The sequence below is a fragment of the Ostrinia nubilalis genome, chromosome 26 (genome assembly GCF_963855985.1).
Source record: "Ostrinia nubilalis chromosome 26, ilOstNubi1.1, whole genome shotgun sequence".
NCBI lineage: Eukaryota > Metazoa > Arthropoda > Insecta > Lepidoptera > Crambidae > Ostrinia > Ostrinia nubilalis.
This window is the reverse complement of record NC_087113.1, coordinates 1,369,304-1,441,392: the sequence shown is the minus strand read 5'-3', so window position 1 is coordinate 1,441,392 and position 72,089 is coordinate 1,369,304. Positions and strand designations below refer to the sequence as shown.

The 72,089-nt window shown below is 37.8% G+C and overlaps 1 protein-coding gene and 1 long non-coding RNA gene across 2 annotated transcripts; both read right to left on the bottom strand.

Annotated features, from left to right (window-relative positions):
* Positions 1-38,212: 38,212 nt before the first annotated feature.
* On the bottom strand, positions 38,213-39,344 carry LOC135084694 (uncharacterized). The gene is made up of 2 exons (XR_010259931.1): positions 38,939-39,344; positions 38,213-38,375 (listed from the first exon to the last, which is right to left on the bottom strand). It is a non-coding gene; the product is annotated as an uncharacterized LOC135084694 (long non-coding RNA).
* Positions 39,345-52,931: 13,587 nt separating this feature from the next.
* LOC135084394 (uncharacterized) lies at positions 52,932-53,855 on the bottom strand. Its single transcript, XM_063979169.1, has one exon. The coding sequence runs from the start codon at positions 53,853-53,855 to the stop codon at positions 52,932-52,934; it is 924 nt and encodes a 307-aa protein (XP_063835239.1).
* Positions 53,856-72,089: the final 18,234 nt, after the last annotated feature.

Sequence of the window (72,089 nt, the reverse complement as noted above, 5' to 3'; positions counted from 1 at the left end):
AGAAATACATTTTGAAGAGTGTTATTTGTGTTTTACCTTTGAATAAGATTTGAAAACTTTATGTTTTATTCGAAATCCAAGTAAATAATGCTCAATTCTTGGTTTCTTAATAAAATAAAATTTATAAATTCTAATTAAAAAAAAAACTAATATACCTACTACTCTAAGATCGTTGAGTAGGTATGTTTCATTTATAATTTATTAAAGTATTTTTATTTTTAGTTTTATTTTTAGTTTCTGAATTACAACTGGCAGCGCGTTCGAGTAACGCCATCTATAGACATTGACCCACAAGTCACAACAGGTATCGACCCACCAGCTGCTTGAATAAGCAAAGCATAAAACTATAAATAGTTTTACCATCTTGTCCCCACAGATGGCGCTTCTAGATATTCTTGCGAATGACACCGTGCTTGTTAATCTTGTGATACAGCAGATACAAGTACAACTAATAATAAATTACAAGTGCTATTGACAAAAAATACAAAAAAAATTCTATTGATTTAACCAAAATGTATGGAACAGCAGTTTCTTCCTCGTTGTCAATCCTTTTTAATATTATCTCATTAAGGCTTGGTATTTCTGCTAAAGTAGGTATTTCGCGCTGTCAAAATCTGCGCGCGCAATACTTCGCCGAAGACAGCGCGCCAAAGAGCTCTCGCGGCTACACAGTATAGAAATACCAGTTGGTTAGGTTAGGTTGACTTCCTTCCGTTCAAGCGTCACACTCACAGCACTTTCTAATACAAATCATATCCAAGTGATACAAATTAAAACAACTTTCAGAATTTTTGGGAATATATTTTAGAATCGAATAAATATAAAATATAACTGCCAAAGTAAACACGGTTCAAAGAGGCGTGGCGTCACCCGACCTTCCGGAATTTTCAAGATTAGAAAGAAAGAAAGAAAGAAACATTTATTGCCATGGACATCACAAAAGACAAAAGATGTGAAATAAAAAAAAAGCAAATAAGACAGAGGTGACATAAAACGTACAATGAATGAGCAAGTAAACTAAGCAGTGCCACCCTGTCGTACAGCGATGCCCATCGCAATGGGACCCCACTCAGCATATGCCGTGGCCCCCGGTGAGGGAAGCCACGACGCTGGTTTTCAGTGTGCCCCATGCCGAGTGAGAGTCACGGACACTAACCTATACTGCATAAAATATACATACATAAATAATAATAATAGTGCGCGTATAAATTTTAAGTGTAAATACAGACGTAGTAGAAAATAATAATATACGATAATAGACGAAGTAGAAAAGATGTGATAAGATATTTATAAATAAAAAGATAATATTTAAAAAACAAAACTGTGTGTGTGTACATAATAATAATAATAAATTGTAATGTATTAAAGTGCGTTTGTGTATACTGTGATTGTGTGTGTCTCGACGTCCGCAAAACAGTCTCGATCGATCGAATCATTCTGCGTGGTTGTGGCTATTCATAGCATCAGTTAAATCAGTTTGGCCCATAATCTTGAACGCTTTAGTCGCATCGCATACCCACAATACAAAAATAATAAATAAACAAAATAAAATACATCAGTGTCAGATCAAATCAATTATATAAAATTCATTTACGCATATTTAAAAATAATCATGTCAGATAGTTGTTATTACTAGATTATTACTAGATTACGTCACCCGACCTATCGTTAGGTCCTCGGGAGCTTGAGCGATTGGTAAAACATTTTATGATCAGTTACTCTTATAGTCTATCCAATATAGCTTGATTAGAATGACAGCTGCCATTAAAAGTAACGACATAACTTTGTAGTAGCGATCAATCAGAGCTAAAGATTGGCGGACGTGAAAATAATTCACGTCTGACCTACAAATAATATTTTCGACGACATTGCTTCCAATAAAAATGTTAATTTCGTGTAAATGCAGCGTTAAATAACACCAATAAGTAGTAATTCGAAATCATAAAAATCAAGCTAGATTATTAACGACGTCTCTACAAGGTTATCTCGAGTTACAAAAATGTTAGTGATGGGACACATCGACAAATGTCATATTAAAATTTAAACTAATTTTTTAACATATTTAACTACATTTTTTTCTAACTAATTTTTTAACATAATTAAGTCAAGTTATACGTTTTTCTGGACGATTTTTTTTCTGAGGGCGCGGCACAGGACCGGTCTTTGTGGAAATCTTTGGGGGAGGCCTTTGTCCAGCAGTAGACGTCTTCCGGCTGAAACGAACGAACGATTGATACGTTTTTCTAAATGTTCACTATTAAAAACCAAAAAACATTTCATTCTTAAATAATCGTTCGTTTCAGCCGAAAGACGTCCACTGCTGGACAAAGGCCTCTCCCAAGGATTTCCACAAAGTCCGGTCCTGCGCCGCTTGCATCCAGGTACCTCCCGCGACCTTCACCAGATCGTCGGTCCACCTAGTGGGAGGCCTGCCCACGCTACGTCTTCCAGCTCGTGGTCGCCACTCAAGAACTTTCCTGCCCCAGCGGCCAACAGCTCTTCTTAAATAATCAAACATCGGAAATCAATCACCGGTAATTTTTTGGGTATTCATAGCACCGTTGCTCTAGAAGAGATGCCCACCCCCCTCTAGCGAGAGGAAAAAACGGTGCAGTCCTGTTGTCCCCCCTGGCTAGGGGAGACAACAGGACTAGATTTTTAAACAATGATTTGAGGACTGTTGTCCCCCCTGGCAAAAATTATTTAAAAGCCATAAATTTTTATAACATAATTTATGAAAAACTGAAGTATTTGACTGAATGCCAAATTGAATACCTAAACGTTTGTCAAGTAGGTAAATAATTACAATTTTGATAGGTACCTATTGGTGTCGGCCGGTATTAACTAACACTGTTAACACCTACAAACTTGAAACTTGGCAGGTAGGTTCCTTATAGGGTGTAGACATCCACTAAGAACGGAATTTATTTATTAAAGGATAGAAAATAATATGTAGGATAGAAAATAATATAACGAAATCGCGGGCGGCCGCTAGTTGAATTACTGTCACTGAGCAAGTAATTTGTTGAATATTATGATTAATTTAAAATTATTCAGTTTTAACATCCTACCTACTAATGTTGTAAGTAAATGCGGAAGTTTGTGAGTATGGATGTCATGTTTGATACTCTTTCACGTAAAAACTACTAAACGGATTTTTACTTACACTTGATAAACTTTACAGTAGATAATATTTTTTATACATGAGAATAGCATAATAGAGGTACCTACTTAGCTTTTGCCTACGGCTTTGTCCGTATAATTTTTGTCTGTCACAGAAAAAATATAGAGCGCATCACTGTTTCAAAAACCGAGATAAAAACTGTCCAACGACTTTTCCCAGGACTCAAAACTATCTAAATATCAAAATCGGTTCAATGGTTTAGGCGTGAATTCGTAACAAACAGACAGATAAAGTTACTTTCGTATTTATAATATTATTTAGTAGGGATAATTCATAACGATCTATTAAAAGCAAGTAAAGCAGATTTTGAAATAGTACCGGTACCAAGAACTTATATTTTTTTCGTTAACCAAATGTTAATTATTATTTGACATATGTTTAGGTATTCAGTTTGGCAATTTGGCATTCATTCAGGTACTCCAGTCCTTCTTAAATGTTATAAAAATTTATGGCTTTTAAATAATTTTTGCCAGGGGGGACAACAGTCCTCAAATCATTGATTAAAAATCTAGTCCTGTTGTCTCCCCTAGCCAGGGGGGACAACAGGATTTCGAAATCCTGTTGGCTCCCCCAGGGGGGCCAAGCAGGGGGGACAACAGGACTGCACCGAAAAAACCACTGAAGAACACTGATGATGATGACTACGACTTAGGTTGTACACCCTTTACACAAATTTTAAATTTTACTGTCTTTAAATATAAATTTTAATTGTCATTTTTATGAATAAAGATATGAAGAAAAATTGGGTATATTTTTTTATATAATTTTTTCGAAAACTTATCGATACATTTATGTGAACCATACATACATACACAGCACTAGTCACATTCGTTTGACAGCCGTCATTCTAATCAACCTATATTGGATAGACTATAGTAGCGATTATTTAGAGCTTGGATAATAAATTATAGTTGTTGCAATTCACGAAACTTTGCATGTGGTTAATTACATTAATCAGTACACGCATCAATTTTGTTCAGTCTTTTTGTTTATTAATAAATAAAAATATCATACTAAAATTGCACACATATTTTTTTGTATTGGTCTGGGTGTTTTCTTTCCATAATTTATGTATAACGTATGTACGGGGCTCTGTATTGAAAATCACTATGAGCATCACACGCGGTTACCTGCCGCAGGCACCCGCTCTGAGCACTCATGGGAGTTTATGCAGAGGTCGCTAGAGTTTGACTTTGAGCTTTGTTTATAGTCATTACGAAGCAGATTTTGATGGGAAACTGCACTGTCTTGAATTCGAAAGGGTAATTTGACGGTGTTAGGGGAATTCTAGGAATAAATGCAGAGCCTCCTCATTGAAATTGAGACATTTCAATTTGAGATTTCACTTGACATTGATTGCAATCTGACATGGAGTTTTCAAACACTTGTAAAAATAAAAAGTAATTAAATCAAAAGCAGTAAGACTCCCAAAATAACTTTCTACCCCTTTTACACGTTTGTCATAAATTATAATATTAAGGAATTGTTAAGCAAAATTTCAAGTAGATTGAACCAAAGAATCACTGTCCCATACAAACTTTGCCCCCTTATTTCACCACCTTCATTTCTTGACCCCATTTCGGAAAATCGGATGCCTACGTCATACAAAGAACACACCTTCCAACTTTCAGGTCTCTACGATATCCGTCAGTCATTTAGGACAAAGCATTTTTATTAGTTGTCCGATACTCTATCGTTCCAGGTATGTCATTGACAGGAGGGCGCTACTATCTTAATGGGTTATTTATTAGTCCCAACTTTATGCCACTTGACATTTCAGAATCGTTTGACTTTAGATACCTAAGCGATTTGATATTCAGAGTCCCTTAATGAAATCAAGTTCTAAAATAACTTGAGGTGTTGTACCCGATCAAGCTTTTCATTGCAGGACAGTTAAATAGTTTTATTATTAGTTTCTTCTTTAAGTCTTGATTTGTCAGAGTAGGTAAAGGCTCCATGAGAGCAAAATTTAGCTTTATAATAGTTTTTAATTTTTTTCTTGACATATTTTATTTGACGCCTTGTAATCTCTCGTTAATATAGGTCCACACAAATAAAGAATTTTTGACTTCGACTTTAATAATTATGCTCTTACATAATTAGAATAATATAAGAATAAGAATTTTTCGGTTTTTATATAAGGTGTTATTTTTTTAACTGATCATATTTTACCAACACATCCTATTACCCCCTATTGGGTTAGTAGTAGTTTCGCACGATTTTCCTTCGCACGAATATGCGAAACGTCCCCTTTCAATAATAATTTTTTTAGTAGGCGTTTCGCCCGGAATCTATTAGAAGTATTAAAATCGCGTGCGAATCGACTCTTTTTTGAACTAGTAGTATGCGATTACTAGTTCTCAAACGGGTCGATTCGCACCCGTTCGATTGTGAAAACCAAACTAATATACCTATTTACTGTAAGTAAATGCTAAATAGTAAATATTAGTTTGGATTGTGAATATCCTATCCTACTATAATATTATAAAGGCGAAAGTTCGGATGTCTGGATGTCATGATGTCTGGATGTTTGTTATTCTTTCACGCAAAAATTACTGTACGGATTTTGTTGAAACTTTATAGTATTATTGTTTATAACCCAGATTAACATATAGGCTAACTTATGACGATATGTGACAAACAAATTTCAATAAATAAATAAGACGTGTCTAAAAAGCGCCATCTACCTATCGTCATTGGTTAAAATCTACAGCGCTGGACAAACTACTGTATGACGTTCGTAAATATTCATTCAGGGGAAGCCGTGAAACGCCATCTATCAACATGATAATATCTAACGGGGGTAAAACAAGGTCCACGCGAACGAAGTCGCGGGCTGCCGCTAGTTTATAATAGGTAGCTTTCCCACAGCAACCTTATTGGTATTCCATGTATGAGTCTTTTAACTGATTTCTGTTAAACATTTCATGTAAAATTTGTCCAGTTATAACTCCATTTACATCTGCATCTGTAAACAAGGGTTCATGTTCTCCAGCCCAGATGCCGAGTAAACAGAATCGTCTTTCAGTGACGTGCAGCTGCCCCTATACAGGGTGTTAGGTAAATGGGTATATGAGCCGACACTAGGCCATGTTAACATGGTCATATAAATGGTATGGTGAAGTCAGAAAATTGATATCTTCATTTTAATTATTTTAATTTTCATACAAATCGGATTTTATAAAATTTATTTTGTATGAAAATTAAAAAAATAAAATCATGATATCAAATTTCTGACTTCACCATACCATTACCATACCATATTTGACCCACTGACCTAATTTTTTATTATTTATTTGTATCAGTGTGCTCTTCTAATAAGTGTAACAAGACGATTGTATGTAGGTACTATTAATATGTAATTTTAACTCATTGGTTTTGTCTCATATTTTAGGAATTTACTATGTATCATGAGTAGTCTTCGTTTAAAAGGATGCGAACGATTTAAATTTCAATAGGTAGACAAAATTGATAATTCTTAATTATCAAATATTTTAGCTTTCTCCAGTAACACTGATATTATTATACTGTGACTCATCAAAGTCATCATTGTCAAAAATATTGACAAATCGCGAACTGTCACGTCCAAAAAACTGACACGCGTCCGTCCTCCGTAAGCGCCACCGCGCGACTGATTGAGATTGTCCAAGCCGTCATGGACGATTTTTTCCACATTTTTAAACATAGTAACTAAATAAGACGCAATATAAAAATTCCATCCGTTAAAAGCCCTCAAGTTATTTCTGAACTTTAGTTTAGTAAAAGATTTAGAATCTCAAATCGCTTATTTTAAAAATAAAACCATAATTAGAAAACGAATAGAGGTAACTTTGGGAATTTATTCTATCGAGTCAACTTCATCAAATCGTGTTTCCATCCGTTAATAGCCCTAGAAAATATCCTCAACTATGCCCAATAAAAATCTTAGCCTTTAATTTTACTGTTTAGTACCTCAAAAATGAAAAATGAAAACCTCATTTTCGCCATTTTCTCTGCTACCCGGCCTTAAAAAAACTTAGAAAACTCATTTATTTATACAAGTAGGCTTTTAAAAAGCACTTCTACACGTCCCAGTATTAACCCCACCACTGCTTCGGGACAATAAATGGGCCAGTGCTGAGAATAAGCAGCGCAAGAAACTCAGTCACTATTGTCAGCCTCTTTTTCAAGGGTTTACAGACTTTAAAAATACATAGTCATTAACTATTGATGCGAGCTAGGCAGTTTCAATAATATGAATATTGATCGGGTGATTTCTGCCAGTCTTTCAGAACCAATAATCGACTTTAGCGTTTCTCAGAACAATAAAGACAATACTGAATACGATTCAATTTAATAAATACCAAGAATTATGACCGTTTTGAATACATTATTAAGCTATTAGGTATTTTCGGAAACAGTTATTTTGTTTAGCTAAGGATCACAGGAATTTCGTAGTTATCGCACGATCAAAATCGGGAAACCGACTCTATATTTGGGACGTGTATAAGAGCCCTTGAAAGGGCCTACATACTATAGGTCTAGGTAATCTTTTCTTAAAGGTTTTAAACCTTTGTTTGTCACCTGTCATCCGCTTTGCAATGGAGGGAAGTCGAACCTTAATTTCGAACTCCTCCTATATTCTTCTGATTAATTTTGTTGCGGGTCCAATGACAGTTTAACTTTCCCCCGGGACAAACTTGACCTTCACTGGTTGGGTTTTTGTGGCGGTCAAGCTGTAGATCCTGGCTACACAGGAGTTGCAGTGGTGGGAACGAGAGGTGGGAATAGTCCCGTATAGGTCTAGGTTTAACTCAATCGGTGCCTGGTATGTGAGCGGCATGGGAGAGGTGACAATGACATAATATTGTTTGTGACGTGACAGGGCATACAAATCTGAAGTTTCCCTGACGTTTAACCGTCACAAAATCACCCTTCCGAGCCGCTCCCATATCTCAGTGGCCTAATTCACGTATTTTGACAGTCAAGATCTCACTAACGTTTAGAAGTCGTCCCATTGATAAACACTTCCAAATCCGTCTTCATAAGGGTCATTTCGATAGAACGATTACTTGATAGGATCGCATTCAGCGATTTGTTGTCGTTGAAGTTTTGTTACGTGAATGAGGCTACAGGCAATGACTGAGTTAACTGCTAAACCTAGTAAATAATTTGAAGTTTAATAGATATCAGAATATCTGATTTTAAAGAACCCTTATTGATGAAAAAAAAACCTGTACAAAAAAAGTACGAATCAACTGCCTAACTCAAAACAAAACAGCCCACCCGAAAAACTCTACACAATATTAACAAGAAAGGAACACGTTCTAGCAAAGATTACATTTTCAACAAAATTTGATGGCTTTAATAAATCCATTTAGAATAATTGCCAAATCAAACGGGGCTTGATCCGGTAATGGGGAAACTTGAAAAAAAATTACGGCACTAAAATAAGCTATAAATAAAATGAAAAAGCGACCCCAAGACAAAATGGCTGATGGTTGTGAAGTTCGGCCGTTAAGGCGTTGTTTTAAAATTTATTATTAACTCTCGTAGTGGATGTGGGGAGGGAAACGGTTGGACTTTTATTGGGGCTTAGGGGTATCATTATGTGGACACTTTGCATCATTATTGGGCAAGTAAGTTTTTTATACAGTCACTAGCGGCCGCCCGCGACTTCGTACGCGTGGATCCCGTTTTAACCCCTTCATCTATCTTACGCGGTTTAGATTTTTTCATACAAATGTTTTTTCCCGCTAACTCCCGTTCACGTGGGAATTTAGCAATATCCTGTTGTAACTAAGCTTAAAGTTTACGAAGGTACCTGCATGCCAAATTTCAAGCGTCTAACTTAAGCGGTTTAGATTTTTCATACAAAAGGATTTTCCCGGTAATTCCCGTTCCCGTGGGAATTTCGGGAATTCCTTTCTTAGTGCACCTCTACGGTACCTAAGCTACGTCCCTACCAAATTTCAAGTGCCTACGTTTAGCCGTTTAGGCTGTGCGTTGATATGTCAGTCAGTCAGTTCCTCCTTTTAATTTAGATAGATATAATTTTTCTTATCATTATAATGAAACTTTAAAGAATGTATTTGTAATAAAATGGTCATAAACACATCATCAACATCATCATCGGGTCATTTAGTCTCCACTGCAGGAGCACGACCCTCTCTAATGTTCCCAGAGGTATAATTAAAATTACTACACTACATTAAAATTACTTAATCCAAACTATACCTCTTTAGGCTTTATTATAATATGCATAATATAATAATAAATAAATAAATAAATCTTTGGACAATTTCACACAGCGCCAGCCAGCCCCAAAGTAAGCAACTTAATGCTTGTGTGGGTGCTAGCTTAACGGATATACTACTTATATACCTTTTTTTTTTAAATACATAAATATTATACATAGTCACACCCAGACCCGTCACAGAAATTAAAATTCATCATTTCAATTTCTGCCCGGCTGGGAATCGAACCCGGGACCTCTCGGCATAGTAAGTAGTCCGTTCTGAACCACTACACCAAACGGCCGACTTCTGCCCGGCCGGGAATCGAACCCGAATATTAAAAGATTCTCACAAACTAAGTTCCGTGCTTGAGTACCATGTTCAAGAGTGGATCCTATGTAGTACTTATTATTATTCTGTGACCCTGTGCCTGAAATTATGATGTCGCACTGTCTTTTTTTCAGAATTTCAGCGGACTATAATATAATCTCGTGGACCGTAACAAATACTTAAGACAACATGTTTCTTTTGGCCCATCCATACAAGAAAAAAATGACCATTATGTTTTGTTTCCAGCCCAGATTGGGCTTTTAGAGCAGGCGCACACCGTTGATTTTTCGTAGGCCGATAGTTTAGTCAGCCAGTTGATCAGTATGGGCATGTATGGGAGTGCGCACACTACGCCGATTCGATTTGGTCGATTCTTCATACAAATTAAAATCGGGCACAACTATCGGCCAACTAAAAATCAACGGTGTGCGCCTACTCTTAAACAAAACGTAAATGACATTTTTCTTGTACGATTAGTGCGAAACCATTTAATTCCAAGCTCAACACTCGCTTAACCCTATTTTGTTTAGTACGAATTACAGTAGCGTAGATTATCTAAATATCTACTCGTATAATATTTACTTAACAAAATGTTTCTCATCACATTTGCCAGATCTCGTCACAAAACACGATTATGTGATACACTAACAGTAACACGTCTAGACTGGGACCTAGACTGGGACGTGAGTCCTTGTAGCAACTTAATTTAAATTGGCCCGCTCTACTAAGAGTTCTCGCAACTAACACAGTATTCACAAACGATGCTTGCTTAAGTGAAGCTGCAAAATGAACGCACAGCGTTGAATAGAGCTGAACCGATTTTGATGAAATTTGGCATAGAGATAGTTTGAGTCCCGGGAAAGGACATGGATAGTTTTTATCTCGGTTTTTGAAAGAGGGACGCGCGCGATAAAGTTTTTCTGTGACAGACAAAATTCCACGCGGGCGAAGCCGCGGGCGGAAAGCTAGTATTTAAATATTCAACCCAGTTACTTGGCCCGTGAACCCTAAAGTGGGCCAAGTCGCTGGAAGACTAAGACTAATGTGAGAAGTGGTAGGGGCCACGAAATATGTAGAGATGAAAGAGATTTCAGATGTCCCGCATTTGCAAATAGGATTTATTTCGTCCTCTGACGCCATTATTTTAAGTAAAGCGAAATTTTTACTATTCCTCCATTTCACACGATCCTGGAACAGAGTCCTTTCTAATTTATTATGAATTTCAATTCTTAGAAATACTAAGTATTAATAGAGTATTCCTGAAACATATTTTGATGACTGTAGAACGCTGTTGGCTTAACAGCTTGTAATTGTATCTTTGGGGGAAATAATCTTTATTACCATCATCATCATCATCATCTCAGCCATAGGACGTCCACTGTCGTCCACTACTGCTGAACATAGGCTTTCCATGTTGCCCGGTTGGCCGCAGCCTGCGTCTATACAACTAATAATAAAGAATTGAGTATTGAGTATTAATGTGTATTACCAGTGATGACGTATAGTTTGGAAACGTGGCCTCTCACTATAGGCCTTATACAGAAGCTCAAAGTTGCACAGCGTGCTATGGCTCTCCATTTGTATATGGCTATGCTCGGTGTTTCTTTACGAGATCTAATCAGAAATGAGGAGACCCGTAAACGAACTAAAGTCTTTATTATACTGACCTGCAACTCCATTAAACTGCTTTAGGTACTGCTTATTTTACACATAAGTATTATGAATGTATTTTTTTACAGAATTTTGGTATTCTTTGTGTTGAAAAGTGTATATTTCGATGGCTGAAATCCGAATGGAGAAACCATAGAGCTACAAACCACAGAGGAGCCACAAATCAGCTTATTAATCCGATATTCTGCCTACAAACGAATGCAATAATTAATTGCGCCATAATTAAATAAACGAACGCAGTAATGGACGGCTTTGTACAAAATTCCCTTTCTACGGAGAGTCAATTTAAACAGGTGAGGTTAAACCAATAAACTGGTTACATCCGGTTTCAGGGAATATAGGGTGTGGCGCAAGTGTGAGCGTTTTGATATATTTATTCTTTCCTTTGGAATTGGAATTGGAATGGAGGCCGCGTACCGGAAAACGCAGCGTGGGACGTCCACCTACAAGGTGGACCGACGACCTGATAACAGGGCCGGATTAACCATCTCGGGGCCCCTAGGCACAGCTCGTTTCGGGCCCCCCTTTTTTGTCGTGGAGGAAATGCTTTGCGCACCGTCACCACTGCCGGGGGACAGGGTGGTGTGTGGGACTCCCGGTGCCCTAAAAAGGGCGCTGCTCCGTCCTGAAAAGGACGGGATATACACACTAAAAGTACCTCCGCGGCGTTCCGTGATCGCCCAAGTGGGGGTGTCGCGAGTATCCGGCCGTAGCCTTAGACTTCCGCGATACCACCGGCGACAGCTCGCCTACACGGCGGATCCTACACGCCCCCTTTGTGGGGGTCCGACGGGAATAGCCCGAAACGCCAAGCCGTTCCCGTCAGACGGAGGTGACAAGGGTGCCCCCGCACCCCCGGCCTGCTGGCCGCCACTTGGGAGCAGAGTAGAACGGTCGTGCAACCGCCTTCTCCACCCCCTTCTCCGCCTGCGGAGCGATGGGGCGAGAGGATCGTTCTCCCGCTCGCGTTCCGCTGCCTCCTTCTGAAGGATGACCTCTTCGCAAAAGGAGGCGACCGCCTTCCAGCATCCTTCACTTCCCAGCATGGCGTTGACCAGGCTCGGAAGCGAAAGATCCCGGCCCACGACCGCAGTGAGGACACGGCACTGCTCCTCCCAGCCTGTGCAGACCGCGAGGGTGTGCTGCACCATGTCATCCGCCGCGCCGCATTTGTGGCACAGCGGGGATTCCACACAGGTACGAACCGAAGCAGCCATGCCCGGTCAGCACCTGCGCCAGACGGAACGTGAGGAACCCGTACGGTCGTTCCAACCATTGGTCCAGAACAGGACCAATGGCGTCCAGAGTGCGGCGGCCAAACTGCGCGCGAGGCATGTCTTCTCGATCATGATCTCGCGCTCTTCCAGCCTGACGGCGCCGCGCCGCTCCGGGGCCGGGCGCTTTCCACGCGCCTTCTGGTCTGCCATCCAGTGATAGATGACAGACAAGACCCCAGCTTCTAGCTCCCAAAGAGGAGTACCGGCGAGGACGCACGCCGCCGCAGCGTGCCCTACCGTGCGGTAGGTCCTTGTGACCCTCTGCGCTATGGCCCGCTGGGGCCTGCGCAGAAGGGCAGCATTCTCCCTCTTGTGGATTGCGTCCGCCCAGATTGGGGCGCCATACAGCGCCATGCTCCTCAGAACGCCGGTATAAAATCGACGACAACTCGTTTGTGGCTCTCCCAAATTCGGGAGGAGCCAACTCAGTGCGCCGGCTGCCTGTCTGAAGTGCGGGCTAAAATGCCACTTCCCGTCAAGCGTGAGGCCCAGATATTTCATCTGGCCTTTGACGTCGATCCTAACGTCCTCAACCACAATTTAGGCGTCGGGGGGGGGGCGCTGGCGAGGCCTTGGAAAGAAGAGGGTATCAGTTTTCTCCAGCGCGACTTTCAGGCCGAGGTGTCGTATTCTGCGAGCGACTACCGACGAGCAACGAGCCGACGCCAGGCAGTGGCCAGAGTGTCATCCGCATAGCATAAGACACTCATGCCCGCGAGAAGGACGCTCCGGAGGAGCCAGTTGAAGCCTAGGTTCCACAAGAGTGGACCGAGCACCGAACCCTGCGGAACCCCGCTGGCTACGCCGCGCCGTTTGGGCTGGCCGTCTCTGTTGACATACAGGACTTCGCGGTCCCGTAAGTAATCGGCCAGCAGCGCTCGAAGGTACTGAGGCACTCTGTGATGTTGAAGTGCCTAGAGTATGGTGGAATGAGGGATGGTATTGAAAACGTTGGCTATATCGAATGACACACCCTCACCCCTCTTCCTAGCCTCCGCAGTGAGGCTTTTTAGCCTCAGAATTGCGTCGACTGTCCACCTGTCATGTAAACCAAAGCAGTAATGCCTAGGTTACGAAAATGATTTAGGTTCCACAATATCGAAATAATGACGATTGAATGTGTAAACCAAAATAAGGCGAAGTTTAGACGTGGTTTGAGTTTTGTTGCATAAAAATAATCTTTAACTCTTTTTTTTTCATTTTTTTATCGGGAGTGCTGGGCCCCTGGTCATAGTGGGCCCCTAGGCACTGGCCTAAAGTGCCTTATGGATAATACGGCACTGCCTGATAAGGGTAGCAGGAAGGCGCTGGATGCAGGCCGCTACCAACCGTGCGATGTGGAAGTCATTGGGGGAGGCCTATGTTCAGCAGTGGACGTATTGTGGCTGAAATGATGATGATGATGATGATTCTTTCGTTTCAGCCGAATGACGTCCACTGCTGGACAAAAGCCTCCCTCCCCCCAAGGATTTCCATCAAGACTTTCACCAGATCGTCGGGCCACCCAGTGGGAGGCCTGCCCACGCTAAGTCTTCCGGCCCGTGGTTGCCACTCGAGAACTTTCCTGCCCCAACGGCCATCGTCTCTACGAGCTATGTGCCCCGTCCACTGCCACTTAATTTTAGTAATTCTGCGAGCTATGTCGATCACTTTGGTTCTCCTGCGGATCTCCTCATTTCTGATTCGATCACGCAGGGAAACTCCGAGCATATCCCGCTCCATCACCCTTTGAGCGACCTTAACTGTCATCTATATTATGAAATGAGTTTAGTTTGAACCAGCTACATCATTCGTGCGGTAGCTACACCAAATACGCTTCAGCTTATGACCCACCCCACCCCACAAACCACAGGGGGAGTGATTGGAAATTAAAATTTAATGCCTTAGTAGTGAGGGCCAATCACTTAGAGGACTCTCTCTCTCTCTCTGTGTCTGCTGACGAATTTATGAAGAGAGCGACATAACGGGGTAATGGACCTCTCTAGTTAATTGGGGGCTTAGTTTTAAAAAAAAATCATAAATAAAACTCATTTATTTTTGCAAATAGGCTTTTAAAAAGCACTTTTACACGTCCCAATATAACCCTACCACAGCTTCGGGACAATAAATGGGCCAGTGCTGAGAAGAAGCAGCGCAAGAAACTCAGTCACTATTGTCAGCCTCGACACAGCTGTCACTTTGACAAACATAAGTAATATGACACATAGATTTGCCTGTGGGTTATTTAAAAACTAGCTGACCGGGCGAGCTTCGTACCGCCTATGTTCATTAGAAATAATGTAAGATTCTAATAGTGAAAGAATTTTTCAATTCGGAGCCTTTTAAATACAAACAATGAATTCTTTCCTCTTTATAATATTAGCATGTAAAAGTGTGGAAAATAAGAATAATTTCAAGATACAAAAGTAGGAATAAAACCTTTCAAGACGGTTTACAGGTTTTCAAAATACATAGTTATAAATATTTATGCGAGCTAGGCAGTTACGCATCCCAAACATTTTTATCTTTTAAATAATCATGGACTTTATAGTAGCCCTTTTTCATGAATTTCAATATCAAAACTCATTAATATTATACTAATAGTACACTAGCTGTGCCCGCGACTTCGTACGCTTGAAAATAGTTGGAATATTTCCCGTTTTTGTAACATTTTTCTTTACTGATCCACCCCTATTAGTGTAGGGTAATTTTGTATAGCCAAAAGCCTTCATCAATAAAGGGGCTATCTAACACTAAAAAAAATTGTATTGGATCAGTAGTTCCTGAGATTAGCGCGTTCAACCAAACAAACTCTTCAGTATAATAATATTTGTAGATTAGCTGAATCTAGAAGAAAAAAAAAACTATTTGAGTTATCAAACTTGCACATCCTTAAAGTACAAAATGGAATCTTTCTTTTATTATCGTTCTCTCTTTTACATCTTTCTGAAAATATACGAGTCTCATTAACAAATCGAAGACGTCCGCGTCCGGACATAACGCCGGATTACCCGGACAGCGCGATTGCTGTAATCCGGACGGTTTAAAAAATGGATTTGAATTTCATGAACCGACGAAGGTAACGGCGTAGGCCAAGGGATAGGGTGGAAAATATTACAGTTTAATCTGTTAGTACGAATATTTAGTTCATGTAAGTCTATGGGCGACGGTAATCACTTACCATCAGGTGATCCGTCTGCTCGTTTGCTTCCTGTAACATAAAAAAAGCACTATGACTTTTTATGCAGTGATATTAGGGATTATTTTGCAACTAATATGCATTCGGATATAACTATATTACGGCTTTATCTATCTTACTGCGACATGTACATATAGAGTCTTACGATATTGACTGTACCGTTCGACACAACATTATTTTGATTTTTTTAATGCAAAACAAGACAGGTATTTGACCGTAATCGCACCTGATGTTAAGTGGGATGCAGTCTAGGATGGTACATCTCTGCCCTGTAAGTGCCCATTTAAATTAATTAATTATAGGTACAGGACGATGTGATAATTCTAAGATTTTTTTTGACTTTGAAGTTCTTTTAAATTTGTTTTGAAAAGTTTAGGTTTTACGACCCAGAACCCCAAACGTAAGTATAACACTCGTAACTTAAACCCTATCCCCTGGACAATACAAAGATCTTTGAAATTAGAGCCTGGCTTTAGCGGCATATTTCAGATGCGTTCAGGCGCCAATTTATTTAATTGCTGACTTTTTACGTTTGCTGAAAGTACTCGTGAAACGTATATTTATAACCTTTAATTTGTTGGAGTGCATGTAAGTGAACGCTTTAATGGAATTTAATATATTGGAAATTCAGATTTATAGCTGAATGCAGGCCAGTAGCAACCGGGCAATGTGGTGATCATTGGGGAAGGCCAATGACGTCCTGTGGCTGAAACGATGATGATGATGATGACTCGATTTATTAGAAAGACCAGGGTTTATGTAATTATTACTTTGAGTTATTTGTGTTATTCAATGATTTGTGTGGACTCCAAGATTAATATGAAATATGTAATTGTTTTTATTGCAATAAATGATTTTATTATTATTTATTATAAATCTTCGTGTTTAGTCAGTAGTTCAGTTAGGTATAAATGAAATGTTCATTCAAAATAGTTTTTGAGTTATGACAGGGCCTAAAGTGGCTCCAAGTGGTTTGTGTAAATAAACACGGCGCGTCTCTTCACAGGAACTTGGCTTGACATACTACCGTGTGTCTAGATAGTAGGTATACGTATAAATGGAACCAAAATAGTGGTCATTTAGCTAGCACCTTAGCGTAGGGTAAACCTTGCCATAAGGCTGATTTTCAGTGGAAACCATTTATCAATACCTAGTTTTCATTCGGTTGCTTTTAATTCAATTCAAAATTGGGTTCCTCTTACTAATTTGACCTTTAACAATCCCAAACAAGATTCTTTACTAACTCCAAAGTACTTCAAACCCAGCAATACGAGTAGGTATAGGTATGTCAAAGCAATAATTACTACGTCCAAACCATCTCAGGTTAACAAACTCCATTATTACCTGTCCAGCGAAGCCTTCGTAACGAGGGTAAACAGGATGCGGAAGCGGCCGCTGACTTCCGGCGGATATTGTCGGGGCGCGGATATAAAGCGGACTGACGTGTCATTTAGATTAATGGTTCGGGATAATTTGACGCTTGGCGGTGCAATTGGCTTTGCAGGTCTAGGTTCGATTCTCAGAATGGACAAGGTGATGACGGCAGGGATGTTTCCTGGGTAAAGTAAGAGTTTAGTGTAGTAGAGTTAGTCCTTCAGCTAACTTATAAAAAAATACTCGACACGTATTTTTCGCTTTATCAAACTAAAAGAGATAAAGCGCGTCAAAGTTCAAAAGAAGAGGCCCGTGACGTCAATGAGTGCTTAAAAGTGCAGCACTTTAAGACGTCGCACGGAACTGCAATGCACCATAATTTTGTAATTATTATTTGTTTGATTGACAATTAAAAATATACGTGTCCAATATTTTTGATATTGAAATTGACGGACTATAAACATTTTTTTTTAAACTAACCTATTGTCAGCAATCACACCTTTTGCAGCTTAGTAGAGCCATGCCGCTTGAGTAAGTTCATAAAATGTGATCCTAGACTTTCAAAACCCTACCATCATCAGGTCATTTAGTGTCCACTGAAGGAGCACGACTCTCGCTCATTTGACAGAAGCAAATGAAGGATTTGGCTTTTCCCTACGTGGTCAGACGGGTTGGGGAAGCCTAAGTACGCATGTTTCTTCTCCCCCCCCCCCCTCTCCCCTCTCCCCTCTAATTCACTAGAGACAAATTAAAGATTTGGCTTACACTCCCCACGCTGGCCAGACGGGTTGGGCAAGCCTGAAGTTTCCATATTTCTCCCTTAGACGCGTCTCACAAAATTCCAAAATCTTATTTTAATCAAAGGATCAACAATACATAGCATGTAAGCTTCATATTCTAATTTCACGTTCGGTAGCAGACTGTATTCTCTAGCAGACTGAAACCAAACGCCCTTTGAGCTCAGAACTTTTCCGACTGAGTTCAACAAACTGCGAGCACATATTATTCAAATTCAATAGTTTATTCAGTACACAGGCCCTTTCCAGGGCACTTATACACGTCTCAAATATAGCTTACTATTATTACGAGTAGATATACTATAAAGCCAAATTCGTAACAGGGATAAAGACAAAAAATAGCTTATTAGGAGGCATTTCCGTATTAATGTATATCTATGTAAAAAACTTCCATTTGAACTGAGCTATCGGAGACATTGTTCAGGGAATTTTCAGAAATAGATTGTATCAGCTACAATATTTCTTGGCAATACTCTTTCTACTTTCTTTAGATTTATTATTTTCTTATAGAACTAGAGTATATTGCTACAATAAGTGGCAAGTAGACTACATACTCGTTGATATGACACAGACAAGACCAACGCTAATTCTTCTATTTTTTTACTTTCAAAATAGTGTTAATCAGGAAGTAACTATTCAGAACTTCACTCGGAGATCTTGAAAAAGACCCCTAAAGTTTTTCTTGGTGTCGTCAAATAGCAAGGAGCTCAAAAATAAACCAAAAACAATTCCAATAATACTTATGGTGGTATTATGACAAATTCATCATTTGCAGATACAATAGCCTAACGGTTTCGGTTTCGGCCGAATCGAGATCCAAGGGACGCGGATTTGAACCCCGCTGCTAGACTATTGTAGTGAATCTACTCATAGCATAAACATATTTACCAGGTTTTTTTTAAATCACCATCATCATCATTGCAGTCTCCTTCAGGTCACATCAAAAAGCACAAACCCAGCGTTTTTCATCCATCCATTACTACGTATTCTACGGTAGACACAGTAAGAAAATTATAGCTATTGTCCAAAAAGAAAGATCACTTCAGAGACACGCTAAGCCGCGGGTGATAAATAAAACTTACTGTCTCGAAGCAGTGGTAGGGTTAAGTTATGCTGGGACGTGTAAAAGCTCTGTATAAAGGCCTTTACATGTTCTTTCAAAGGGTTGTCTATTTATAAAATTACTAGCTTTCTGTCCGCGGCTTCGCCCGCGTGGAATTTTGTCTGTCACAGAAAAACTTTATCGCGCGCGTCCCTGTATCAAAAACCGGGATAAAAACTACCTACTAAGGTATTTGTTGTTCAGTATAGTCAATTGTTTACAAAACTATGTTATTAATGTTCTAGGCAATTTATTTCTGTCTGTCTGTCTTGCTTTCATGCCTAAACGACTGAACCGATATTGATGAAATTTGGCATAGATATAGTTGAGTCCCGGGAAAGGACATATGGTAACGTAGTAACGTAGTAACAGTAACTAATATGGGTTCAGTCGTTTAGGCGTGAAAGCAAGACAGACAGACAGAGATAAATTGCCTAGAACATCAATAACATAGTTTTGTAAACAATTGACTATACTGAACAACAAATACCGTAACCCATTTGATGAAATATAAATGAATACACTTTTCATATAACAGAACAACGAAACAACCCCGCTAGGGGGACCGACGATCTGTTGAAGATCGTGAGAGGTGCCTGAATGCGGGGTCGTTTTGAAAACCAGCGTCGCGTCGTGGCCTTCCTCATCGGGGGCCACAGTATATGCTGAGTGGGGTCCCATTGCGATGGGCATCGCTGTGCGACAAGGTGGCACTGCTCAGTTTACTTTCTCTTCCATTGTATGATTTTTATGTCACCTCTGTCTTATATGCTTTTTTTATTTACATCTTTTGTCTTTTGTGATGTCCATGGCAATAAATGTTTCTTTCTTACTTTCTTTTGGAAATCCTTAGGGGGTGGGCCTTTGTCCAGCAGTGGACGTAATTTTTCTGAAACGAACGATAACACAACATCACAATTTAAAACAAAAGATGCAAAGTTAATTCATAGAATCATCTCAAAAATCCATAATTCCAGCGAAAGAAGAAGGTAGATATACGTTTTGCCACCAATGTAGACGTAAGAGTAATTTTCCAAACAAATAAGTGCTTTCCATTATACTTAAATCTATTCAATTTAACTTTATCTCAGATGTTCACGAACATACAGCAATCTTTACAATTTCCTGTGATGCCAAATACCGAGTATTTTGTTTGGATGGTATAGACCAGTGGTTCTTAACCTTTAAGTCATGAGGGACCATTTTACCAAATTTCTGTCTTGTCAGGGACCACCTCATAAATCGGTCAAAACCAAATTGCCTGTAAAAATCAGTTAAAAGTGGTTTTGACCAAGTGCACTTCGTGGACCACTTGGAATGCTTCCAGGGACCACCAGTGGTCCGCGGACCACCGGTTAAGAACCACTGGTACAGACTTATAGAGGACTAATGATTTCTTGGTAAAAGTTATTTATTTTTCAGGTACAAAATGGCAAAATAGCTCGAACAATGACAAAGTAGATCTTATTTTACTACTTCTGTCGTTAGGGATTGATGTCAGATATTTCAGTGTAAGAGCTTCGTAGAATCTACTTGAAAGTTGGATAAACTTGCTTATATTTCCTATGAATGATTAGCTGAATGTTCTTCTTACTTCATAAGAGATAATAAAAGAGGCTGACAATAGTGACTGAGTTTCTTGCGCTGCTTCTTCTCAGCACTGGCCCATTTATTGTCCTGAAGCAGTGGTAGGGTTAATACCGTGACGTGTAAAAGTGCTTTTTATAAGCCTATTTACAGAAATAAATGAGTTTTATGAGTTTTTATGAGTTTTAGTTTTTATAAGAAATTAACCCCTAAAATATATTTTATTTAATAAAAGTTACACGCGCGAAACCTTTTTAGGCCTAATGCTTAACTGAGTCAGTACCTGAGGTAAGGGGGAGGCAAGGGGGGTGTTTTGTGACGTCAAACGTCAGCGAGACTTCATATGTGCTGCACGTCATTACGTATGTTCAACGCGAAAGGTCGTAGATTCAATTCCTAAGTTGATGCAGTCGATTTTTTTTTATTTTAAATTTAATTTCTCCCCATACAATTCTGATCTTTATCCTATCCCGCTGAAAAAATGTATTTAATTCTAATAATGATACTGAAAAACTGAAACCCTGGATTTCATTTCAAGTTGAATCAAATCACCACACCACTATGACCACTAAATAATATCATCATTAAAGCCATTATTTAGTTATCTACCGCTTAACAAACACATTTATCTACAAGATACACAACCACCTTTACATCGCCATCAGTGTCAAGGTACAGCAAAACGCTGAAAATTTCAGCGAAAACTTGGAAAATTTTGGAAAATTCATCCTAAAGCCGGCACTTACAGCAAACAACTGTTCTAGGCTGAGTCAAAAATACATTTCTCTCGAGGATAATGTTTTAATAATACCGTCTTGTGGTCGCAGTGAGAATACTGGGTAATGGACTGTGGAGATGGACTTTGTTTTTGCGAATTTATACAAAGAATGAGGTGTTTTGGTAGCTATAATTACCTACTGAAGTTAATGGTGGAAGCATGGTGTATTTTTTGCGATAATTTTTTTTCTAACGTACTTTTGGTTAAGTGAAAATTTGTTTTACTTATTTTTAGGTCTACATTTCCACTTCATACTCGTAAAATAAAGATAATTACCGAGGCGAAAATAGCTCATCAACCGAGGTGTCAATCTCAGACTGCCGATTCGAAGATAAAGCAATAAGAACCCCGTCGACTATTGTGGTAGTAACCGTACTTGTAACACAAGCATAAATAAGTTTTAGCCGGAGGGATTAATGGGACTTTTGAGAACATACTTTCACTTAAGACAAGTTCCACCGTTTAACCATACCACATTAATCAAACAACGTCTTTTTACAAGTGTTACGCCCGTATTTACAAACGATGATTGCTTAAATGAAGCAGCAAATCGAACGCACGGCGTTGAATAAGAGCTCTGTGATTGGTTCGTGTGTGACCACAGTGCGCCAGTTGTGTCTCACAAGACATCACAGTAATGTTTGTGAATACTACACTTACGGCGCGTAAGTGTTCTGTAAAAAGTCAATGCTCTAAAATACAAAATTCCTTCTCCACACTCACCAGCCGGCCAACCTTGCCCAGACACATGAAAGTCTCGTTTAGAGGTTTGTCTCAGATATTGCGGAGTCTTTTTAGTTTTTGTATTATAGCAATGACGGTTTTATCCCACTGTATACTGATTTATGCTGGACCTAGGTCGTACAGTTTATGAAAAAAGTTTCCAGCGCTCAAAATGAGTTTCGGAGAGCTCGATAAGAAGGTTCGAAGGGTATGTGATTTGGGCGCGTGTTTGGAATGAAATTATGCGAAGACAATTTTCAGGGCTGAGTTGATAATAATTTCATGCGTGTTGAATTCTTTCATTCACAGTGGTGACTTTTAAAAAGTTTTTTTTACGTATTCCAACATAACTTACCTATTTTACTAAGACTACTACTAGAGATTACTGCGTAGGGATGATAATGTAGACCAGTGCTCTATATGTATGTAGCTTCATTGTCATCATCATCAGAGGATGCACCCGGTACGGCCCGGTCAAAATCAAAAATACTTTATTCAATTTTGACCACTGCTACACTGGTGATCGTGGTGGAAACTCTTGGGGAAGGCTTTTATCCAACAGTGAACGACTTTTCTTTAGTTTAAACGAGTTAATAATCCGTTCGTTTTTTTCAGCCAAATGATCTAGGATTTCCACAATGACCGATCCTGTGCTACCCGTATTCAAGTGTTACCCTCGACCGTCATGAAGTCGTCAGTCCACCGAGTGGGAGACCTGCCTACGTCTTCCAGTCCATGCTTGCCACTCGAGAACTTTCTGCCCCAACAGCCATCAGTCCTACGAGCTATGTAGAACAGTCTGTACACTGTACATATCTGTATCAAGTCGAACTATTATGACTCCAGTCTCCAAGATCGCCGACTTTCGATCCCATCTTCGTAAAAGGGTTCCCGATCCCGCCATCAGGGGATCAATCCCGGTACTCCAGTAAATCCCGACACCGAGTGCATCACTAAGTGATATTCCGAACGATTAAGCCGCGCTGGCTCGTTTTTCGAACGGTTTAACTTTATTGGCCCTTAAATTGAGCCCTACACTGTCGCACGGTACCAGAATTGGGGACTTTGTTAAAAATACGTAAAAATAAAAATATAAAAAATGTTTTTACGCAAATCTTTTAGGAATCTATCCGAGGATTCATTGGAGGAACCGAATTCATCATTGTTAAGATTTTATATTTCTTAAAAAAACATTTGGTTTGTAGTATAGCTTGATCTATGTCCACTGGGCTAGCTAAGTATCATCTTATCTTACCTAGTTATGTCGAAATGTAACAACAATCTTAACAACGGCCTCTGTGATTGAGGATTCCTGGAAAAAATCGCTTCAACCTTCGGCCTGATCATCACTTTGTATCAGAAGAGATGCAGGCCAAGAATTTCCTCGTTAACACAAAAAAAATCTACCTTTTATCTTTGTCATCCTCCTACAGTAGAAATTAGTATTAATAAGTGGAAATAGCAAGCTGAAGTGGCAATGGGCAGGGCACATAGTACGCAGAACTGACAGCCGATGGGGCAGCAAGGTTCTGGAGTGGAGGACACGTCCCGGAAAGCGCAGCGTAAAACGTCCACCCACAACGTGGACCGACGACCTCATAAAGGGAGCAGGAAGGCCTGGACGCAGGCCTACACCAACCGGCCATTGAAATCATTGGAGGCCTATGTTCAGCAGTGGACGTCCTCTGGCTGAAATGATCATGAAGTGGAAATATCTATTGTCACCTGATATTCCACAATTCGCGTACCCCATCACCAAGTATACATCTCCCAGGCGATATTATTGGAACAACAGTTCTTTGCCTGGAGCAGTCTCTTTAAAGGTCCCTATAAAACGTTACTGGTTCACATTAATCTAGCTAACTGCTGTTGTTTACATTTTTGGGACGAACTACAGGCGTAATAGGTTTAAATGAAAAGATTTACTATTTATACCCCTTTTTATGTGTGACTGTGACACTGTGTAGGCCCTGAAAAAGGTCTACATACGAGATCTAATAAAGAATTTGAATATGTACCTACATGACGTGATATTCTTCTTCTTCCTCGGTCCCTCACTGATGAGGATCGCGACCACAGACAGTATTCCTCCACAGACTGCGGTCATAAGCTGCCGCCGCACCGCACGATGCAAACTTCCGCCACCGTCTTCCTCATCGCGTCCGACCATCTCGTCGGTGCCCTGCCCCGAGCGCGTCTGCCTTCCATTTTTTCCAAGATAATTGACGTGATATGCCTGGCCATGGATGTGACTGATGGCCCTGTGTGCCAAAATAACTGCACGCAGGAAGATTTAATGAAGACTATACTGACAACGTCACTCTTGTGGCGGAGTTTTGGGCTGACGCTGTGTAGGTTTGTTGTCGACACGACAAGAAGAAGAAGAAGTAATTTTGTTATCTATTAAATTTCAAGATTGCAGTTTTCGTTTTTAACAAAATTGTTTCCGACCAATACTTATTTTGCCCACAAACTTGAAAATATTATAATTAAAAACAAGATGATTTTTTGGTAGCTACTCATACTCAAGCAAAACATGGAGATTATTTTTCTCCAATACAATCTACTATTACCTACAAGACCCATGTCTCACTTCTTAAAAATCTTATTGACGTCCTTTTTTATGTTAAAACTTCAGTCCCTTGGCTAAAATTGATGCATTTGAGACCACATAGAGACATTCTGTAAATGCATAAACGTTGAAGAAAAACTTTCGAAATAATCCAGCTCAAGCTTTTTCCATTCATGGATAAACCACCAAACATCAATATCTCTCAGCTAAGACAAGTGATCAGCTCTAGAACATTCTAAAAAAACTACATTTCACGGGAACACCAAAAGAACTATTTTCCAGCAATGTACTTTATTTCCCAGGCGGGTTCGGGCCCTTAAAACAAAGCCCTGTAAATACGTAGGTCGTTGGCTGTCTGAAGCTGTTTTGGAAACATACGGATGAGTATTTCGGACGAGGACGACGAAAAATTAGTTAACATTAGAAGTATGACAAGTGGCACGATATTTGCTAAGCGCCCTGCTAGCATAGCTCTCATAGCAAATGTATGTATTGTAGGTACTTACTTAACAACTTTTGTTATGCTGAATAGAGTTTTTTCTTATGTTATATTATTAGAACTTTGATTTAGGTTTAATACTTTTATTTCTCATAAGAACATAAAATACAATAGGTAATTCATTTAAAATGAGATTTTCTAATAATTAACTTTTAAAAAAAATAAAACCGACTTCAAATGCGTGAACACAAAAAAAAATTAAAAATATTGCGTATAAAAAAGTTCATCCCCAATTTTCCACCCTTGGGGGTGAAATATTTTCTTCAAATTCGCATGAAACCACCCTTTTGATAATACCTATTCAACAAAAAATAATCGTTCAAATTGATTTATAATCGGCGGAGATATTGCGTATAAAAAAGTTCATCCCCAATTTTCCACCCTTGGGGGTTGTTTTTTCTATTATTAAATTTAAATGGGACCACCCTTGAGGTATTACCTATACGCCGAAAAAAGATTTGTTCAAATCGGTTCATAATTGGCGGAGTTATCGCGTAACAAACATAGAAAAAAAAAACATACGGGTCGAATTGAGAACCTCCTCCTTTTTTGAAGTCGGTTGAAAATAACAAATTACATAATAACATTTTATTAGAGCGCAACGCAGCTGTTCATTCTAATTCAAACAAACAAATATTTTTTCCTACATTTCCTAGATTTCATTTTAATAATGACGATTATTATTATAATAACTAGGTATTACTAGTTTTTTAATATTGATCTGTCACAGAAAGACTTCATCGCACTCGTTCCCCTTTCAAAAACCGGGATAAAAACTATCCTATAAGTTCCTCTTTGACAAAATCTCTTTGGTGAAATCCGCATGAAAATTCATTGATCAGTTTTTGAGTTCATTGTGAAAAGACACACAACATGTTTGTGGATGGATGTTTTTATACTGAGTAATTGATCTAGAGTCGGTTTATTATCTTGTAAGCTACTAAATACTAGCGTGTTCGCTCATATTATAGTCCCGTATGTTTCCAATAACCTTCTAGCGAGAGCAAAAAGTGCAGAATGTCCGAAATAATAAAATTGATAGTTTTCTCTTATAATTTTCTTTATCGAGTGCAATTAATATTAATAATGCGATAATGGAATAGCATCAGTTTTCTTTTGTTTTGATGGAAAAATAATAAGATTTTGTAGCAATATTAATTTTGTTGCGAATCCCTTTGTTAAGTGGTTGGATTGAACATTTTATTAAAAAAAACTAGTACTCAAGTAAATGTAATATTTTGTCACTTATTATTTGATTACATCAATATTATCTTTGGAAGAAAACTAGTTTTTGCTTTTCGCGCGACTTTACCACGTGTTTCTGTTTCAAAATCCAGGATAAAAACTTTCCTACGTCAAGCACTGATGAAACTGTCTCTCTTCATCTAAATCGGTTCAGTGGTTAAAGCGTGAAAGGCTAACAGACAGACAAAGTAACTTACGCATATGTTATTAGTATCAGCCGTTTTTTTAATGCACAACAACACTGGTATTTGACTGCAATGGCACCTGATGTTAAGTGAGAAGCAGTCTAGGATTGTATATACCAGCCTAGTAAATGCCTTTATACGCTCTCGTCTTAAAGAGGCCCGGATTATAGTCATCATCATCATCATCATTTCAGCCACAGGACGTCCACTGCTGAACATAGGCCTCCCCCAATGATTTCCACAATGGCAGGTTGGTAGCGGCCTGCGTCCAGCGCCTTCCCGCTACCTTTATGAGGTCGTCGGTCCACCTACGCTGCGGATTATAGTGCGATGAGAAAAATACCAAGAGAGCCACAGGAAACTACTATCAGTCTTTCGCCAAGTAAATAAATAATTGAATTGAATAATAAGTAATTAATACAAATTAAACTTATCAGAACCAGTTTAAGGAGCCGGCCATGCTCGAGGGGGCCCACACCTCCCCTTTAATGATATTTCCGCAGGCAGATGAGCTTTCAAAAGGACGGCGTTATGCAAGAGGTGAAATGAGATTAATACAAATATTTAAAAAAAAAATACTTATTTTTTACACAGCTCCCTCTAGTCCTAAACTAAGGATGGGTTGCACCATCTTATTTTAACTTTGACAAACGTCAAAAATCTGTCAAAATCCATACAAAAAGCAATCGTCAAAGTTACGGTCAAAGTTGGGTGGTGCAACCCAGCCTAAGCAAATCTTTGGTACAAACGTTTTTTGGAAATATTACTTACTTTTACTTGACTTCTAACATAATACTTGTGTCTTTAATAATAATTATGAACATACGAACAGCTAGGGACTAGAATTCACTGCCTGCTGCTGTCTTTCCTTGCTAACCTTCCATTGTGGAAATCATTGGGGGAGGCAAATGTTCAGCACTGGACGTTCTATGGCTGAAATGATGATGATAATGATGATGATGATGATGCTGATGAAGCTGTCTTTCCCGAGCATTATAGTTAGTTAGTTAGTTAGTTTTGCAGGGCAATCGAATACTGCACTTAGCCTCATGATTGGGCCATTGTGCGCCATTTGTGGTTTAAAATCCCGAACATTATAATCCAGATATCTTCAAGGCGAGAGCGAATCAATAGACACTTACAGGGCAGGTATGTATGTACTATCCTAGACTGTATTGTATCTCACATAACATCAGGTGTGATTTTTTTATGCATAACAAGGCAGGTATTTGACCACAATCGCACCTGGTGTTAAGTGGAATGCAGTCTAGGATGGTACATATCTGCCCTGTAAGTGCTTATTCACTCTTGCCTTGAAAAGTGACTGCAGCCAAATACCTACCCATAGCTGGGCATTAACTCGTTAATCCGTTAATCGTTAATTAACGAAGTTAACATTTCTATTAACGGATTAACTTTTAAGTTAACTTTAAAAAATGTTAACGGACTCGTTAACTTCCGTTAAATTATCCTAAGTCCGTTAATCGTTAATCCAGTACCTACTATTTACCAAAAAGATATATCAGGCACGCTGAAAAATGCGTTCTGACAAGTACGTTCGGGGTTCCAGAACTTCCAGAAGCCAAAACAACAGTTTTTGTAACCAGATCACTAACGACACTTTGCTAAAGCCTGGTCCGTGAGCACGTATAATTTTGGTAGCTTGGGGTCATTGGACAAAATTCTACGTGCTCACGGACCAGGCTTTAGTATGTGTGGGACAACTCTTGCAACTGAATTTTAAGACCAGTTTTCCTGAACCGATTGAGCTGGTCTGATGATGGAGTCATGAGGTGGCCATAGGAACTCCTAAATGAAACGGTGGCATCGTATCGAATTTGGGTTCGTTGGATTTGTCTTTTTGAGCACTTTAGTACTAGATGATGTCCAGGGTCCTGATGATGGAGTCAGGAGGTGGCCATAGGAATTCCTAAACGAAACGGTGGAAACTTATCAAGTTTGGGTTTGCTGGATTTGTCTTTTCGAGCACTTTGGTGCTAAATTGTATTGTAATTGAACCAAGGCTCTGAGATTGATATACTACTAAAAAGTGTAAGCTTTTATTCTGAAATGCAGTTGTACTAAAACGAAAAAAATAATTGTACTTATGCAAGGTTCAAATAATTTCGAAAGCTTGTAGTGCAAACATAAAAGAGGAATAAATAATTCCCCCTCCATAGCAAGTGGACAGATTCGCAACTGGACAGATTCTCAGGTGGACGGATTAGCAACTGGACAGGACATGTACAGTCCATAACATAAAAACAACCTCCTGTACAGTAGTTTGTGTAATATAAATTTTAAGCTATATCATGTAATGCATTATTTGAATGAGCTAGTGACATAGTATAAAGAAGGGAAGTAAGTTATCTTCATTCAAACGCACCGCACGCTTGCGCTTGTATGAGTGTGCCATCCCTTTTTTAGGGTTCCGTAGCCAAATGGCAAAAAACGGAACCCTTATAGATTCGTCATGTCTGTCTGTCTGTCTGTCCGTATGTCACAGCAATTTTTTTCCGAAATCATAAGAGCTATACTGCTACTAAACTTGGTAGGTAGGTATTCTGTGAACCGCATTAAGATTTTGATGCAAAAATAAAAAAATAATAATAAATATTGGGTGCTCCCCATACTTAGAACTGAAACTCAAAAATTTTTTTTTCATCAAACACATACGTGTATCTAGGATAGGTCTTCAAAATTTGATATCGAGGTTTCTAAAATATTTTTTTTCTAAACCGAATAGTTTGCGTCACAGACGCTTCCAAAGTGGAAAAAATTTGGCCGGTTTTTTTTGTTTCTACAGTTATTTAAAAAAGAATCTAAAATCGTTGATACTTAAATAAGTAGAAGTTTTTATCACTGTATGGCCACCAGCCTCAGATCTGGTTGCGTTCGAAGATACCCACCACTTTGTGAACGTCAGAATGGCGGGTGTATGATCATAGAAATTAACAAAATAAATACGATTAATTAATACCTGATGTGTACCTTGGTGTACCTTTAGTTATTTATTTTGTACTTCTCTAAGATGGGAGCAATTACGATTGCAAAATGAGCCGCCAACCTGATATCAGGTTGGCGGGTGTATGCTAAAATTGGACGAAACAGGTAAGTTATGGTTTTCTAATATTTATCATTATTTAGTAACTGAGATGTACCTCACAAATAATGAATATGAACCAAATGCGACGAATAATTAAGGAGAAAATCGATACGAAAAATTTGATGTCCACCTTTTTTTTGATGGCCACCATTTTTTATAAGAAGTTAGAAAGTTGATACCGACACAGATAATACATACCGTAGTATTTTTAAAGTCTGTTTTTATGGCACGCACACTTTTGCATTTGCCAACGCCATTAATTTGCTAAAATCAAAAAGTTAGTATTGATAGTGTAGCACCCTCCTGTAAATGTCATAAATAAGGTTGTCCAACGTGGCAACAATCGGAACTAATAATCGAGACATCGTCTTCCTCTTCTTCAAATTTTATTCTCTTCTTTTTTTCTTCTCCTGTCCTTCTTCTGTTTCTCTGATTTGTAAAATAAGAAGAAATAAGACGAAAAAATAAAAAGATGAGAAAAGAATAAAAAGATATAAGGCAAAAAATAAAAAGATAATAATAAGAAGAAGAACGTGAGAAGATGAAGAGTCGAAGAAGAAGAGAAAGAAACAGAAGAAGATGAGAAGAAGAATAGAAGATGAAGAAGAAGAGATGAAAAGAAGAAAAAAATAATATTAGAACAAGAAGACTATGTCCCGATTACTAGTTCCGATTGTTGGCACGTTGGACAACCTTATTTATGACATTTACAGGAGGGCGCTACTATCAATACTAACTTTTTGATTTTAGCAAATTAATGGCATTGGCAAATGCAAAAGTGTGCGTGCCATAAAAAACAGACTTAAAAAATACTACGGTATGTATTATCTGTGTCAGTATCAACTTTCTAACTTGTTATAAGAAATGGTGGCCATCAAAAAAATGGTGGACATCAAATTTTTCGTATCGATTTTCTCGGTAATTATTCGTCGCATTTGGTTTATAATAATATATTTGTGAGGTACATCTGAGGTACTAAATAATGATAAATATAAGAAAACCATAACTTACCTGTTTCGTCCAATTTCAGCATACACCCGCTCCCTGATATCAGGTTGGCGGCTCATTTTGTAATTGTAATTGTTCCCGTTTTAGGGAGGTACAAAATTAATAACTAAAGGTACACCAAGGTACATCTCAGGTATTAAAAATTTATATTTATATTATTCAATTCTGTGACCATACACCCGCCATTCTGACGTTCACACCACTTTCCATACATTTGTGCCCATCATCCTTTGTCCCGGTATTCAAAAGTTTTTTTTTTACTTAAATTACTTTAGTTTTATTTTCTATAAATAAAGTCTTTCAATGTATTAACTATATTTCATTGCTCATGACTGTACTCTGTTCAGTTGCTAATCCGTCCACCTGAGAATCTGTCCAGTTGAGAATCTGTCCAGTTGCGAATCTGTCCACTTGCTATGGAGGGTAAATTCCATGCGCGATACAAGTTTTCGAAATTATTTGAACCTTGCATACAATTATTTTTTTCGTTTTATTATCATGACAATGACTGTGTTAACGGATTAACGATTAACGTTAACTTCCGTTAAAACTTGCGAAATGTAACGTTTTAACGTTTAACGAAGTTAATATTTTATTAACGGTTTAACGATTAACGAAGTTAACTATTTGATTAACGGTGCCCAGCTATGTACCTACCTACTTTGTACTGCAAAAAAACATTGGTTTGAAGTATTTTAAAGATCGAAAATATTTCCAAAACTCGAGTAAGTACGCATGAGGGCATAATCTACCTGAAGTAAAGTGACTAGCACACACCCATACATCTATATACAACGTGTCCCAAAATTCAAGGATAAGCCGACGCCACAGGATGGACATAGTCATGACTACTTTAGGAAAAATAAGGAAAAAAATCTATCTCAATTATTTTTTAACTTACACAATAAATTATGAAATTCGACGAAAATTGACACCCCTTATGATATTTTACATTACCACGACCACAATTTTTCAAATATTCCTGCTTTTCTGTTTATATCGGCAACTTAAGTAGTGCTGCTGTTCACCCCAACTCTTAAAACCCGCAGAATCCTTGCAGTTTTTACACAAAAGTTAATCAAAATATGTTATTTCCTTAAAATTTTCAACGATTTTTACTTTCACTCCACTTTGACTCATCGTTTTGTAAAAAAAAAGTATGAACACTACTGCGGCAAGTTTTTTATAAAGTTGACGCAACTATCCAAGATTCCAAAATGGTATAATACTCTAAGAAACCTAGTCTCAAAAAAGATATGCGTACCATTTTTACAAGAACTTCGCTTGTTAGTTAGTATGGGATAAATCTTGCAACTGAATTTAAAACCAGTTCTCCTTAACCAATTGAGCTTAAATTTGGTATACTTGTGTAAGTACGATGACAATGCAATATTATGGTACCATTGAGCTGGATGGAGTCTGGAGGTGGCCATAGGAACTCTTAACGAAACGGCGGAATTGCATCTAGTTTGGGTTCGTTGGACTTGTCTTTTCGAGCACTTTAGTGCTAGATGATGTCCAGGGTCCTGATGATGAAGTCAAGAGGTGGCAGAAGCTGGCCATAGGAACTCCTAAACGAAACGTCGGAAGCTTATCGAGTTTGGGTTCGTTGGATTTGTCTTCCCGAGCACTTGGGCCATGAGATAGAGAAACAACTAAAAAGTTTAAGCTAAAGTTGTAATAAAAAAAACTTTTTTTAAAAACAAGCTTGACTTCATTTGAAAATTATAACTGACTTCATCATCAGGACCCTGGACATCATCTAGCACTAAAGTGCTCGAAAAGACAAGTCCAACGAACCCAAACTAGATGCAATTCCGCCGTTTCGTTTAGAAGTTCCTATGGCCACCTCCAGTCTCCATTCAGCTCAATGGTACCATAATATTGCATTTTCATCGTACTTACATAAGTATACCAAATTTTAGTTCAATCGGTTAAGGAGAACTAGTTTTAAATTCAGTTGCAAGATTTAACCCATACTAACCAACAAGCGAAGTGCTTGTAAAAATGGTACGCATATCTTTTTTGCGACTAGGTTTCTTAGAGTATTATACCATTTTGGAATCTTGGATAGTTGCGTCAACTTTATAAAAAACTTGCCGCAGTAGTGTTCATACATTTTTTTTACAAAACGATGAGTCAAAGTGGAGTGAAAGTAAAAATCGTTGAAAATTTTAAGGAAATAACATATTTTGATTAACTTTTGTGTAAAAACTGCAAGGATTCTGGGGATTTTGAGAGTTGAGGTGGACAGCAGCACTACTTAAGTTGCCGATACAAACAAAAAACCAGAAATATTTGAAAAATGGTGGTCGTGGTAATGTAAAATATCATAAGGGGTGTCAATTTTCGAAGAATTTCGTAATTTACTGTGTAACTTAAAAAATAATTGAGATAGATTTTTTTCCTTATTTTTCCTAAAGTAGTCATGACTATGTCCATCCTGCGGCGCCGGCTTATCCTTGAATTTTGGGACACGTTGTATACAGGGTGGAAACGATAAGTGATCTCATTCGATTATTTCTAAACTATACAAGAATTTGAAAAACTGATTACTGATCCTGAAAGTGCTTCACGAGTTCTATCCAACGGTACCAATAAAAGGTTACAGAATTAACTGGATCTATCCGAAAATTAAATGTTTTCAGTCTCCATACTAAATGTATGCCAGCCGAACAATAATAGAAATATTTTTTTTATTTTATTAAATAATAAACACTTAAAATGAACTCGTAAAATGCATTCTTATTTAAAATTATTCTTGGAAAACATTGGTTTTAGGATTTAGTTGCAATAATATTATCAAGACAAGAGTGCCATGACTGTGGCAGTACTAATTGTATGGAAGCTGGAAACATTGAATTTTCGGATGGATCTAGTTTATTTTGTAACCTATTATTGGTATCGTTGGATAGAGCTCGTGAAGCACTTTCAGGATCAGTAACCAGTTTTTGAATATCTTGTGTAGTTTTTAATATTATGTGGTTTTACTAAATGTATGGAAGCTGGAAACATTGAATTTTCGGATAGATCCAGTTTATTCTGTATCCTATTATTGGTATCGTTTGAAAGAGCTTGTGAAGCACTTTCAGAATCAGTAATCAGTTTTTCAATATCTCGTATAGTTTAGAAATAATCGAGTGAGATCACTTAACGTTTCCACCCTGTATAAAAGAAAGTCATGTTAGTTACACCACTTATAACTCAAGAACGGCTGAACCGATTTAGCTGAAAATTGTCAGGGAGGTTGTTTAGAGCCAGGAGAAGGACATAGGATACTTTTTATCCCGTTTCATAAAATCCTATCTTAGTGGATACCTACATCATAACATATAGGCATTAAATGGTGTTTTGTAAAATTACCCAATTCAAAATCACCCCTAAGTTCTACGATTTTATTGATTGTAGGATTTTTTTACCACAACAGACTGGCGGCGGCGGAGGTCAAACCCGCATTCTTCGGATCGCGTGTCGGTCAGTCCGACACCTTTACGTGTTTATTTTATTTTATTTTATTTATTTAGGACAACGAACAAGACAGACACAAGAGTACAAGCAGAGGGGTTTACATACATATTTTTTCTTAGGACTAGGTGCTATCTTAATTACAGGCTGCCACGGTATGCAAAAGTGGACTTTTGACATAATTTTAATGTAACGTTTTGGCTATAATATTCAATTTTTATCATTTTCATGGCATGTTATGTATAATGTATTTAGCCACCTACTCTGTTGCAATACCTCCTAGGTCACTAAGTTTTAAGCCCATGTGTATATATCATTTCCACCATTATAAATTGTCACTTAGTACGCAATAAAGATTTGAATTTGAATTTGAAATATTTTTGAGATTTTATTAGAAAACTAGCGGCCGCCCGCGACTTCGTACGCGTGGATCCTGTTTTACCCCCTTTTCCCGAATTTTCTTTGCTATAAACCTCACGGAGCCCGAGACATTTCCAACGAATGCAAAACCGTGGAAATCGGTTCGTGCGTTCTGGAGTTACAGCGTCAGGGAGGAAAACCCGACTTATTTTTATATAGTAGATTGGCACATCTTGCATAACACCGTCCTGGACTCGGAGTCTGTATCTTGAGCATATTAATTCCTTTACTTCCCTGAGAAGCGCAACCTTTCTCTCATTGTCTCGGGTTATTACGCGTTTTTAGGGTTCACACATAAAATAAATAGGAACGGAAATAATAATTGATCCGTCATTGAATAAACCGGAGAATTTATCATCATCATCATTTCAGCCACATGACATCCATTTAAGCGTCTTCCCGCTACCTTTATGAGGTCGTCGGTCCACCTTGTGGGTGGACGTCCTACGCTGCGCTTTCCGGTACGTGGCCTCCGCTTTAGAACCTTGCTGCCCCATCATTGCATTGAGAAATTATACAAGTTCCTATTTTATGAGAACATGTTTCTTCAATGGTACACCTACATTTGAAAAAATCGATTGTCCTACGTAGAGGACATAAAACGAGGACATAAAACGATGACAGTAAGCCTGTCCTATGACTAGTACTTACTATTTTAGAACCACGTATCGAACTTTGTGTGTGAGTCAGTACTTATTGTTTTCATGATCCAAATATTAATATGACTTTACAGCTCGTTTTTGGTGTTTAAGGCGATTAGAGTCCTCAATCCGCGCCAAATGGGCATTTTGTAAAGCCTACTCATCTTTTACTGCTGGATAGAAATAGTTGAAAAAAATATATGTTATACAACAGTTCAAGGACTACATTTGTGACGTTTGAATTTTCGCTACGTCTCTTTGTTTTGGATTAAAAAAATAAATACGGGACATCGACTTTTTACTTAAATTCCCTACTCCTCCAAAACGGCTATGTTAATTTAAAAGATTTTTGCACGAATAGATTAGGAATTCTTTAATCTTTAAATGACACGTTGCGTTTTTCAATCGAACATTACTTTCATTCATAAATTTTACTTTTGATAAATTCCGAACGTTTTGCTGTTGAGGGGGCCTTCGCGGGGTGCGGGCGGCAGTCGGCCGCTGGCCTTCAGACGGGGAGGTTGTGTCACTCGCTGCAAACTGACATTAGCGATCAAAATGAATTTTTTCTTTGGCTGAGTTGCACCACCTGACGTGACCTAACTTTGACCGTAGCTTTGGCGATAACCGGTGTTTTTTGTATGGAGTTAGACAGACTTTTGACGCTTGTCAAAGTTGAAGTAAGATGGTGCAACCCAGCTTTTGTTCGACAATAGATTTTATGTCAGAATTGTTCATAGAGTACGTGCAGTCAGATGATACAATTGAATTATGACGCGCTCAGACGCTATTTTCTACCTGAATAGAATCTATTAGTGTAAAAAAACTATAATTGACTCCAAAACAACTGCACTAGATAAATACAAGTAGAAAAATTATTACGTTATTTATTTACTAGGCCTTTGCAATCAGTATCCAAATTAGGAGCTAGTCAGAATCTGTAATTTAATCGATTTACGTGAAGAAAACAATTTATATTTTCAATATGTTTCTTCGCGAAAATACCACAATTAAAAATAACACCTGTAACGCCCCTGGGTCTGCGGGTGTCTATGGGCGACGGTAATAATTTACCAACAGGTGATCCGTTTGCTCGTTTGCCTCCAGTCACATTAAAAAAAAAATAAGATAAAGTGGTATTGAATTGTTCTATAGAGCTTATTAAAAAATTTGGATACTGATTACAAAATTAGCCATTTTCGGAGTCGGTGGCAGCCTACCTTTTGGTGAGTCGTTTTGGAGTTGGTTTTAATTTTTAGTGAAATTAATCTATTTCATGCCTTTACTAGACTATAGGTACTCAGTAGACCTTGTTGTTGCTACTGAAGGTGCATAGGTACACAGTACATTGATACCATATTTTTCATGTTAAGTGCAAATAAACTTCCCTAAATTACCAAACCATGAAACGTACCTATATTATTAAAAAGTTTCGCAGATAAAAACTGAAATCCTCTTATAAGGTGATGAATTTTAGGAGCATGTCATGAAACCAAAAGTATTAGCATACAAGAGCTTGTTTTAAAAAAAATCTTTTTATTTATGATGGGGAATTTACTGTTTGTAGATTGATTTTCCGTTTGTAGATCGTAATAATTTCGAAGAATAGGGATGTTTCGTGGATAAAGCAAGAAAGTAGCAAGAGTTTGAATTAGTCCGTCGGTGAACTTACCAAAAACAAACTCTAAATGTATTTTTCACATTTTTAAACTTATGAAAATTTAAAGAGATGAAGCGCACCAAAGTTCCGAAGATGAGGCACATGACGTCAAGGCATGCTTAAAAATGTGGCGATTTGTGTCGTCACGCGGAATTTCATCGCATCATATCTTCGTAATTACTTAGTCTTGTTTAATTGACAAATAAAAATATCCTGTGTCCAAAATTTTTTGATAATGTAAAATTGACGGACCAAAAGTCTTTTTTTAAGAAACTAGCCTATTCTTATGGCCACATTCCAGCTCCATCATCAGACCCTGCAGTTTACCTTAGAGAATTGAAGACTCATGATTTTCAAAGTAGCGTACTTACATAACATTAGGTACTTGCTTATACAGGGTGTCCCAAAAACAATGGATACCCAAGTAACACGCAATCTGTATATTCACTGAAGTTAAGATTGATTTACGTTTTAAAGTCAGACTATCACTTTAAATCAGTTTTGACTTAGTTTAAATGCTTTTGAGTAGAATGCGGTAAAATTTACAATGCATGAAGCTATTATATGGTCTAAAAAAATTAAGTTAATTGGCTTATAATCATACTAAAACATTAATTACTTTTAATATACAGCACCTTTAACAGCATTTACACTAACACAAAGGTTAAAACCGTATATTAGTAAATAAGAAAACCTAATGCATTAAATAAACGTTGTCGAAATATTCTATAGTGCATTCAGATATATTAACACATTTTACAGATTGAACGCATTTTTATGATCTTTTCTTATGCTTATTTACTGCTCAGCATTAGCCAAACATTTACTAAAGTTTTAGCTCTGTTATCTTCTTATTTTATTGTTACTTTAAAGCTTTTAGATAAATTAAAAAAATATTTTATTACTTTAGGTCATAATTTGGCCATAAAACCACGAGCCGTATGATTATATTCATTTGTGCGTTAGTAGGTCCTGTATATTCATTAGAAAATTTATGTCGAACGTGTAACGTTATTGACATGAATAAACAGTGGAAAAAGACTTAAGGCCGGGTTGCACCAACTTACTTTAACAAACGTCAAAAATCTGTCAAACCCCATACAAAAAACATCGGTTATCGTCATAGTTACGGTCAAAGTTAGGTGGTGCAACTCAGCCTAAGAGAACAGGTGGAGTAAAGAGAAAGATAAAGACGGAATATTCAAACTTTATATTTGGTTTAAGAAATGCAAAACGTGTTCCAAAAAATGATACACCTCATACACAAAATACAGTACAATCGGTTGTTGTGTGAGTCAAGAAGTTCCGTAGAACATTCCTTCATCCCTTTCGGTCGTTTGCACTATTTTAAAAGGCATCTGAAAAAAAAAACAAATAAGCTTATTTATGACTTAATTTGTTTCGGTACCCTGATTAACACTAAAGCAATCCATTTTTATGACGTTTAAACCTAATGAACATTATAACATACCTAAAAAGTGTTACAGTAATGCTAAAGATATCACTTAGATATTTTATATGTAGGTTGAATGACTTAACCATTTTCTTTTTACTATAATAAGACTGACAACATTAAAAGACACTAGTTGAAAGACATTAATATTATCTGACGCCATTTGCTTTCTGTTTTCTCTAACATAGAAAATAAAATTATAATACACATATGCATGAAATACTACTTATTATCCTTTTCTTACAAGCGGAGTATCGATAGAAGCAATTTTATAAGTTAAAATTAATCAAATCGTTAAAAAAATCACAAAAAGTGTCATATGTCGATTCTAAATTTGTCCCTATTTTATTAAAAAAAGGATTTCTGTGAGGGCGCGTGAATTATAAACCACAAACATATATATATTTTCACATAAGACTAATACTCCCAGCTCATTTTCATTCTTGAAACAAAAAAAAAGATACTTACCTTATGATAAATTATTTTAAATAAAGACATTAAAACATCTCCTCACAACACCATTGCACTGCAATACTCTAAACGAAAAATAATCAAATCGGACAATAAAATGCGATAAGTTTTTTCGAATACTTTCAAACAAACAAAATAAAACGTTCAGCCTTAGAATAAAACGTAACTTTGGCATTGTAATTCTGAAAGCTGTTTCAAAGCTGTACTAACATCTAATAAAATGCTTTTTACATTAGAATATGCTGTCTAACAACTTTACTAATGTCTGTCTTCAATAACATTATAAGCGCTGGTTAGCAGCACTAATAATATTTAATAATGCTCAAAGCCGTATTATTTGGGGCCCAAATTGCGCTTACAAGACACTTATAGACTTTTATACGGCTGATATAGTGCTACATATCGACGGTTAAGAATCAATACCATCTATCTCAAAAAAGTCAACTTTACAGGAGATAAAAAAAACGTTTCATCGCTTCAGCTTATAACTTACTAGAAATGTTAAAATCGCTAAAAAAGGTAAATAAATACTGGAAAATGTTATGTAAACTTAGATTGACGTAATGTTGCCATATACCAAGATAACCTGAGTTAGATGGTATTGGTTCAAAGAGTTAAAAAAAATATATTTATCTACTAGATAGGTGCTATTGGACAAAAATAACTAGTAAAAAATCAAGTAGCTTATTAATCAATAACATGAAAAGAGGTTGTTAAATAACTTACATTAATTTGTATTTTACAAATGAGGCAAAGAATCATAAAAGTCATGGCATTCTGCTGGTAGAACTAGTTTGAGTTCTTGAAGATGTTGGTTTTTTGACGCAGTTATTGCTGTGGCATAAGGCATATCAAAATCTTAGTCAAAATTGTGTTTTACGTTAATAACATTTTCATCCGAAGACCTACTTGTTGGGAAACTTGATTAAGGTCTTTAAACATTGTGTAGAGGTCTTCCAGCGAATGACCATAATATTTTCGGCAAACCGAAGGTGAGTGATGTACCTACTCGCCATTAATTTATATTTATGCAGAATCCTTTCCAATTCTGGAGTTTAGACATTTTGTACAAGCACCTCGATGTACCTACCGATAGTCGATACGGCACCACTGGAGAGACTACAGGCAGCAATGCCCAAGTCTCGATCGAATCGAAGTCTACGAACGCCAAGCAAAGGGCAACTTATACTCCTCGGTCTTCTGTATACCTGCCACAGCGTATGGATGTGGTCTTTGCGAAAATTGGTGGCTTAAAGTCATAAACCTTCGCGTGAGACGATTCGTAATGACTCTTGAAAACAGCTTGTAGACATAGCGCATTAGAGAGATGGGTCTGTAATTCTTCAGTAAGGTGTTATCTCCCTTTTTGAAGAAAAGCACCACCATGGTTCTGTTCTATGCCTCTGGCGCTATTCCCTCGGGTAAGACGAAATTAAAAGCCTCTGAAGGATCATCAGTATCGGTGTTCCAATCGCGTTCAGAAGTTCCGAGGTTATTCCGTCATCACCTGGTGCCTTGTTGTTCTTAAGCTGTTTGAGAGTCATTCTAATCTCGTATAGGCTGATATCCGGTATATCTTCGGTATAGTGTCGAGTTAGTTCAGCTCTTGGATCTGTGGCTTACATATTAACAGGTTTGGTGACCAAGGTATGCCTGTAAAACCTCTCAGTCTCACCCAGAACCTCGGTCACACTACCGTACACCGTCTTTAACTTAGTGAGCTGGCTTAGCTTAATAGAGTTGTCTCTTGCGAACACTTTGGAGCCTTGGTTCCGCTCTATCGCCTTTTGAATAAGAGTACTAAGAGTTTTTTTTTTTTTTTAATCTGTTTTTATTTAGGGACTTTTGTTTGAAAACATGTCAGTCCCATCGAATCTTAACCTACGCTTACATTAACATTCACTATTTAGAAAGAAATCTAATCCTGCGAAACCATATCCACCACAAATCTTGCAGCTTTGCTTGTTGGGTTAGCTAAAATATTAAGAAAACCTCCTACATCGTACGCGTTGATGTGAAACTTTCGCAGGATTAAATCTCTTTCCTTTTTAAATTTCACACACTCTACTAGGATGTGTTGAACATCCTCCACCTTATCACAAATATTACAATTTGGAGAGTTAACAAGAGTACTATTAGTTAAAGTTGTGAACATTTTGTCAACTTTATCTCAAGTATTTCTGATTTTCATCTTACAATTATCAAGTTCTCATACGCTATAAATATAATGAAACACGTCTACTGTACAATGAAAGTAAAAAATACTGAATAAAGTAACTTTTTACCACCTTTCTATAATTCTTTGAGGAGAGATAGACAATATTGGCAGAAAATTTTTCGTGCTCTTAACATAGGTGGTATTTCTATAGCAAATAACTTTGGAAATACTGTGAATATTGAGATAAGAGTGTCAACAACCTGTGCCAAATTGGACTTTAAATCTATTGGCATTAAAAAGTGAAAACCGCCAAAACTTGAGATAGATGGTATTGATTCTTAACCGTCGATATGCTGCTCATATACTGCTCTGCACGTAGGTTCATGCTGTTGTACGCTTCTTATAATTGTGTTTTGTGTTACTTGGGTAACCCTTCAACCATCGATAGGCCTCGCCATGGTCTCCCTAACGTCCAATTTTGACCCCAGTAAAAATATCACCGTTTTCAAGATTTTTAAGTTTTTGTGCATTTTTAGAAAATTGTAATGAAATTATTTAGGTATAATAATAAATAAATACAAATCAAACGAGCCTAAACTCGATGGAATCGTTTAATCCCGGAGTTGCTATGGGGCCACTGGCATTCCAGCTCTACCATCAAATCAGCTCCATGTCATCACAATATTGCATTGTCACCCGAATTACATGTATATCCGAAATTTTAACTCAATCAATTGATGAAGGATTTCTAATAAAAAGACAAATACATTTTCAGTTTATTCTTCATAAGTGACACAGAGAGAATGACAATAGACAAAAGCAGAAACATTTGCTTTTTTAGGCCATAGACAATACTAGGTACTAATGCGTTCCAATAGGGATGATGACTGGGTAATGAAATCGAAATTCTATTTAGTCCGTCAGACAGATAATTAGAAAATATTAGTCTCATATTTTTATTTTTTTTCCATAATCGAATAATTACAGTATTATATTGAGTTGAAATCTCGCGTGACGTCACATTTGAGTAAAACTTCTACTCAAGCGTGGCGTATCGCGCCATTTCAACTCGATGTAGCACTGTTATTATTTAATTATGAAAGAAAATAAAAAATATGAGTCTAATATTTTCTAATTATCTGTGTGACGGACAAATAATTGAAATTTTGTCATCTAGCCTAGTTGTCGTCAGGAAGTTGGTCTAACTAATTTAGCTTGCAAGATTCCACCCGAACAAACATTTATGTAATTACCTACATACATCATAAATTGCAAGTTAAATAAAAGCTTGTAATAAAGTCGGGTTTGTTCAAATTTCGAGAACGACTGAACCGACAAAAGCATTAGAAAATTTACGAAAAATAAAATAAAATTTTATCCCGTACAAATTGTTCATGGATTTTGTTATTTTTATTAAATACCTTTACGCCTTAGTTAATATGACACCGACATCAAGGTTCATCAATTTAAGTTTAAAATAATAGGCAGTAATGTATGAAGAAAGAGCTTCTATTCTGTATCTACCTATGCCCGTGTATTTTTGATCGGTGTCAAATCGGAGTTTTTGGTGCGGGGTACGCGGGTGTTGCTCGCGGCGTGAAGGTCAAACGCCCAAGGTCATTGAGGACTCTAATCGCCTTAAAGGACGTTAACAACCAAAGGCTGAGTTGCACGGTGCACCATCTTACTTTGACTGTAACAAACGTCAAAAATCTGTCAAATTCCAAACAAAAATCACCGGTTATCGCTATAGTTATTATGGTCAAAGTTTGGTGGTGTAACTTGCCCACATGTGGTCTGTGAAGTTGCCGCTTCAACAACGAGTTAAATAAGTATGCTTGAAATTTTTAAACTCATTATCTAATATGGCGGCGTATATAATTGCTTAAAGATATCTACGGAACCCACTCCCTCGCCTCGACACACTCTTGCTGCTCCCTTATAGGATATTTAAATTTAATTATTTCGCCGGTTACACAGCTATAATGAGTTTCATTTTTTAATGGCAGCCATTTTCGTTTATTTGTGAGTTTTAGAATATTTTAGTTTGTAAAACACCTAATTAGTAGAATGGTAACGCCCGTATTCACAAACATTACTATGAGGTCTCACAGTGTGCGTGGACGCACGGGGTGACACACGAACCAATCACAGAGCTCTACGAACGCACAGTGTTGAATAATTCAACGCTGTGCGATCGATTTGCTGCTTCACTTTAGTAAGCAGCAAATCTGCTTGTGACCACGGCTGCAGCATCGCAGCCGAAACGTCAAGCCGTGAGTACATAATTGTAACTCATTAATAAACGTCGCGTTAAGGCCCGTGTCTTACTATTTTAGTTGAATAATGGAATGCGAAAATTTTAAATCTTATATGATAATCCATTGTCTTTAAAATACAAGCTCTTAGTTCAGCTAGGTAATTAAAGTGCATGCATCCACAAATCTTCAAAGATAAACTAAACAAAAGATGACAAACCTTCAGCCAAACAAAGTCTGGCTTAAAACTCATTATGGCTCAGATAAATAGAGGGAACATTAGGGTTCCTTGGGGAGAGGTTTTTGAGAACCCAAAAGTGAAAAGATAGGGCGTACAGCATTTTCAGGGAGGTATTGTTTAAAGCTGCTTATTTTCTTTTTGTAAAACTAATTCGTTGTAGGTACCTGAATGATTTGTATTGAAAAAAGAATTCGTATTGCTTGCTGCTATCTTTCCTGAAGACTAATAATTCGGGCCTTTTCAAGGCGAGAGTGAATAGGCACTTACAGGGCAGATATGTACCATCCTAGACTGCATCTCACTTAACACATGGTGCGATTGCGGTAAAATACCTGCCTTGTTATGCATAAAAAAGACTATTAAGCAAATCAGTTGCAAACTTCCTAATTTAATCAAAAGTTTTTATTGTCAATAAGGGTATAGTCAGTCAGTCATAGTATACTAAAGCCTTGATCACACGTACCGAGCAAACGGGCGAGACAGTGCTCTCGGCCGAGTACTCGGTGTGTATGAACATTACGCCGAGTGCTCGGCCGAGCGCTCGAGTATGTGACTCGCTCACCCAACTGTCTCGACCGAGTAAACATTTTACTGTCTCGCCCGTTTTACTCGGTACGTGTGATCAAGGCTTAATGTCCGTTTTCACCATCAATTTTAAGTGACCCCTATGGTAACACATAACATAAATTATGTTTTTAAAGGGGTCGCTTAAAAATTAGGGATTGATGGTGAAAACGGGCAAAAGTCCTTTAAGCACGCTGTATGGCCGTAGCCTAAGCCCACTCATTGGGCCACGCATTAGCACTCTCGTACACAGCACTCGTTGACGTATCATTCTGCCCTGTGTTGGTGCGAGCACTTATTACGCGTAATAACAGCACAGGGGATGCATGGAGTCAATAGGAACTGTTAATTTTAAAAATTAACTCACAGAAACTAAAAGATCCTTAATATTTTGCAATACATTTACCTAGATCACAAGAACTGCCAGTTTCTATCAGCGCGAAATTGTTTTTAAAAATTTATACTTATCCGAATGAACAAGCAGGTTTAATAATAATACCTACATAGTACTTGAACTCAAGTTAAAATGCCCAATAAGTTTTTTTATTGGGGTTCGGATCACGGACTCTGTTCGGACCACCGTTTTGGGTTTCGAGACAGCCAATCTAAAGTTGGCACCAATAGACTATTTTCGCCTCTGCTGAGTTTGTTGCGGCGCTTCTTCTCAGCACTTGTCAAATGTTGGTCTCGAAGCGCTGGTAGGGTGAAAAGATTATGAGATATGTAGAGGCTCCTTAAGAGCAAAAATATGTATATGTTAAAGATTTCTAAGTACTATTTAAATAGACTATACAAATAAATAAATATTTGAGTCTGACTTTGACTTTGAACGGCTTGAGTGGTTCAAAAGCAAAACTTACAGAAACTACTCCACGCCACTTCTATTCTACGCAAAACAGAACAAATGCTACGCATTGCTCTGGATGTCGGTATAATATTAGCGGGTTGCTGGAATTGCCCCACATTGGTACTTGCGTGGGGCTACTTTTATGGGGAAACACCCTGTATGCACACTTATAAGATATTTCAATAGCAGACATAATACATAGTATAACTAGGAAATAAAACAACTTAGTTTAATTTAAGTATTGGATGTTTGGGGTGCTATTTCTAAAACACTAATCTAATTTTCAGGAATCATGATTATGAACAATTTAGTACGGAATTCCATAGGAACAGCACAGGGAGAAAATAATCAGATGTTTAATAAAGGGTTAAAATTGATCGCGAAGTTTTGTATTATAAATTAACTACCTTTTGCCCGCGGCTTCACCCGCGTGAAAATTCGTTTGTCACAGATCGTCGTAAATTATAAGCCTATAATGTTATTCTGGGTTATAAACAATAATACTGTAAGTCGTTTTTGCGTGAAAAAGTAACAAACATCCAGACATCCAAACTTTCGCATTACATTATAATATTAGTAGGTTTTAAGAACCCTACCTATGGCGCAGTCGGCTAAAAAATAACCCCTTCTATGCTACATAATAATTTAATTATAACTTGCTACCTTGCCATAATATTCCAGCTGTCAACGAAAATCGAACTAGGCACCTTTAAATTTAATTGTATGTACCAACATGATGCAAAAACATTATGACTATGAGTATGAAAAATTGGGAGACTGACCTCGAAACCGATAGGCCATTGTCGCTTCTATAATAAGAGTTTAGCGTTTCTTGATGTACAGACGACCTCACATCAAGGTAAATAAGTACTGTAGCATCTTATTTAGTTGCAATAGGGTCGAATTTGCAACAAAATTGTATAGTCTAATGTCCCACCTATCCATTTTCCATTTTTCGCCGAATAAAAGGTGGTATTTTAAAGTATTCTAACTCAAAACGTTTCCTGAAACCTGGAAAGTGGCCAAAGATGTACGTCTCAAATTCGACCATCTTTACAAAGGGCGGTGTCACACTTTTGATTTTATCTCTTTGATAACAATGGCTGACAAATAGAGAATGCTTCGTTTGATAATTCGTTTCAAGTATAGGTACCTACTTCTCAATTATAAAGTAACTAGGGTTTATATATGAGATTTTGTTGTAACTTAGGTACAATCTATGATTAACCCTTTCAAAGTTAATGGTATTTTTGTAGCCTAAAAATAACTAACGAAATAATGTCCTAAATGAACTACTGTCCATTTTAGTCGGCCGTTTGGTGTAGTGGTTCGGAATGGACTACTATTCCGAGAGGTCCCGGGTCCGATTCCCGGGTTTCGGACTAGAAGCGTAGTGTAAAATGTCCAGGGATATTTATTCATTTTTTATTTGCGTCTAGAAAATTTGGGATGGTCGTGCTCCTGCAATGGAGACTAAATGACCTAATGATGATGATGATGATGATTATGAACTACTAGGATAAGATCAGCACAGGACTGTAACTCCATTCTTTGGACAGCTGTGCAACTTCCTAAGACCAAATTCTTGGTTCGTCTAAAGTTTTAGTCCCTTTTGACAACAAATTGTCCTTCAGACCATCAGGTTGATTTTAATGTCCAACTTACTCAAATAACAATAAAAGCAAATTAATTTTAGACTTGTGTCTGTGTTTTTAGTTTTAATAGTTGTTACTTTCGAATCGAATAAATACTTGTTCGTTCTATCATCCTTATATTCTGACCTTCTCTCTCCTACTCTTTAAGTCGAAAAACTATTTCTAACTGGATCAAGCGAGGTCCCTTAAATACATCAATTTTAATGTTTCTCATTTTAAATCTTATCTCAAGGATAAAAGCTTCTAATTATAATTGCAAGCTTTTAGCAACATTATGAATTTAACATTTAACATACCACTAAACAAAGTTAACAACAATCTGCCAAATAAACTGCTAAATTGTAAAACTTCTTCGCAAAACGTTTCACACAAATCCGAGCTTTCACGGCAAGTTTGGAAACTTACAGGTCTGCAAAAGTAGCGCATACTCGAATATTCGCCGAATATTCGCAGTTGCCGGCGACATGTTGCGTGACGTGGCGCGCGTCAACAACGCGGAACCAGGGTTGCCACTTGATAGAAATTTAAAAAAAATGAGGACTTTAGGGAAAACCTGCCTTGACTGCCTACCTCCACGTCGCTACTGAACAATGTTCAGTGAACATCACAACTCTACTCTATCAGAAATAGGAATCCACGTGGTTCCACCAGAAACGAGGAGGTCTGTAGGAAAACTAAAGCCGACGTAGCCCGCAGAATTGCTAAACTGAAATGGCAGTGGGTAGGGTACATTAATCTCGTAGAACTGATGATGGCCGTTGGGGCTTTAGTTCTCGAGTGGCGACGACGGTCGGAAGATGTAGTGTGAGCAGGCCCCCCACTAAGTGGACAGACGATCTAGTGAAGGTCGCGGGAAGTACCAGGATGCGGACAGCGCAAGACCGGTGGTTGTGAAAATCTTTTGGGCCTTTGTCCAGCTGTGGACGTCATTTGACTGAAACGAACGAAACTAAATTACCAAGCCTCTAGGTAAATTAAAAAGGTTCTTGCTGCTGGCGATAATGCTAATTTAATAAAAATAAACGCACAGCCCTACCTAACCGATACGTGTATTGCAAGTTAAAATATTCCCGAGGTGGGGCAACACTGGCGTTTTGTATTTTACCCCGAGACGAGTCTGCGGGCGACGTGTTGTGACAGTTGTCACTACATCTTACTTGTTTTGGACTTTGCGGTTAGATTAGGTAATATTTTATTATACAGGGTGTTAGGTAAATGGGTATATGAGCCGACACTAGCCCATGTTAACATAGTCATATAAATGGTATAGTGAAGTCAGAAAATTGATATTTTCATTTTAATTATTTTATTTTTCATACGAATCTGATTTTATAAAATTTATTTTGTATGAAAATTTAAAAAAATAAAATGATGTTATCAAATTTCTGACTTCACCATACCATTTATATGCCCATGTTAACATGGGCTAGTGTCGGCTCATATACCCATTTACCAAACACCCTGTATAGGTGCGTGAAATTTTAGGTGGAAGCTAATGTAACAAAATATAAGTATGACTTTTGTTAAACTACTAAAGAGAGAATAAAATCTGCAGCCTTAGGAAAATGTATTTAGCGGAGTTACACCAACTTACTTAACCTTTAAGTCCCAGACGGCATACAATAATGCCATAACAATTGATTATCTATTGTGTCTAGATTCGCGGGCCTTGAAGGATTAAACCGTAACTGTAACGATAACCGGTGATTGTCAATGGAGTTTGGCAGATTTTTGGCGTTTGTTAAAGTTAAAGTAAAATGGTGCAACTGTGCCACAATAAATTTTCTTGTATCATATTATTTTCAGAAATATTAGCAAAGTAAAATGTTTGCGAAATCAATATTTTCTCAAATTATTTAATTACAAAGTATAATTTTTCCGAAATGAGTTGTTAAATCTTTAGCTTACAGTCAAACATTTGTGAACTGATTTCGCCACATCTTTTGTAGAAAGTAAAGTTGATGCATCATTCAAGCATTCAGCAGTAAAATCCCCATCTTTTATGTACTTAGACCTTTCAATGTAATCTGTGTAATACTTTCAAGAACATTTTCAAACCACAACTGGTTTACCAAAACAAACCAGCAAAGTATCGCAGCTGATGCATGTATCACTTGAGTTGTATTCGAGCGATATCAATTTAAAATCGCGCGTGACGAGTGACAGCCGTGTTTGCGCTGACACTAGCTGGGTGCGAGTCCGTTGTCAGGCGATAATTTAAAATAAAAACTATTATAATAACTAAGTAAGCCACTATAGCCGAACGGTGAAGTCGGACTGGACGACTCGTGATCCGGGGAACGCGGGTTCGGTCCCCGCCGCTCGACTATCGTGGTGAGCCCTGTGGCGACACAAGCATAATTTAGCTTAGTAGTACGAGGGGCTAACGGGACTATAGTAATTTGTGCAACACAAATTACTAATATTCTTAAAAAAAACTAATATGATTGTTTATTTGTGCTGTCAAATCTACAACGTCCAAAAGAGTAATTCAACACTTGTCGTGTGGTTTCAGCAGAGAAAGAGTCTCCCAAAATAAAATAAAATAAAAACTCTTCATCCTTAGCCTCTCTTCGGCCTCATAAGAAGGCTCAAGGTCACCCAAAGGGCGATGGAGCAAGCTATGCTCGGAGTTTCCCTGCGTGATCGAATCAGAAATGAGGAGATCTGTAGGAGAACCAGAGTGATCGACATAGCCCGCAGAATCGCTAAAATCAAGTGGCAGTGGGCGGGGCACATAGCTCGTAGAGTTGATGGCCGCTGGGGCAGGATAGTTCTTGAGTGGCGACCACGAGCCAGAAGACGTAGCGTGGGCAGGCCTCCCACTAGGTGAACCGACGATCTGGTGAAAGGTGCCTGGAGGCGAGCGTCGCAGGACCGGTCTTTGTGGAAATCCTTGGGGGAGGCCTTTGTCCAGCAGTGGACGTCTTTCGGTTGAAACGAACGAACGAAAAACTCTTCGTGCAATGGAAACGCGCTCGCCGTATGACACTAACGTCACGATAACGACGCGACGTGTAGAGCCAATTGTGATAGTTGCCGATAGTTCCTCGCTCGATAGTTGATAGTCCGCTCGATAGTTGATAGTCCGTGCGTTGATAGTTTCGAACTGACTGCGAGTTCTGTATGCACCCACTCTTAGGTGAAGTTCGGCGTTTGATGGGATATGGGCCTCAAGTGGTATTGTAAATTGATTAGGTTTTTCCAAAATTATTTAAGAGTACCGGCCGCCCACTGCCGACTAGGTGGACCGACGATCTGGTGAGGGTTGCGGAAGGTGCCTGGATGCGGGCAGCGTAGGATCGGTCTTTGTGTTAATCATTGGGGGAGGCCTTTGTCCATCAGTGAACGTCTTTCGGCTGAAACAAACGAACGAACCGGCCGCCCGCGACTTCGTAAGCGTGGATCCCGTTTTACCTCTTGGGGTGGAGTTTGGTAAAATCCGTTCTTAGTGAGCACCTACGTTCTAAAAGAAACCCCCATGCAAAATTTCGGACTCCTAGCACTTGTAGACCTTGTAGTTGAGATTTCGTGATAAGTGAGAGAGTCAGTCAGTCAATCAGTCAGTGACCTTTCGCTTTTATAAATATAGATAAATAGATAGATTTGGTTTGGATAAGCCAAAGACATAATAATATTTAGTGGAATGACAGTAATGTGAGGATATACAGTGTGTCCGGGCATGTAGTGATCAAACTTTAAGGGCGTAATCTATGGACAATTTTATCGGTGAAAATACTTTAAATTTGGGGCTTAACCCATTTCTCGCATATTTACAAGGATTTAAGTTCTTAATTTTAAGTTTTCACCTCTTTCTTCAAAAACAAGTGATAGCGTGGGTTGTTTAACATTAATAAGCAAAAATTTTATATCATGCGATAGCCAATAAAATTATCTATTAGTAGAAGTAGAAAACAGATACAAGTTTCATACATTTTAAGGGTGTAAGAATGGATTTAATTAGAAATAAACACGATTTTTTTCACATCTTTTTCAGTTATTTCCCAACACAAGAAAAACCAGGTCGTTAAGGTATGTTTTATTTGCATTTTAATATTAGTATTTGAGCTATTCTACAAAACGAATGTAAATTTATTAGTCTACGTCTATTAGTTTCGACGTAATTGTTGAACAAAGATACCCCTTCCCAGCGGTTTCCATAGCGCACGCGACATGCGAAAATGCACTGCCTGAAAGAATTACACAACCTATTCCGATTACTATGGAAACCGCTGGGAATGGGTATCTTTGTTCAACAATTACGTCGAAACTAATAGACGTAGACTAATAAATTTATATTCGTTTTGTAGAATAGCTCAAATACTAATAATAAAATGCAAATAAAACATACCTTAACGACCTGGTTTTTCTTGTGTTGGGAAATAACTGAAAAAGATGTGAAAAAAATCGTGTTTATTTCTAATTAAATCCATTCTTACACCCTTAAAATGTATGAAACTTGTATCTGTTTTCTACTTCTACTAATAGATAATTTTACTGGCTATCGCATGATATAAAATTTTTGCTTATTAATGTTAAACTACCCACGCTATCACTTGTTTTTGAAGAAAGAGGTGAAAACTTAAAATTAAAATCTTAAATCCTTGTAAATATGCGAGAAATGGGTCAAGCAGCAAATTTAAAGTATTTTCACCGATAAAATTGTCCATAGATTACGCCCTTAAAGTTTGATCACTACATGCCCGGACACACTGTATAATAGGTAATAATATAGTAATAGGAGGAGATAATATAAGGGAAGGTGTGTAAGACAGTTTAAAATGGCGCCTCTTTCGGAAGGCTTATGTCCAACAGTGGACTACTAATGTGTGTAAAAGACACAAGACAACCATTGCTTATTTTGATAACTATTACCACAGAATAAGTAATAGTACAGGTACAGAAGGATTACTCCGCAAGACGATTTAAATAAATGCGAGTCTTGCTACGACGCGATACAGTGGAATTCAGCTCGCACAGCACTACGTACCTACAATTTTATTCACCTACAAGTTTTGTCTCTTTCTATCGCGTGCCTCTGAACTTTTCGTACGCTGTTAGGGTTGCTGTCTAGTGAAAAAATAATTAATCTACTTATTTGTATTGAGGTACGTACGTAGGTAAGTATTACTGTTATTTTACCTTTGTAAAAATAACATTTCAAATATACCTACTTAGGATTAAAAAAAACTTATTTTATTACTGTCTTCATTGATACCTATTTTATTAACACAAGACGAATAAATTAAACATACTATTACAGAAAAAAATTATTGATTACCGACATGGCCAACATACCTTTCATCATCATTCTTTGGGAAGCGAAAAAAAAGATAAATCCGGTAGATTTCTTTTCGAATTTAAACACCCGAACGCCGCACAATATTTCTTTCTCTTTATGTCCATTTTTAAATAATACTTCGATCATAGAATTATAATCATACTACAACGCACGTCAGCGTCCTGACGGGCGCACGCGTGACACTCGACTGATATAATACCCGCCGGCGGGGCGCTTCGCTGTAGGTAATTATCGGATGTACCGCGCGGAGTGAGCCAGGCCTGCTATTACCTAATTTATTTTCTTATTGTCTTTACTAAAAAAAGCAGAGCTTCCCAAACTTTTTTATTCTATGGCACCCTTGGGAATTTCCCATTAATTTACGATGGGACAAACCGGGATAAAAACTATCCTATGTCCTTACCCGGGACTCAAACTATCTCTATACTCAGTTTCATCAAAATTGATTCAATTACAAAAGAAATACTTACTTTCGCATTTTTGTAAATAAGTAGGAAAATTAATTCTGAAGTGGAATGCCACTAAACTTCGTTTTAAGTTCCGTTCAAAGCTCCATGTTCTAAGCTTACAAAGTTCACGGCTCATCTATCAGCTGACCGCGTCAAAAGCGAAACAACATTGCCAGCGCTGTCAGGTAAATTTACCCCATTTTCCTCGTTGCGGGGTAAATCAGATAGTTTTTGCTTTCGAGTCAAGAGGCCGTTAGCTCCGCTGACTTTAGCAGAACTTGCAAGTTATTTTTTGTATAGGGTAGATGTTATTTAGGACAGTTTACGGGATTTTATGGAATGTTTGTTTTTCTAATTATACGACTCGTTTTACTTGGCTCGAAAACCATAGTCCACCTACGTATTTATTTATTTATTTATTTATTTATTAATATAATTCACTGTGGACTTACAGTTTTACCCAAGACGTCCATCAGCGGCAGAAGTACAGAATACACGATTTACATAAATAGGTGCTTAAATACTATGCGACAGAAAATTGTATACCTCCAAAATATACTGAACCATACTGTCAACAAACACGTCAATATGGGGTTTTTTCGCGAGAAGCGCATTTAATGACGTCAGTGCTCTAATTGTAGGGCAGTTTTGTGCACTGCGGGTGCGCGTCACGGGCACGTTGAATAGCCTAGGGCGTCTCCGCGGAGCCACCAGGCCTCTGTCAGTGTCCACACACAGCTTTGGGACCGATATACCTATCCTGCTAAGAGCAGCCGGGCTATCAATTTTTCCTCGCATAATCAGGGTATAATGTTTCACGAGTAGAAGTTTCCTTCGCAGCTCTAATGTGTCCATGCCTACCATACCAGCTATGAAACGAGACGGATATAATAGGGGGTAGTAGCCGTACTGGCGCTTGTACATAAACCTAGAAAATTTCTTTTGAATTTTCTCAACCATGAGAACGTACTTCTTTTCGGGACTATCCCATACAATTGCTCCGAATTCTAATTGACTCCGCACGTAGGCATTGTAGAGGAGAACTGGGACTCTGTTATCATTAAATTGATACGCTATTCTCATCACAAAACCTAGTATTTTATGTGCACTACTGCAGATGGCTTTGATATGCTGACGGAACTCGAGCCTAGAATCAAGGTTTAGTCCAAGGTCTCTTATTTCAGTTACACGCTCTAGAGGACCACTTAACAAAGTGTATGCTGCCCAAATTGGTGTTTTAGATCTAGAGAATGTAACCACTTTACATTTTGAGGTGTTGAAAAGTAATTTGTTCTGAACACCCCATTCCGTTACGGCATCGATGTCCCTTTGAAGTGCTTTAGTGTCCTCAATACACTTTATTGGCATATACAATTTGAGATCGTCCGCGAACAGAGAGCAGCAAGCCGTGTTGACGACTTCCGGAAGATCATTTACCATGATCAGGAAGAGGGTAGGGCCGAGTGTGCTGCCCTGGCTCACTCCCGATCTAGTGTAGTATGTGTTTGACCTATGACCCAGACTCTGAACATACTGTCCCCGATTCTTCAAGTAACTAGCTAAGAAGCCTAAAAGTTTAGGTGTAAATCCGATTGTTGAGCATTTTCGGAGAAGAATATCGTTATCCACGACGTCAAATGCCTTCCGAAAGTCAAAATAAGCTGCATCAACCTGGTCTCCATTGTCCAATGCTAGAGATATGTCATCAACCAGATCGATGTGATTTGTTGTTGTCGATCGTGAACACCTAAAGCCATGCTGTGCGTTATGTAGTAGTAGAGAAATCTTGTTGTTGATTATACGTGTTATAATTGTCTCGAAAATTTTCCCCAAAACAGATAGAACCGCTATGGGCCTAAATGCCGCGATATCTACGCTAGTTTTGTCTTTGGGAACCGGAGTTACTCTACTAATTTTCCACTTTGTTGGGTATATAGAAAGACTTAGCGACAAATTGTAAATAAACAAAAGTGGCTCCTCTAGAACGCGAATACAGTCTTTTATCAAAAAAGCGGGTATACCGTCAGGTCCCGATGATGCTTGCGGCTTGAGTTGTTTTACGGCTTGACGGATTTCAGCTAACGTGATATGATCTATAACAACTCCAGCGTATTGGTGAGACTCAAATGTTTCACACTTTTTAGGATCAAGAACAGGAACATCACTCAGGAAAACTGAACCGAAATATTTAGCAAAGGCGTCAACTGCAGCTTGCCCTGTTACAGTTTCATTGTTAAATGTAAAATTATTTTTAGGGGCATGGCTTTTTTGTTTATCTTTAATGTAGCTCCAAAATTTGGCAGGAGCTTGTAATATATTATTTTCTAACATTTTAATATGCAATTTGTAAGATTTTTTTACCATGAGTTTGACCTTCCATCGGTAGTATTTGAAAAGTTCAAAATTGAATGATTTTCCTACAGATTTATATCGTTTCCAATGAAAGTGTTTCAACTTTATGTTACTAATGATATCAGGAGTAAACCATGATGGATAATTATATCTTCTAGGAGCTGCTGTTTTCTTTAAGGGGACATGAGCATCGATTTGCTTATTGATCGTTTCATAGAAAATATCGACCGCTCTATCTACGTCCTTTTCTATGTACAAATTGGACCACTCTATGCCAATCAACGAACTGTACAGTGCGCCGAAGTCAGCTTTGCGAAAATTCCAATTTTGAGTATCACCCGACGCCGTGGTGGACCCTGACACAGGATTGTTTATGTGTGTATTTTGCTTCCAAGTGACTACCACTTCTAACGGGGGATGATATGCGTCGATAGGTACTAATGTATCGCTTGCGACGGAGGTGGCTATAGTATCATGAGAAAGGTTGCACAAGACTAAGTCCAACATACCTCCGTGATTGTTAGGTACAGTATTGGCTTGATAAAAGTTACAAAAGTTTAAAAAGCTCTCAAACTGGTTTTTTACATTAACACTACAGGAGTTAAGGTTGAAATCACCAACTACAACAGTATCCAGATCCGGATATTCACAAACAATATTTTCTATACAATTTAAAACTTTAAGATATTGCTCATCTTTATAACTCGGTGGGAGGTATACAACGCCAAGAAGAAATTTAATATTTTTACAAGTTATGATAGCAAACAATAACTCCATATCGGAACTATGTCCATCAATGTTACAAACGCTATGTACACAAAAGATATCTCGCACTGCCATAAGCACTCCACCCCAACCAGCGTCACCATTGCGGTCCTTTCGCATCACATTAAATCCAGACGGGAACAATTCACCGTCGGTCACCGAACTAGTGAGAAACGTTTCGGTCAACAAAATAATGTCACTATTGCTCATACCAACATTGTTCTGGAAGAGTGCTGTTCTAGAGCGTAGACCGCGTACGTTCTGGTAGTAGATGTTCATTTCCTTAATTAGTTTTCGTTGGCTTGGTCGTTTCAGTGCTCCTACGAAAGTTCTGGCGCCAAGGTTTTATACATATGTCGGCAGCCCAGTGATCTGTATCCATGACTGTTTCCAGCAATCTGGCAGGAGCACCAATTTTAAATGATGCATAACTTCCCCGAGCTTTAAGTGTCTCGGCTGTACAGACATCCTCGCGACATATTGCTCTAAGGTGGTCAAGTACCTGGTTTGTTGTTGTTCCCTGTTTTACATAGAAAAGATGAAGATATTTCCATCTCTCGGAAGCCTCAAGCGTCGTCGCCCCAGGAGCCGCAGTACCGCGCCGAACTGAAGAGGCTGCGGAATGCCAGCGTTTCTTCTTTACCTCCGTCCATTCCTCGCTCTCATCGTTATCACCAGCTAGAGAAGGCCTGTGCTGGGACGGTTGAAGTGCGATAGATTGGCTGAGCATAGCTGAATCATCTCTATTTGACGCAAGCGTGAGTGCGGGACTAGAGACAATTTTCTGGGGAACAACACTAGCCATTTTAAGATTTTCAGGAAGTGCGATAGATTGGCTGGGCATTGCTGAATCAACTCTATTTGTCGTAAGCGTGAGTGTGGGACTAGATACAATTTTCTGAGGAACAACACTAGCCATTTTAAGATCTCTCAATTGGCTATTGATAGAATTGATCTTTTTTCCCATATCTTCAATCTGCCGCGACAGTTCGGTCATCCTGCCAAACAATTTAGTTCTTAGGGTGTCATAGTGCTCAGTAAGTAACATGCTTATTTTATTTGTAAGGCGTTTTTCGAATTCACAATGCATTTCCTTCATCTCCTGCACAACAGAAAGACGCAGGTTGTCCAGGATGCTGTCCATTGTGTCAATTGCGCAGCTTTCGTTTGATGTGTAGCGAGCACCTCTGCGCACCGTAACGTTTTCCATGTCACAGGCGGACAAGTCCGCCGAGAGATCTCCAACAGTAATATTAACATCGTGTATGAGCGGCGCCTGGCGCACGGGTGTGCATGTGTTGTCGCTTTTGGGTAATTTACTGCGACACTCAAAACATACCCAAGATTTTTTGTACTCTGTTGACAGCGCGACATAGGTGCTCTCCGTGAAATTGGCACATAAAATGTCAAATGATTGCCTACATTTAGCGCACCGCATAAACGCACTATTCGCGCTGATAATACCGCGGCATCCCGCACAACACTCAATGTCTCCAGGCGCCATCCCGTCCATTTCTGCTATGTCCAATATACTTCCACTCAAACGCTGGTAACGGCTTTGTTTTTATCGCACGGCAGCGGTAGAATTACAAACAACACGCACGATGATAAATGTCCAGTTTAGTTGACACGGAGCACAGCGTGACTCGCACGGTAACGGAGGTCAAGCGTAGTGGCCGCAGAAGTGAAAGGCGTCCAGACGACCAGCCGAACGAGACACCGACGCGCACGTTATTCGCCGTAAGGCAGGGGTCTAGAACACTGGTTCTGGCGGGAACACACGCGTGGACGCGTCCAACTACATCAGCTTTGCGCCGAGGACTCCTCAGTATTAGCTGTTTGAACTCTCTAGAGTCAAAATTGATTTATTTAAGTTAAGTTAGCACCTATATTTAAGACAAGCACATTAATTGCTTACTTTGGGGCTAGATAGCACTGTGTGAAATTGTCCAAAAATATTTATTTATTTATACAAAATTTCATTTCAAAATTGACATAAATAATAGTATGATAGGCGGACTTAATGACAGTTATTTGTTTTTAGTTTGCCTAAAGACTGCCTTAGAACAAGATCATCTAAAAATAAATATTTGATGACTAGTTGAAGCCTTTAAGCTGAAGGGTACACCTATTATTGTTTGATTCACTTAACCTATGGTAAGATAAAAAAGCCTGTGAAATTATATAAAACTTGTCCTGAAATTACTATCTAAATGTTGGACACCCTAGCACTTCTCAGTTTGGCGGCAACATCAATCAATTCGGTAATGACGTCACCGGTCCAACTATTTTTTGTTGTACTTGTTTTGAAAACAGCTCCCGAGTGTTGTTGCTTGCGGAAAAATAATATGTTTGGGTACCTTGATGATACCAGAGGATTATAAAAGTTGAAGCTTTTTTTCATATTTTTTAAGGATAGTACATTAGTAGAGCTACCTCCCCTAGCAGTTTGATTCACCCATTCTGGGACACCCTGTATGTAGAAGTACTGAATCCCTAAACACAAACATGGAACCCTTCCACCCACATGGACCCAACTGGGTCTCTACTATTGATATACTCGTAAATACCGTAAAACGTGCGGCCCATACAAAATTATTGTACAATTATAAAATAATGTATGCTCCCGAAATTATAGAAACACAGCCCGGGGCCTGCAAAGACCCAAAAATTGTAATTAATTTTCTAATCAACGAACGAGTTTTATACCTTAATTATTTCTGTAATTACGAAAAGGTAGGTACTGCTGAATTTCAGCAGAATATAAAAGAAGTGGGTAATTTGTTTTTAATTTTAATGGACCCAGATGTTTTGTTGAAAGTATTATTACTAAAATCCCAGAAAAATACTTAGTTACTGCTATTTTAATATAGCTACAGTAGAACGCCGATTATCCGAATTAATTGGGACCGGGGTCGATTCGGATAATCGAAAATTCGGATAATCGGACATAGACTGGTAATAAAGAAAAAGCATGTTAAAAACGAACTGTCACACATAGAATAAACTTTAATAACTGTGTTTACAGTTCTATAATAACGCTCAGTTGAAATATATGTAGACTCCTGCGAGTTCCAACTTGTTACACCAATACAAAATAAAAATTACTTGGTTTTAATTTTTTATTTTACGCTTAGGATCGATTCGGATAATTGGCGATTCGGTTAATCGGCGTTCGGATAATCGGCGTCCTACTGTAATTATTATAAAGAGGAAATTTTATTTAATTATTTGTTTAGATTGAATGGGCTCCAAAACGATTGGAACAAAAGTCCACCGGGTCAGTTTTTGATATAAAAGTTTTTTAAACAACTAACTTATTATCCATGGGGATAAGTTAGTTGTTTAAAAAACTATTATATTAAAAACTGATGTATGTATAACAGTATGGACTGTCTGGTAGAGATTGCTTCCTAGCGACAATACCGCCTAATTATGAAACTCATCATCATCATCATCATTTCAGCCACAGAACGTCCACTGCTGAACATAGGCTTCCCCCAATGACTTCCACATCGCACGGTTGGTAGCGGCCTGCATCCAGCGCCTTCCTGCTACCTTTCTTCATCGGTCCATCTTGTTGGTTGCCTTATGAAAGTCAGAGGTGTTAAACCGACTTTAAAATATAATATTTATTTTCTTACCAAATGAACGCAAACGATCAAAAGAGCTTAAAAATATTTCACGATACATAAATGTTTACATTTCTAGGAGTATTGAATTATGTCACAGCTCTAAGCTCCTTAATATGTCTGAGGGGCTGCTTTTGTAAAAGCTTTACACAATAACTTACAAAGCTTATTACTTTCTAGATTTATAATAAGACTTAGTGGAAAGTCTGTACCAGACCAGAGGTTAAGTTTAACGAAAATCATAAACAATATTTTTTCGGTCTTTTTAACTGCTGGGCGTTTACTTTGACCACTGAACTATGAAGACGTTAGTAAAACTAAAGATTATGTAACGGTAATTAACTAAAGGTTTTTTCTTTGCGACTTAAAAGAGATGAATTAATTATGAGTCATCATCATCATTCCAGCCACAGGACGTCCACTGCTGAACATAGGCCTCCCCCAATGATTTCCACATCGCCCGTTTGGGAGGTAGAATTTAGTGTCTCACTGAAATATTTCGCTTGCTTTAAACTAAGAGAAGTTACCAGATCACAGATTTAATACTTAGGTTGGAAACACAAAAATCACTGTTTAGTTACCAGTTTTCAGTTTTAGAGCAAATGCAGACTTCATAGATTTTACCAATAAAATACGAGTATAATGTCCAAGCTTTGAAAGTCACATTTTCAGCTGTTTTGTTCCATTCCAGATACTGGAACTTGGCAGCTCATAGAGTAGGTACACCAAAGTTGTTAAGATAACATTTTAAAATTACACCTACTGTTTACATTTTTCATTGTAATTTGTATCTGAATATTACAAGTTACATACTTTTGACCCACCAAAATATAAAATTATGCTTTCATAAAAGAAGAATACATTAATATTATCTCAGACAAGACTAATCGAGGTTCCCTGTGGAACCCTAAATTGTCAATTTCGCTCTCTAAAACTTTCCAAAAGGCATTGAGCAAGTTTTTTAATCTTCAAAGTGGATAATCGTGGAGTCGCCATCAATCTGGCGCTGTCCCTTGGATTAAGCTGATGAATTAGCCGGTCCGAGGAGATTGTCAGACTGTGTTGAGAGCACAACCATTATAAGGGTTTGTAAACAAACATTAGCGCTGGACTAGCGGACAAAATGCATATTTTTCATTTAACGCAAATATACAGGGCGTAAAGTCAGCGTCAAAAAACTGCACTCAGGAGGATTTGATAAGTGCTACTGACAACGCCACTCTTGTGGCGGAGATTTGGGCTGACACTGTGTAGGTTTGTTGTCGACACGAAAAGAAGAAGAGCGTCAAATATTTCGTCAACACCCAAAAAGTCTTTGTTACAGTTGGAATAAGGTTGTGTTGTCAAATTTTTGGCCACTTTAGGTATCACAAACTATACATCATCATCATTTCAGCCATATGACGTCCACTGCTGAACACAGGCCTCCCCTAATGATTTCCACAAAGGCAGTAGTGGCCTGCATCCAGCGCCTTCCTGCTACCTTTATGAGGTCGTCGGTCCACCTTGTGAGTGGACGTCCTACGCTGCGCTTTCCGGTACGTAAACGCTAAGCGGCATAGAACAATCTTATGTCCAAAGAAAAGTTCAAATAGCTTAAAACTATTTGAACTTTTCTTTGTGACTGTGACCAATTCTAGTAGAAAAATAACTACATCCTGTAAAACTCGCATTCAATATTTTTAAGCGTGCTTAAAATCTAGTACCTATATTTTTACAAGCAACAAGTGGTATAGTAAGCATCAAATGACAGCATTTATCATTAATAAAATTCATTAAACTAACGGCCGCCCGCGACTTCGTACGCGTGGATTCCGTTTTACCCCCTTAGGGGTGGAGTTTCGTAAAATCCTTTCTTAGCGGATGCCTACGTCATAACATCTACCTACATCCCAAATCTAAAGCCAAGATTGGACCAAACCTGGTTAATTTCAATACATAGAAGCGTCATTATTTTAAATTTTTCTGCTCCAACATTTGTATTCCAAGCCGTCCACCAAAATCGCCCTGAGCCGTTAAACCGTCCTTAGTTCGTTCCACTTAAACAATTACTGGAATTGTATCATTTCGGATCCAGCCTGATTGTGCTGTGTTTTTTTCTTTTCACGACGCCCATTAAGCCAGATACAATAGAATCTCCCCTGATGAGCGGCCAGGAGGTGCGAGCTAATGCCGAGAGTGGAGGTGGTAATTTAAAACGGGACTATTCCCACCTCTTGACCCTTGGAAAGGAGGCTGACAATAGTGACTGAGTTTCTTGCGCTGCTTCTTCTCAGCACTGGCCCATTTATTGTCCCGAAGCAGTGGTAGGGATAATACTGGGACGTGTAAAAGTGCTTTTTAAAAGCCTATTTGCAAAAAAATAAATGAGTTTTAATGAGTTCTCTCGTTCTCACCGCTGCAACTCCTGTGTGGCCAGGATCTACAGCTTGACCGCCAATAAAAACCTAACCAGTTGCGGGTCCAAGGACAGTTTAACTTTCCCCCGGTACAAACTTGACCTTCACTGGTTGGGTGGGTGGGTCTTTAATGAAGGTGGTAGTTTCTAATTATCTGTCTTTCTTAATACTAATATCATTATTTCCACAGTAGGTACTTCTTTTGCTACACTGTATCCTGATACAGCTTTCCAGTTTTATAAAATCTTTAATTCCTAAACTAACACTGGACAACGTTTCATTAACTATTGTTGACTTTGCATGTCTATTTTTGTAATATAAAATATCCTTGGACATTTTTACACTGCGCTTCTAGTCCCAAATTAAGCAAAGCTTGTACTATGGGTACTAGACAACGGATATAAAATATACTTGAATACTTTTTTTTTTTGGAAATACATACATATTATTATACATAGAAAACACCCAGACCAATACAAACAAATAAGTTCATGCACACAAATGTTTGTACCGAACATTTGTGTGCATGTTTGTTTGGAATCGAACCCGCAACCTCCGGAATAGTAGTCCGTTTCGAACCACTACCGTAGTACTTATTTATTATTCTGTGCCACTACACCAAACGGCTAACTAAAGATCGTAAAAGGACTGTTTTATTTTTAAGCTTAAGCTTTAAGATCTGATATTTGTGGACTTATCTCAGTAAGTCTATTAGGAATAATAGATTTACTGAGATAAGTCCAAAAATACATTAATAATAGTACCTATTTCTGTTGTACATATCGCAGAGAATCACTTATTTGATGGACAAAGATATTATGTGAAAACTAAAGAAGGTAAAACCACACTGACTCTACAATTTACATGTATATTTTTGTTAAATAACAGAGGTCCCGAGTTCGATTCCCTTATAGGCAGGTTATAGGTAAGATGCGTCTTTCCGTTCTATACATAGCCAGAACGCAAGGGTGTGAAACTAATCGAGTATAGTTTGGAGATGACTTTTTTTACTAAGCTCCTCCAAACTATACACGACCAGTACGCATATGCTGCGTACTGCTCGCGTATACTTTGTAGTGACTTAGGTCAATTATCTTACTCCAAAATATACATCGCCAGTACGCATACGGACTAATCATGTATGTATTGTAATAAGTGCGTGATTACAATTTATACGCGAGTAGTTGCATGCTAGTCTTTTTGTCTTATTGACCTCTCTTTCTATTACATATTAATTCATATCTGCGTGTTTACTTTAAACATTGAATCATCTTTCGACACGTATTCTGCCATAGAAAAGATATTTGTTTTGGGGCTGATATTTAATTTTCACCAATTCTCGAATAACTCTTAAATTAAGAATTATGTAGGTATGGAAATATTATGTCAAAATGATTTTGTTCTTGAGATAAAAGTTAATAAATAAAATAAATAATAAATAAATATCCTTAGACATTTTACACTGCGCTTCTAGTCCCAAACTAAGCAAAGCTTGTACATAATACTAAGTATTAAACATACATACTTAAATACTTTTTTTTTGTAAATACATACTTACTATACATAGAAAACACCCAGTCCAATACAAACAAATATGTTCATGCACACAAATGTTTGTACTGTGCGGGAATCGAACCCGCTACCTCCGGAATAGTAGTCCGTTTCGAACCACTACACCAAACGGCCGATAATACAAACCTAGCATTTAAAGTCTCGCATAATGTATTAATAATGCACGTTGAACTTTCTTCTCTCACTCTCTCTCATTTTAAATGAATTTATGATTACACTAATAATTGTTATTTAATTTGAAATCTACCTAATCAATTTAATTTCAAAAACCACTTACAATAGTGTTAAAAATCTAGATTTATTATAGATTCAGTAAAATAATAATATTTTATGTTATAATAATATTTTTTGTAATAATATCGAATAAATGTAATTTTAAATATAATTCCATATTTTAATAAATCAATATCAACTAAACACACTCTAGTCAAGTGTAAGTGGTGTAGTAGAAACTAATCGAGTATAGTTTGGATATGACTTTTTTTACTAAGCTCTTCCAAACTATACACGATCAGTACGCAAAATTCGTGTATAGTTTGGAGTCACAGATTTACAAACGGGCACTACAAAATACACGGCTGAACCATTTAAGAACCTAGTAAGGGACACTTTTTCAGATTTTCGTTTTTTGTCATAAATCACCTTAGAATTAAGGTCTCCACAGGATGTGAAGACAGAAATCGCTCTATTACACTTAACACCGGAGAAACGCGTTGCTAAAAACCTAGTAAGTCCAATTCAAATCTGCAAAAACCATTATCAAAACCTAGCAAGTCACATTGACCATTTAAAACCTAGTAAGTGCATGGACTTACTAGGTTTCAAAATGGTCAATGTGACTTACTAGAGGTAAAATGCTACTGTAATTTAAATATTATTTCGAGTTCTGTTGGCTGACACTCGATAACCATATCAAAATCTGGGGACTACATGAGTACTGATTCATATTCGATTTTGATTTTGATTTTTACGAGGCACTTTTGTCAAAAAAATAATTTTTAGTGTTAGTAAAGAGCATAAAACTTGCAATTTTTAACTAAATATATTCTTTTATTCCATAAAGTATACTTTAGTAACTAATCTTTAATATAAACATCGGAAGTTATCCAAATCTTTAAGCATCTTAGCAGGGCAAATGAAAATGCGTTTTTTCGCTCTCCTGTAAAATTTGCTCCGCTGCACTTACTAGGTTCTTAAATGGTTCAGCCGTACAGTGTGAGTCACGTTAAAGTGTACATATGAAAATAGATGAAATTAGACCTATTTTTATCGACAAAAAAGAGGTCAAAATTTTTTTGAGATTTTTTTTTTAATCTTTTATAGAATTTTTTTCTTCCAATTACTTATTGTAAAGAAAACGTAATTACTTTTAAACTAAGCGGTATATCCTGATAAAATAAAAACTGTAATAATGCTAAATAACAGGCGATACTAAAAAAATACATAAAATACACAAAAAAGGCCAACAAATAATAAAAAATGATACTTTTTGAAAAAAATCTGCTTTTAAATTCGTGTTTTTTTTGTTATTTGATAAATTTCTCCAAAAAATGCCCCTATAACCGGTAGTTTTTATTACTTTGTATTATTCTCTATCGTATTACCTTCGTAAAACCAAAAATCGCATGCCTCTATCCCTATCACAACGTTTGCAATGATCGTTTGAACTAAGCCTCTCCGGGCCCGCCATTCAAAGCTTCGTTAACAACGAAACTGAAAATGGCTCTAGATTTGTAATTTTGATAAAGACAAGTTAGATTTCAAATAAAAACAAAAGATTTCGTAGTAAAATAAGCATTTTAGTTAAAATTAAAATTGTCTCTAACTGTAGCGGAGAATAATGTTGTGGCAGGCCTTTGTTCAAACGATCATAGCAAATGTTGTGATAGGGATAGAGACATGTGATTTTTGGTTTTACGAAGGTAATACGATAGAGAATAATACAAAGTAATAAAAACCACCGGTTATAGGGGCATTTTTTGAAGAAATTTATCAAATAACCAAAAAAACACGAATTTAAAATCAGATTTTTTTTCAAATAGTATCATTTTTTATTATTTTTTGACCTTTTTTGTGTATTTTGTGTATTTTTTTAGTATCGCCTGTTATTTAGCATTATTACTGTTTTTATTTTATCAGGATATATCGCTTAGTTTAAAAGTTATTACGTTTTCTTTACAATATGTAATTGGAAGAAAAAAAAATCTATAAAAATTTTTAAAACAATCTCAAAAAAATTTTGACCTCTTTTTTTTTCGATAAAAATAGGTCTAGTTTCATTTATTTTTATATGTACATTTTAACGTGACTCACACTGTATACACGAGCAGTTTCCTATGGGTGCGTTCTGGCCATGTATAGAACGGAAAGACGCAGGTAAGATAGCCAGTTCCTCTGTGGTTGAGGATGCCGTGTGAAGCTCGCTTCCTACCTTCGGCCTGATCATCACTTTCCATCAGGTCAGATGCAGATCCAGGGCATCCTCGTTGTGGATTTTTTTTTGTTATGTCAGATCGTTAATAACCGCATCCACAACTTTTTCTCGCATCAACGTTTCAAGTCATTCATTAACTTGGAACGGTTTAATTCTCTTCCGACCTAATGAGACGTCCCGCCAGTTTTTAATTTTATGCCTCCATTTGCCGAACCTCCCCTAACCTACGTTTTATTGGGTAATCTTTACGGTTTGCTTTTGTCAGGCATCCCCTAAGAAGTGAAATGGGATTAGATTAGCCAGGCCCGACTTTTGGGGTGGACATCGGAATTACAGATAATAAATGAAGATGGTCGGGAACAGATCTTGGAATTGATCATTTTATGATAAGGAAGTTCGTTTGATCGTTCGTTTCAGCAAAGGATGTCCACTGCTGGACAAAGGCCTCCCCAAAAATCAAAGGCATCCAGGTGCTTCCCATAATGTGAAAGACCATCCACGAAATGGTTAACGCCCGTATTCACAAACATTACTATGAGGTCTCACAGTGCGCGTGGACGCACAGAGTGACACACGAACCAATCACAGAGCTCTATTCAACGCTGTGCGTTCGATTTGCTGGTTCACTTAAGTAAGTATCGTTTGTGCATACGGGCGTTAGAATAAGGAAGAATCAAATAACGGCATAGCGCCCCTTTCGAAGTCTCTTCTTTAGGTATTTCTAATAATCACTTTATTGAAACATGAACATAGTTGAAACGTCCTTGATAAAGTCCCACCAAGGAATCGAAGTCTAGACCTTCATGTAAAAAAGCACTATAACCAAACACCAACACCACTACAACTCAGTTTATTTCGCTAACTTAATAAACCCCGCTTCACTAACTCAATACAGATTGCTTATCTCCAGTGTAGCTGAAACTACTGTATGATTCAAAAAGAGATTTTCATTGCAATACAATATAACAAACAAAGTCAGGCGAGTTTCAATTTAATCACCGTTGAGCTTAAACGCCATTAAAGCGAGCTATAGAGCGGCAAGCGCTCAATGCCAGCTCAGACAGAACAGCCAGCATATTTAATTAAAAAAACACAAAATTAAACGAGAAAAAGGACTTGTAGGTAAGTACCAATTTTAAGCAATATCTGTCAACACTATGACAACATGTGTCCCACTATGCTATAAACACATGATCCCTACTAATATCACACCTACCCCGCAATTTAACTCCAAAACCCACCTCAGTTTCAGAGTCAGGGATTCGATTTGTTTGGAATCGGGTCTTCTTTAAATATTTTTTTATATTTGAATTGCGAAAACAATTTTATTCCATTGACAATGTTATTCTAATATGACATTATTAATAATTATTATATTATTAATGTACGTATTCTTGAGTGCATTGTAATAGAACAACCACAGTAGTTCACAGAAGCTATTTATAATAATATGTTCTGTGAGAGCCTTGCCCATATTAAAGTGAATACAATAAAAAATAGAAAACAAAATAAACTGATTTTAAAACGTGCTTCTTACTAAAAGCTTGTTGGTATCAGTTTAGAAAGTTATCATAAACTTTGATAATAATTATTATCGTTTTCAACCGACTTCAAAAAAAAGGAGGAGGTTCTCAATTCGACCCGTATGTTTTTTTTTTTTTTTTTTTTCTATGTTTGTTACGCGATAACTCCGCCAATTATGAACCGATTTGAACAAATCTTTTTTCGGCGTATAGGTAATACCTCAAGGGTGGTCCCATTTAAATTTAATAATAGAAAAAACAACCCCCAAGGGTGGAAAATTGGGGATGAACTTTTTTATACGCAATATCTCCGCCGATTATAAATCAATTTGAACGATTATTTTTTTGTTGAATAGGTATTATCAAAAGGGTGGTTTCATGCGAATTTGAAGAAAATATTTCACCCCCAAGGGTGGAAAATTGGGGATGAACTTTTTTATACGCAATATTTTTAATTTTTAGTTTTTTTTTGTGTTCACGCATTTGAAGTCGGTTTTATTTTTTTAAAAAGTTAATTTGACTTACAACACGCAACAAGTTTGTCCTGGCTCTTCTGCTCTACCTGTGGCGTAGTGCAAGCGAACGCTGAAATTACATCCGACCGCTTCCAATGGCTATTTATTATTATGATCATCGTGTTACTGTCCCGAATGTAACACTAGTGTTACACACTTTGTATGCCTTTGCATCGTCAATCGAGTTGTATAGTTTGGAATCTATGTGATTTATATTCGACTTTTTTATTGGATGGCTGTTACTTGTGTGGTGCATAGCCTAGTCTGTCTCCCCCTTATTACAAAAATCAAATCAAGTAATAATTTATTCAGTACATAGACCTTTTCCAGGGCGCTTAATACACGTCCCAAATATAGCTTGCCCTACCACCACTTCGGGACAACATATGGGCTGGTGAAGTGGCGGAAGAAACTCACGCCCGAATTCAGAAACGATGCTAGCTTAAAAGGTGAGTATGGATGGACTATAGCATTTCTATGTAACGTTCTTACAAATGGTATAAAATGCAGGTAAAATGTAATACAACGTTTGGTTCGTGACAGAGTGTGACTAGACATTTCATAGAGCGGCTCTTTGTTCTGTTACAAGTAAATGCTCTAGCTAGTCTATACTCACGTTGAGTGAAGCAGCAAATCGAACGCACAGCGTTGAATAGAGCTCTGTGATTGGTCCACCCACACCCTATGCGTCCACGCGCACTGTAAGACCTCATAGTAATGTTTAGCGTCTCTGCTTGACCAGTGGTCGACTGGTAAAGAATGCCACCCGGCATTAAGTTTGCCACTGTACTCTACTTTTGTGCAAAGTTTAAATAAATAAGTGTCTGTGAATAATTCTCTGTATCTCGATGTACCGTACATAGTAACGTATAGTAACAGCGCGAGCCAGGGACAAAAAGATTATTTATTATTAACAAGAATTCGGAATCCACATTTTCACGATGTAAATCATTGTAGATGTGTAAATAAATAATTGGAGGAAAACAGCGCGCACGGTCGCTCTGTAGTGATGGGAAACAGTCGATAATTTGAATACCTATCGATAAAATTAAATATTCTGGAGTGGAGGCCACGTACCGGAAAGCGCAGCGTGAGACGTCACAAGGTTGACCGACGACCTCATAAAGGTAGCGGGAAGGCGCTGGATGCAGGCCGCTACCAACCGAACATTATGGAAATCATTGGGGGAGGTCAACGTTCAGCAGTGGACGTCCTGTGGCTGAAATGATGATGATGATGGAGGAATTACACCTAACATCTGGCTCAAGTTGATTAAAGCGCTTTTTCATTCTTCTTAATGTAATCTAATGTAATGGGTCTGCGGGTGTCTATGGGCGACGGTAATCACTTACCATCAGGTGATCCGTTTGCTCGTTTGCCTCCTATCACATAAAAAAAAAAAAATCGTGATAGAAAGACGCATTCAGTCGTTTTTAACTTACGAGGTTACTGCATTCGATTCCCACACAATTTCAGTAGTCAGTAGAAGGGTTGGAATATTATACATCTCATGGCCTACATTAAATAAGCCCATTATTTTGATCGATTGAAGGAATATTGTACCAAAAGATAGAACAAAACTAAAATGTACAGTAGATTTCACTTTAAGCGATGAAACTATAGATCCTGGCTACACAGGAGTTACAGCGGTGAGAACGAGAGGCGGGAATAGTCCTGCTAACAGCTTTCGAGTCTCTAATAACATACTTAATGAAACACAATGCACATAGCTGCTCAAAGTAAGACCATAAGTGCATTTTTCAGTTGTTCAGTCAAATCACGTTTTCTGTCCATCAATATTTTTCCTCAAAATCTATCGATACTTTATTCCCAATATTAATCCCAAATAAACAACTCTATCCTAAATTTTTAAGCTATTAATTCAGTTCTGAGGGTTGTTTTGTTAATTTCGGTACAAATGTGTTGTTTCAATGCGAGGGGAGGAGGGTGGCTTGGGGGGGATATAGACATAAATATGGGGGAGGATGTGAATTTGTTCCAATGCCTCTTATTGTACACTAGCGGCCGCCCGCGACTCCGTACGCGTGGATCCCGTTTTACCCCCTTCATCTATCTTACGCGGTTTAGATTTTTTCATACAAATGTTTTTTCCCGCTAACTACAGTTCCCGTGGGAATTTTGCAATATCCTGTTGTAACTAAGCTTTAAGTTTTAACTTTTACTAAGGTAGGTACCTGCATGCCAAATTTCAAATGTCTAACTTAAGCGGTTTAGATTTTTCATACAAACGGATTTTCCCGCTAATTCCCGTTCCCGTGGGAATTTCGAGAATTCCTTTCTTAGTGCACCTCTACGGTACCTAAGCTACGTCCCTTCCAAATTTCAAGTACCTACGTTTAGCCGTTTAGGCTGTGCGTTGATATGTCAGTCAGTCAGTCAGTTTCTCCTTTTATATATTTAGATAACTTGTGGCGTGTGTACGGGATTATAAAGTCGACATGAGAGATCGGTTTTGATTTGTGTCTTTATAAGTTCAAGTTATAATTGGAAACAATTTGCTCAAGGAATATCAAATATTTATTGAATAACTTTATACGACACTGGGCGTCGGATAATTTAAGAATAAGTTTGGCACATTAACAGTTGTTGTATAGGAAATATGTCAAAATGACAAGGTTATTCTTCAGTTAAAAGATATCTGACGATTAAAAAATCAGCCCACTGCCTTCTTTCTTTTAATCAGTTACTTTAAAGGTAGGCCCTTTTGCCGAACACTATAAACCCAGAGAAGATCAATTATTGAAAGAACATTTTTTGAAGATAAAATTCTGCGAGAGACCTTATTATGTCCTACCTACGATTCGAATCCTTGACCATCTACCAGATGACAGACTCCATCCTACTTACTATCAATCAGATGGACATTGAAATAAAGTTCGAATCCATAAAAGTTTTCAAAGACCAGTTTCTACAAAAAGCACAGGCGACGCATCGCACCGCATCGCATCGCATCGCGTTTGTATCGCAGACCCGTCTAATCAAGGCGTTAAAACCCACTCGCGATATTGCGCGCTCTCAAATAGAATAGGGATGGCACTAACAAGAGAGGATGTTTTTAATATCGTGCGTATTCCACGAATCCTACTAATCCTACTAATATTATAAATGCGAAAGTTTGGATGTCTGGATGGATGTATGTTTGTTACTCTTTCACGCAAAAACTACAGAACGGATTTTGTTGAAATTTTACAGTATTATTTGTTTGTAACCCAGGTTAACATATAGGCTATAATTTATGCCGATCTGTGACACTAAATTTCACGCGGGTGAAGCCGCGGGCAAAAGCTAGTTACAAATAATACTTGTATGAAAATGACACTTGCGGGTGTCACGCATGCGGGCCAATCCCGCATGCGTGATAAAATCCGCACTATATTAAAACTCCCTAAAGGCTTAAGTTTTTTTTTATCTAGCTCTACATCGTGCTACTGTTACATCTAAAAGACTATAATTAGAGATTTTTTTAGATTTTATCAGAGAGTGTACGACACGTACGAGCACAATCTCGTTTTTTATGCGGATCATACTCGTAGTAGTAGTAGTATGGATACTTAGGTATCAACCACCGTACTAGGAACGTGAGACGCTAGGAAAATCATTAAAAAAACGTTTTCTATTTAAAAAAGTGTTCAAAGACCAATCATCTATCTATCCAACCAATGTTCAATACTCAATAAGTTTATTGCTTCTACAATAGTAATGTAAATTTTACAGTAGCACACTGTACAGATACTTATGGACCCTGTTGGGCGCTGGAAATTAAAATTATTTATTTGTAATTAAGTACGCGCATCTCTTGAGGGCTTCTGTGTCAGTATACCTATTTAATTACCCAATATTTCTAAGTAATTTATATTATACAAATCCTAATTCAACAAACTTACTTGCTAACGAGAGAGATTTTTACACCCAGGCCAAAGCGTAGACCGTAAGCGATATTTGAAATGAAAAACTACACACTCGTCACAATATTCGCTGAGGCACCCCTGTCGGAACATGTTTCCCAAATTGCATCAATTCCGTTCTCACAAATATTGCTATTACATCTGCCCTTATGTTTTTACGCGCCATTTTTCCCGCCATCTCGCGGATCAATTACGCGGAAACTCCACTTTGTTATATTCCGACAAATATTATAAATGTATGTTACTGTTTTGCAATATGACGGAATTGGAGGACAACTCAAGTTTATTGATGTTTTTCGGGCAATCTTTTAGTATAGCAAAATATTTTCTGTCTTGAAGATGTTATAAGAGCCATACAAAGGCATACAACTTTTCTTTGTTTTATGATACTTTAAGAACTTTTGAAATATACCTCTTATTGATCAATTAGCCCGCAGAATTCCTAAACTCAAGAGCCAGTGGGCAGGGAACCTAACTCATAGAGGTTATCTAATATGGCCTTTAGGGCAGAAACGTTCTCGAGTGGCGACCATGGGCTGTACTGGAAGGCAGTGTG

Excerpts from the sequence above, each read along its gene's own strand:
- LOC135084394 (XM_063979169.1), bottom strand. The coding sequence starts at position 53,855 with ATGGTAAATGATCTTCCGGAAGTCGTCAACACGGCTTGCTGCTCTCTG.